This window comes from Ictalurus punctatus, chromosome 20, assembly GCF_001660625.3.
Source record: "Ictalurus punctatus breed USDA103 chromosome 20, Coco_2.0, whole genome shotgun sequence".
Classification (NCBI taxonomy): domain Eukaryota; kingdom Metazoa; phylum Chordata; class Actinopteri; order Siluriformes; family Ictaluridae; genus Ictalurus; species Ictalurus punctatus.
This window is the reverse complement of record NC_030435.2, coordinates 16,006,362-16,078,450: the sequence shown is the minus strand read 5'-3', so window position 1 is coordinate 16,078,450 and position 72,089 is coordinate 16,006,362. Positions and strand designations below refer to the sequence as shown.

Below are 72,089 nucleotides of genomic sequence, written 5' to 3'. Positions count from 1 at the left end.
AATCATGATGTGTATGTTTTGACCACGGACAGTGGCAGAATTCTTTGAATGTAGGAGGAAAGGTGTGCAGCAGGGTGGCATTGCTGCTGCAGCTGCCACCACTGCTGTGACTGTTATCTGTTGCTACTTTGACCTGTGATCATGACTGCTACTGCTTTGACCTGAAAATGTTTTTCTTTTAAAATATAAACTTTAAAAATATCTAAGGTATTCATGTTTCTTTATTATCAGTCTGGGCCTTTTTACTCACTTTGTGCAAGTATCTGCACCAAACTTATATTTGTCTTATAGTGTTTTTTTGATTGAAAATTGCTCAATAAAAATGTTATTTGATATAAAACCCGGTCAGTCGTATGTTGTCTGTATAAGAACAGCTAGAATGGAAGTAGACAGTTGTTTAAACAGGTCTCAAGATGATGTGAGCCAAATTTGGTGACGATTGGACAACATTTGGAGGAGGAGTAGCAAAAATGGCACTTAGATGGAAGCATTTTTGTCAGATTTGTTGGCACATTATGGGCAAACCATTTGGAATATCAACATTCTTTTGATAACCTTTATCCAGGTTGGTCTGCAGATGATGTACAGGTGCATCTCAAAAAATTAGAACATCATGGAAAAGTTTATTCTTTTCTGTAATTTAATTAAAACAGTGAAACTTTCATATATTCTAGATTCATTACATATAAAGTGAAATATTTCAAGGCTTTTTTTTGTTTTAATCTTGATGATTACGGCTTACAGCTCATGGAAATCAAAAATCCAGTTTCTCAATATATTCTAATAAAGATTTTATAACAGAAATGTCGACCTGAGAAGAGCTCTAATCAGCTAATTAACTCAGAACACCTGTAAAGGCTTCCTGAGCCTTTAATCTCTCAGCCTGATTCAAGTATAAACAACCATAATCATTTTTCCAATGAAAGTAAATTTTGCATTTCATTTGGAAATCAAGGTCCCAGAGTCTGGAGGAAGAGTGGAGAGGCACAGAATCCAAGTCACTTAAAGTCCAGTGTGAAGTTTCCACAGTCAGTGATGATTTGGGCTCCCATGTCATCTGCTGGTGTTGGTCCACTGGGTTTTTCTCAAGTCGAGAGTCAATGCAGCTGTCTTAGAGATATTAGAGCACCTCATGCTTCCATCTGCTGACAAGCTTTATGGAGATGCTGATTTCCTTTCCCAGCAGGACTTGGCACCTGTCCACAGTGCCAAAACTACTAACTGGTTTACTGACCATGGTATTACTGTGCTTGATTGGCCAGCCAACTCGCCTGACCTGAACCCCATAGAGAATCTATGAGAGACACCAGACCCAAAAATACAGACGAGTTGAAGGCCACTATCAAAGCAACCTGGGCTTCCAGAACATCTCAGCAGTGTCACAGGCTGATTACCTCCATGCCACGCCGCATTGATGGAGTAAGTTGTGCAAAAGAAGCCCCAACCATTTATTGAGTGCATAAAGTAATATACTTTTTAGGAGGTCAACATTTCTGTATTATAAATTCTTTATTCTAATATTTTCAGATACTGGATTTTTTATTTCCATGAGCTGTAGGCCATAATCCTCAAGATTAAAACAAAAAAACACTTTAAATATTTCACTTTATGTGTAATGAATCTAGAATATATGAATGTTCTACTTTCTGAATGAAATTATGAAAAAAAAAATTACTTTTCCATGATATTAAAATTTTTTGAGATGCACGTCTATGCCAAATTTAGTGTTGATTGGACATAATTTGTAGTAGGAGTAGCGAAAAAAAAAAGTTTTTGACAAAATTCAAGATGGTTAACAGGAAGTACACTTGAACTTCAGATGTTGGTCTGCGTTCAATTTAGCATGTTCCAGGCAATTGTATTAAAAAGAAGACTGTGAATTTAACACAAATTCTTTAAATGATATAAGTTAACAAAAAGAAGTTGTTCTTGACCACAAGGTGTTGCAGTTATGAAACTTCTTGGACCGATTCAGGGCATGATAATACATAGATGCATTGCTGAGATATACCCTCAGATCCTGTTTTTAGCATTTGCCAGCATGTTAAAGGAGAATGGTTTTGAATATCAAAATTCCTTTGATACTTTTTTCATGCAGGTCTCAGGAAAATGTGAGTCAAATTTAGTGAAGATTGAAAAAAATTGGAAATATTTATGTCATAGGGTGCATTGAACTCGTCTCGACCCAGGGAGTCCAGGAAATGACCATAAAAGTACTTCCAAAATAGGCCCAAATTTGATGGTGGCGATGGTGGTGCTTGATCATTGGCAGCACTTCGCGCAAATTTGGTCAGAATGTTCCTTAGACCCTCTCCAATCGGTGTACCTATCACCATAACTATTTACCACATGGTTCTATGAGCTGACATATATACCGTAGCCAGAAGAAGAAGAAGAAACGGAAGAAGATTGGTAATAAGAAAAGGTAGAATAACAATTGGGTGCCTATGCACCTTCAGTGCTTGGCTCCTAATTAGTATGTACAATTTCTTAAACTATATACATAATGTGCTACACACCTATGTACATATGTGCATTATTAGGAATTATAAGAAATATAGTACCTTAAATATATAAATAATAATTATTGGAAAAGGACATTGAAATATGTGAAATAACACAATTTGGGATGTGCTGTTATATGAAAATAATCAAATACAGGGTGGTAATGACATGGATATGCTGGAACTAGCACTGGACTATAATATCCATCACGTTTTTGTTAATTAGCACTGGTATTTAAGTCACATTCTGCACAGCACTGTTTGTCTTGCGTTTGTCTTTCTGTGTCACGTTATGATTTCTTGTCTTTTGTTATTGCTCATGGTTATGTTCTTTAGTCCTTATATCTCTGCCATGTGTTCATAGTGCTTGTTATATGTATTGTTTGTTTCATTAAACTTTAAATCTGCACTTGCATCTAATTCGCCTACCGTTACAAGACAGGTAACTGCAGCACCTCTACCCATATCCATTTTTATTCCATACATATATGTTTTTCATTCTTAAATAACAATGGCATGTTTACTGCTACTATTAAAAAAAAACAACAACAAAAAAAAACACATTATATGTTATCTTTGTTATTCCATATAAATGTGATTTTCCCAGCTGCCAGGACTACTGAGCTGTGCTTTTATAGAAAATTAACAGTTATTAATGGTTCTGTCATTAAAACAATCATAATACTACTTGATACCTCTAAGGGTACCTTTTAGGTGACATAAGTGAGATAGTTCACTGACAATAAAATTGACAGTTAGTGCATAACAAAGCAATCAAAAATGAACCACCTAAATAAAGTGTTCGGCATTATTCATCCACATTAATTACAATAAATATGACTAAAAAAAGGTAGTTACCTGTTGTTGTTCGTTGCCTGTTCTTGAAATGGAATGTGACACAAACCAATAATGCTACAATGATTATGCTTATGCTTATGCTTATGATTATGGTCCAACCTGTCTCCATGGGCTCTTCTTTATCTTCTAGGAAAATAAATTGTTAATGATATTCAATTTATATACAATCCAATTCAATAAGAATAACATGATATAAGAATGGGGTTTATGTGCATGTGTGGGTAAGTGTAAGGTGATGTGAATGTGTGCATGTTCACACCTTCAGAAGAGCAGAGGTGTTTCTCCTTTTCCAACTTCAATGTATTATTTTTCCAGCTGACTGGATTGCTATGATGACAAATGATGAAGCTGTTATTGATGTACAATGAGATGGAAAGGGAGCTGTTTCCACGTGTTTCTACATTCTTCATATCACAATTATCATTGTAGCAAAGATGGGTGATTGAGAGACTCTTAGCTTCACAGGTGAGAGTCACATTACAGGTGCCATTGCTTTGATGGAATGAGACTTTGAGAACTGGATCCTCCACTGGATCTGGGATACACACATACACATGTATTACTGTACTGCTAGTAAATGCACACACTTGCACACAGTTTGTATATATCTCAGTGTATATATCTCAGTATAGGCAAAGTTTACTGACCTCAAACATGACTACAGTGGGGACACTATTTAATTAAATAATTAAAATGTACACAATAAAATCACAATTACAATAAAAAGGCTTAACAGCTAATAAAAAAATATATAATTAACATATTATAACATTATTGTATCATTAGTGCATTGTTAGCTATAAGACTTACCTAACACATATAATTGGTACTTAGCAATAATAGCTTTCACGTTATGATCAGCTACTGCCTCATAGAGTCCACTATCATTCTTCTGCAGGTTCATCAGTGTTAGACTGTGAGTTTTCTTATCGAACTCCACTCTGCCATTATAATCAGGGTAATTTCTAATTTCATCCTTGTTGCTGCATTTCACAATGTAGTTTTCGTTATTAAACAACCAGAAGACATCATAGAATTTATAATTATTTTTTTGTACATCCAGCTGAACAGAACTGTTAACCAACTTCCAATACTTCAAATATTCTTCAGACACTGTGGGGAAAGAGCAAAGATAAAATATTTAGTTCTCTTGTGAGTTAAGGTTTTTATTTTATTTTATTTGATTACCCAGTGTCCTCCACTTATATTGGGACCCTTGGTAAATATGAGCAAATAAGCATGTGAAAAATTGTCTTTATTGTTTAACCTTTTGATCTTTTGTAAAAATCCACAAAAGTACCCTGCTCTCATGGATATCAAACAATTGCAAACAAAACAGAGGTTTATACAAAAAATCTTTGTAAATATAAGTGTGCAACAATTATTGCCACCCCTATGAATTCATATGAGAAAATATGTTTGAAGTATATTCCCACTGATATTTAATTTTTTTTTTCAGTATAACTGGGTGACTGGGTGATATTTTTTAATTTATGTTACAATATTTTATAAATGACCAACATAAATATTCATGCAACGAGTAGAGCAAGCTATGAACTGGCACTGCACTATTTTAGTGTGTCTCAGCATAAACAACATAAAGATACTGTTGATGAAATTGTAGAAGAGCTTAATTTTTTTTTTGCTTAATTCAGCAAAGAATCTACGGTAGGGCTGTATACCAAACTGCACACTGCATATTAAATAGTATGGCTAAATAGTAATGACACCAAGAAGCATTTGTTCAGCACCTGCAACTTCTATTTGCAAGACTGTGAGAAAGCATGTGTGTAACCTGCAGAACAATTGTAACACTTGTTGGCTGTGCCTGATGTCACACTCTAAAACAATTCAGAAACACATTGCTGGTGGGCAGTGGCATAAACAAGAATTACTTTTGGTGTGATGAGGATATACAAAATAAAATCATGATTATTTTAAGGCACAATCTTCCAATATACAACCTTGACATATTAATAACTTTGCCATAAATTACCTTTATGACAGTTCCACTGAAATGATTAAAACATTTTAATTTTAACATTTTAACATAACATGTCAATAATAGGACATTATGCCTTATCTTATCAATTTTTATCTGCTTTTCTGTCCATGTTTATAATGTACAGTGAGGGAAAAAAGTATTTGATCCCCTGCTGATTTTGTACGTTTGTCCACTGACAAAGAAATGATAATTCGATAATTTTAATGGTAGATTTATTTGAACAGTGAGAGACAGAATAACAAAAAAAAAAATCCAGAAAAACGCATGTCAAAAATGTTATAAATTGATTTGAATTTTAATGAAATGTAAATGTAAAAGGCATGATCCCAACTGATTGATTCTTTAGCCATTAAAAAGGAATGAATGAAATTCATGAAATTAAAAAAATCTTCAGAACTGTTCAATAATCCTATAAAAATACTGTAGTTTATTTGAGCTCTTCTTTATCCAAGAAACATCCTGTTCTAATTTCAGAGCCTAGGTTATTGGTGTAAATCGATAGAAAATGTTAAATTATTAAAATAAAATTAAAAAATGCCTCAAACATGACTACAGTGGGGACACTATTTAATTAAACAATCAAAATTTACACAATAAAATCACAATTACAAAAAATGGCTTATTAAAAAGGATGAATGAATTTCTTTAAAATGCATTTAAAAAACCTTCATAACAGTTCAGTAATCATATAAAAGTGCTGCAGTTTATTTTAGCTCTTCTTTATCCAAGAAACATCCTGTTCTAATTTCAGAGCCTAGGTTATTGGTGTAAATCGATAGAAAATGTTAAATTATTAAAATAAAATTAAAAAATGCCCTTTGGGGTCTCACAAAACATCCGTAACACCACTGGCTTGGCCATATGGCCACAAACAAACTTACAAATAAAAAAACATTTACATGTCTACAGAACAGTATTGAGCTACAGGAACACTACCCTATTGTCCTGGTTTATAGCTGTGCAGAAATGAAAGGTAGAACATAATTTCAACAAAACATATTGTAAAAGATGCCCACTGGACATTTTGGCAGAAGCAGAACCGCACTACTAAAATAGTGAGCCAAAATATCTTTAGTCAGCACAAGATTCCCTTTCTTGAAAGATTATGATAATATGCTTAATTATATTATATTATATTATTTTAAAATGAAAACTATTTTTTTTCTCATATTTTTATATTTATAAAATGTATTATAGTAATAAAATATTATGTAAAATATTATATATTCATCTAAATGAAAAGAACTTACCTGTCTGGATACCATAAAAGAAGGAGAAAACAAGAAGATGAGGAAAAGAGAAGCAGAACTGTGCTAAGTGGTGGAGAATAATAATGAATTAATTGATGATAGCAACTTTAGGCTAAAGCTAGCCCAACATTATTTTGGCAAGCAAGAAGCTAGCCACAAGCTAGCACTTCATTTGAGAGAATGTGATAAATAATTATTTAACTATTTTTCTTGGTTGAATTTGTCATTTTGTCATAATTATAATTATATAGCTTGGTCTTTTAAGGTACAATATGTATATAAAACCATCACTTTACCAAAGGTGTTCTGTTGTAATGTCACAATGGTATATCTAATTGGGAAGCTTTATATAGCACTACATCTCGTAAAAGTTTATGAAACAACAAAACACCATAAAATAGTAATACAAACCAAACCTGTTATTTTTAATGCAACAATTTGTAAACCTAAACCAATTTTGCTGTAAAAATACTGTTTACTTTCAAAAGTAATGGTGTTTCACCAAACTTTATGGTCCATGTACAATCTGTGTTTTTGTGTTAATTCATTCATAAACCAAAAACTAATTGTTTTATGATTTTTTAAAATAGCTGTAATCACCATGATAATGAGTAATTGTCAGGTGAACAGCAGAATCAGTAAGACAATCCGTTTATCAGAAGACACCATGGCATACAAACATGGCCACCATGGCCTACACTTCCCAACACCTACAGACCTAATCACGCTCACATTCATGGCTTTCTAATCATACACACCTGAACACAATCATTACCACACAGCACATAAGGACATTTCCACATCAACTTTATGAAGTAACTCTCCTTACCTGAACTTGACAAGCCTTTATTTCTGTGTATTGCTTATGCTGGTTCTCGACTTTGGTCTGGTGCTTGTTTTGTGATTTTGGATTTTGCCCTGGTATTGATGTCTGCTGATCACCTGACATTTTGCTTGTTTTTAGGACCATGGTTTTTAGGACATTGTTTTGGATTTGTTTGCCAGTTTCATTAATAAATCTTCTGACTGCCTTTGAATTTTCCTTTGCCTCCCTCATCTGGCAATAATTGCTTCTTTTTAAAAAATATTTGGAAATGTAAATTCATCTAGTTTCTTTTTATTTAATAAATTAATGTGATGAACCCCTAAAATATTAAAAATATAAAACCTCAATTAAAAAAAAGTTGGGACGCTGTGTAAAATGTAAATAAATGTAAATAAAAACAGAATACAATGATCTAAAAATCTCATAAACCCATATGTTATTCACAATAAAACACAGAATCACCAAATGTTTACACTGACTAAATGTACCATTAAAAAAATTTTGATTTAGAATTTCATGGCCGCAACACGTCTCAAAAAAGTTGGGACACTTCCAGTGTTTCGTTGCCCAACTTTTTTGAGACGTGTTGCCCCCATGAAATTCAAAATTACTTTATATTTTCTTAAAATGGTATATTCACTCAGTTTAAACATTTGATGTGTTTTCTATGTTCTATTGTGAATAACATATGGGTTTATGAGATTTGCAAATCATTGCATTCTGTTTTTATTTAAATTTTACCCAGCATCCCAACTTTTTTGGAATTTTGGTTGTATATAAAATTATATAAATATATGTAATGATATAAAATAATAATGAAAAATAGATTATACTAATTTTCAACCATCTCTGGGCAAGGCTCTTGTAGCCTGGAAGTAATTTAGGTCCTTAGCCTCAGATAGACCTTTCTGGTGAAAATATGAATGCCTTCAGTTTGGGATCATGGCTTCACTTGAGCCGTATTCTGGTGTCTCTGAAGAGATGTTGTTTTCTCAAAGATCACAACTTATTTTTCTCATGCTGTCGAAATGCATGATTAGGTATACATTATGTACATCATGGATGAGCACATCCATTTTTACTTTAATCAATGGGTGGTATAAGAACAAATAGCTGGTGTGGGGTGAGTGTTACTGTTTTAGAGCTCTTCCCTCCTTGGTTCAATCCTGAGCTCGAGTGACTGTGTTTGACTATGTTTTGATCAAATTTCCCCTTTGGGATCTATCTATCTAACATTGTTTGTTAGTGCTAGATCGTGTTTTAAATTAGTGTCACATGAGAAGGTGACTCAAAAAACTGCAACTATATTGTCGTGGACACTATAGTGGTCCTGAATGGATGGTCAGTTTCATTGCCATCCAGTCTGAGGGTCTGAGACACCACTATGGTATCGCATGATATTTGAGCGATACTGCCTAAATGTTTTGTAGCTCACAAGACAAATTGTGACTGAAATTCTTGGAATGTAATTACTGCAGGAATCGCCATAATAACAATATATACATCATTGTGGCCAGTATTCCAACATTGAAAATAACTTTTGTTATAGTAAGCTATGACCTTGAGAAAACACCTTTAGCTTTCTTATAAAAAACAAATGCTGATGGACTTTCTGGACTTCCATGACTTGGTCCTGACTTTTAGTGCTACTGATAAAAGTACTGATAAAAATTGGGGGTTTGAGCCTCAACACTGCTGAGATTCCACTGTTGGTCCCTTGAACAAGGCCCTTTAATCACTCTGCTCCAGGGGCACCATATCATGGCTGACCCTGTTCTCTGACCCCAACTTCATAAAAAGCTGGGATATGTGAAGAGAAGAATTTTGCTGTACTGTAATGTATATGTGACATATAAAGGCTTCTTCTAAATGTGTTATTGTTTCTATAGTAGCAACAACTAATATACAGACACTTGTACATCGGACATTCCACATACCAATTTAAAATGTGCATGCTCATTGATGTGAAGTTTTCTCTTAGGCAAAGATTATTTAACATTTGGTAAAAGTCAGTAATTTTTTCTACAAGGAAGTTAGTTCCTGTTACTAATTACACTATAGGAGTTTTATACAGTCGTTCCTTCACCAGCCTCTCTTTTTTTCTCTTGAATTTAATGTGACAAAAGATGCATTTTTGTCATGTTACCAAGAAACTGAAAAGTGCAAGCTCCTCTGTCCTGAACACTTGAGCCTCACGCCCAATCCATAATGTTAGACAGTTAAAAAGTGTGATGTGTCCATTAATAAATAAAATTTTTAAATTGTTTGCATCATAAGATGAATACTATCTTTGATATACAAACTGCGGCACCCTCATCTCCCTTACCGCTTCCTTCAAGCAGGTCAAAACAGATTAAATTAAGAGTAGATTATTTTGAAAAAAAAAAAAACCTGTTGTAAAAAATAAAATAAATAAAATAATGAAAAAGTATTTGTTACTTTCAATAATTGTAACATGTTTGATAGTGACTGAAGAAAATCCATTCACAAAACTACAAGCATCGAGCTAAAAGCAGCTATAGCTGACAACAGGTTGCAGGCCAATTAACATTGTGGAGGATGAGAGCCTGTATAACATAATTATCCATTCCAATGACTGTACATATGAAGTTGACAATAACCATAATTTCAAGAACAAATGACTTGTGTGAAGATGATAGAGCAAAGGTAGCCAATAGCCTATATAACTCTAAAGCTTAACACACAGCACAAAGGATGTTTTTGTGTGCCTTTATTTTTCCCGCATGTGAGGTTGGACACTTTGGACACTTTGTGTGATTTGCTTGAGATGTGTGAGAGATCCAGGGTGTGGTCTTTATTCTATACTGAAGTAATAAAAAAAAAAAAAAGGTAAATTCTGGATCTGTATGGGTTCCTGGGATATCTTTGCTTTGTATTATTTGGGCTTGAGTTTGCCATGAGTTATGATTTTCAGCATATTTTTATGGTAAATTCTGTACCTTTGAGAGTTTCTTGACAAACTTTGTCATTGTTTTTGTTTTTGTTAATAAATACATACATTTGCATAAAGCATGTATATCTTGTCCACTCCTGTCCACTGTAATATACATTTACAGCATTTGGCAGAACCCTATTCCAAACCCTTATTCCTCTATGTCCCTTAATATAATGTGTAAAACACATCCATAAAAATTAGTAATAACGTCATTATTTTGTCTTCACATTGTAAGATAATATTGCCTAATTTCATGTTATTATCTCAGTATTTCAATATATTGTTATTTAAATTTATCTCATTATGCAATTTTTCAACTCATCATTTTCAAGACACTTCGTTGTTATTTTGAGTAATTATATTGTTATTTCAAGGTAGTAACTCAATTTATTGTTAATATACTGTACATTTGAGTTATTAGTCATACATCTTTAATATGTTCATACCTCTGCAGTACTAGATCTATCCCAAACTATAAACTATCAAAGTATTAACTATACAGGGGAGAGTTGCCCTATTGCACTGAACAGAAACAACACAAACACACCACCCAAAATGAACTGTGAAACCAAGTACAAACGGAAGTGTTTTTTTTTTTTTTTTGTAACCTCTGTGGAAAGCACCAGAATAAACCGATGAGTTTCTTTTGAAAGTAAATAACACCATTTAATAATCATATTTTACACTACTTAAACACACAAAATCTTAGACAATCTTGAATGTATGAATGTATATCTAGCCTCTTTTAATGCCTCTTTCAAATTGCAAGTCAGTAGAACACTTAATGCTAATTTGAAATGACAATTGACTCTGAGAAATCAGATTTAGACACTGAAAATCATTTATAGACTGTCATGACCCATCAATTGATTCTCAACAGCATCTCAAAAGATCTGTCTTTTCCAACACTTCTAACTATACCACTCTGTCTGAAAGGAACAAGTTCATACCCTGTATGGTGTGTGCAATGGTACTACTTTGTGTGGTAACAGTATAATTTGTTGTGGAATATTGGATTACAGCAAAAACAAAACAAAACAAACAAAAAACAACAACAACAAAAAACACACTTTTGTTTAGTAATTAGTTGACATATAATCAATAGCCTGAAATAATCTCATACTCATCTAGATGACATACAATATTTTCAACACTAACTCTGAACAGTGTATCACATAATGGATCATATTGTTTTTTTTTTTTTTAAAAACACAGTCTGCTATCTAAAGCTCCGTGTAGTTTATAGTATATCAAATACTTTACCTACTTCAGTTAGAAAGACTTTAGTAGATTAGTTTACCTGTGATTGGGACCAGCACGAAGAGAAAGAAGACAAGCTGCATTGCTGCTGCCATCATGTAACTTCCTCCTTAGACTAAGGAAGTTATGCTTGTGGTTATATCAACTGCATATAACGACAGCATTCAACAGGATTTTTATTAGTCATGCATTTAGCATTAAAATGGCAGCATTTATAAGAAACACTTTAGAAGTATTTCTTAATAACATGCGCTACCTATATTTATTTATTACTTGCTATTACTTGGTATTATTCAGAGTATTCATCCCTCCAGTAGTTTTAGAAAATTCTGGTGGCTCATGGTCCCCAACATCTTACTAAGGCACCTTAATGTCGCAGGCACCTAGTAGCAGTTATATTAGTTTCATTTTAGATTTATGTAGGTGAATTTTAATTTGTGACTACATGAACCTTGAACTTGTGAGCCAGTAGAAAAGGACTGTGATCTCTTTGGTTGAGCTCAAAATAGAGAAGCTTCTAATTATTAATAAGTGATCACATCATGCATTTGCTTTGATATTTTCTGGAAAACAACTGAAAAACAAAACAAAATGTTGGCTAGTGTTGTGGATAAAAAATGTCATAAAATAAACATAAGGGAGAAGAAGGAAAAACGGGCACCTTGACACGTAGAAGCGGGATTAGGCGGACATTGACAGATTGGAATTACGAGCAATTTAAGATCAGTAATAGTCAAAAAAGTCAAAAAGAAGTGTACGAGCTAAGGAGTGCTAAAAACACACACACACACACACACACACACACACTCGTACAGTCAAGGGCGGGCAAGTAGACACAACATACATACACACACACTCTCTCTTCCTCATACACACACATGAATAACTTTAATAATATCTTATAGTAATAGAGAAACTCTATAAAAAACAGAATAGTAGGATATGCAGGACAGTAGAACTGTAATGATATTAAGAAGTTGGAAGTACAGTAAACCGCTTTTCAAGTAGTATAAATATATATAAAATAAGAAATATAGTGCAAATATGAAAATAAATTATAAATGAGAAGTACGGGGAAAAAAGGAAAATATAACTTACTCATGATTCAGATGGTGAAGATTCTCGTCTCGCAAGGAAAGCCTTAATTTTTAGAGAACCATGAAGAAAGCCAGTTATAAGGGTGGCTGCCCCCCCCCTCGAGATAACGATAAGACCAAGGTCCCTCCCGGTTGTTTAGTCGTCTTGCTTACGTCATTTTTATTACCTAGGGAAATGGGAATCATGGTTTCTGAAGACCTAGGTAAGGGAGAACCCTGGTTTTTGAAGACCTAGGTAAAAGAGAACCCTGGTTTTTGAAAACCTAGGTAAATAGAAACACTGGGTTTTTGTTTCCTGGGTTGTTGGAAATGCCTGAGTTCTGATTTTATGTGTAAAGTAAAACCCCGGGTTTCAATTCTATGGGTAAGTGAAATAGGCCTTTTCTGGAAACCTATGGGTTATCTAGTGTGTAAATACAGTATAAATACTGGAGCTTAAGCTCAGGGTAGGGGGGATCACTTCTGAGAATTCTCATCGGTGTGGATCTCGTGTGGTGGAATGGAACAATAAAGCTGGACCCTTGCTTCTTCTCACTCACGGCTGGTGTATTTTTTCTATCTCCAACTGGTCTCAGAGGTAGATGTGAGTATTGGCTTCTAAGTTGAATTTTAAATGTTTTTGGGTAATAGGCTAAATTCGAGCCAACATTTGGCACCCCAGATGGGACTGGGCTAAGATCTATATGTCTGGAATCTCTCCCGTGGGACTTCGCTCTCTAAGCAACAGACAGGCCGTATAGGAAAAGGCATTGCAGACGCCTGTTATTTCAAAGCTCTGTTTTAGTGGTCTGTTGTTACGATTGAGAAGCCCCGGGGTGGGAAGAAAGACTAAGTGGGTCTCCAAAAGAACCTGGAGTGAGTGAGAAGAGGTAAGAGAAGTATAGATTATAGAATGTACTTTTTATAATTATAATAAAGAAATGGTATATGTGTTGTGTGAGTGAAAGTCCTGCAATACCGCTGGAGGAGGTAGAAAAAAGGTAGAAAAAAGAGAAATAGAGAAATTCTCCAGGGCTGGGATAGAAAGCAGGTGGAAAAATGAGGCCTCAGACCCCAGATACCGGCTACTAGACTAGACTAGCAGTCTAGTGGCGGCTGCATTGGTGGGGACCCCTAATACCGCTGGAAAAGGATTAGATAAAAGATAGATAGATTAGATTCCCGGGCTGGATAGAGAGGGGAATAAATCCTGGGCCCAGGTCCGGGTCGTGCAATACAGCATGCCCGGTGTATGAATGGAATATGTACTAACAAATGTGTGTGCTTAAAATATATGTGCTTATAATATGTATAATATGAGTGTGGTGTGAGAGCGTGTAAGTTTTGGAGACAGGGAAAAAGTATTTATTAGTGCTCTGAACAAGAGAGCTCCATACATTTGACGCTTGATAAGATTTAGGGAAAAAGAAAAAAGGGAAAAAAAAAGGGAGAATAATAATAATAATTTTTTTTTTTTGAAAAAGTTGTATTTAATTTATGTGACTATAAGCTTCATACATGCGAGCTGGTGTGAAGGCGTTTTATATTCTGAGACCACAATGGTGTGTATGTAATAACTAAATATGTGTAAGAGAGTGTGTGACACAATGTGTATATGAGTGTGCCGACGTTGTTGATAGAAAGGTGTGTATGTGTGTGTTCCTATCTGTTCTTATCTGCACAAGCAGGCCTGTCTTCTGTGTGGAAAGGAAAAAAGGAAAAGAAGAAAAATGTGTGTGTGTGCGCACTTCAGATTGAGCTGACTAATATAGAACAGTGTGAGATTTTTGTTTTTAAATTTGTTTTAATGTTTTGAATCTGATATGGACTTTCTGTGAGTCGAGTGTGACTGTGTGTATTATAACTTTATTGGTATCAATAACTGCTGTTTTAAAAACTGGAGGAGCATGCAAGAATTGTAAACAAACAAACAAACAAAAAAAACATTTATTTTTTTTTGTTTTTTTAATATTTTAGGCATCTGTCAGACTGCCCATTGGGTGAATAAGAACTTCCAGACCAGTAATATATAACAAAATTGTTGAGAAATCAGGGAGTCAGTCCATTGGGACCTTTTCATTTATATTCCATAAATTATGAAGGTGTTGTTCAGTTAAATGACAAATAATAATACAATTTAATTTTTGTTTAATTACCCAAAATTGGGTAATGTTGAATAGGTAAATATTATGTCTAAGAATATTGTAAACATGTAAGAATTGTCTGTTGTGTGAGGCTGTGTGAATTACCTAAAGTTAAACTTAAAGCTTATAAGAGTAATTGAATCATTTAACTTAATTAATTAATCATCATAAGTAAATTGACTTTGTACTTTGTACTTTTTTTTTTGACATTGTACTTTGAGTGTATGTGAGTCCCTAGGGAGGCTGGCTGGGCCGAGTACCGACGGAAGGGAAAAGCGGGCGTAAATCGGTACGAGATAGGCTAAGCAGGCGGGAACAACGGACAAGGTAGGAGGAAAACATTTGGCTGTGAGGCATAACTTAGTGGATTTAGGGGGTGTGTGCGGCCAACTTTAAGAGCTGAGAGGTGTGAGACACGACCAGAGTTATGGCTGAATGTAAGAAAAAGATGAGCCCGATAGAGAGGGTGATAAGCAAACACTGTACAGATGAGAAGGACATTAGACATTATTGTAAAAAATGGAGTGAGAAGACTAGTGGTGAGTGGAAATGGCCCGAGGAAGGTACTTTTGATGAACAGCTATGCCAGATAATGAAAGAGAGATTAGCTGTATGGAATGAGCAGAAAAAAGGCTTGAGAGTGAGGGAGAAATGTGTGAAGACAGAGAAGATAGTGGACTGGTTTGTGGAGGCAGGAAAAGAAGAGAAGGAGAAGGATAGGCGGCAGAGAGAACGAAAAGAGGCGGTGATACGGAAGAAAGAAGAAAGGGAAGCAAGCCTAGGAAAAAAGATAAAAGAAGCCATTCAGGAGGAATTGGCCGAGGCCCCGCCCTCATATAATCCTCAGTACCGCCCTCCAGTGAGACCTGTCGGAAGTGCCCCACCCGCCGGGCTCTACATGATGCAAGACCTGGAAGACAGAGAAGATGAATGGAAGGAAACTAAGGTGGACATAGAGGGAACATTCACCGGATACCAAAGAATGAGGCATCGCATGCGGGAGGATGAAGAACGTATCAAAATGGATGAAGGAGCTGCCGGATACGAGGATAGAACCCCGGTCGAGAGCGAAAGCCCACGGCTGGACCTCCCACAGGTAGGCAACAAGGAGAGGGACAGGGAACTACAGGAGTATATGAAAAACTGGACCCGCACTCCGGGGTGGCCGGAGCACAGGGAGATTCCCCCCAGCACTAGCACCCCGAGGCCAGGGTCACGGCCGATGGTGCACAAGCACAAAGACAAGGAACTGGAGGAAATACAGGAGCAGGAGGGGCATGGGACCAGGGGCAATCAAGAAAGTTGTCGGAGCGAGAGAGGGCACGAGGGTGGAAACGGAGCACGAGGGGCTCCACATACTAAAGGAGGAGGAAAAAGTGAGCCGAGAGACAATGTGGGGCGGATGGTCCGTATAGAGGGGGATGTGGTGCTCTCCCCATATGCTGTCGAGGAGGATAAGGAATTGGAGGGCAGGATTCGACGGCTAGAGGACGGGATATCATACGGCGTGGGTAAAATGGATGAATTGAAAAATCTCGCAGGTCAAGCGTTCCAGATGGCGACTGCTGTGAAAAATAAGTATGCGCACAAGCCGCGTTTGGGAGAGTCAAAATCACAAAGGTCGGGAAGAGCACTGAACCAGTCAGCAGGAAAACATGTGAAAAGCCTGAGTAAGGCCTCAAAAGTCCTAATATATCACCAGCAGAAGAAGAAGCAAGTAAGTTCAGACATGGAACTGGACGACCAAGTGGGGACTGAGAGCGAGGGGGCTGAAACAGACAACGAAGGAAAAGTTGAACAAGACGTCAATGAGGAGGAGGACTTGGACGATTTGAAGCTTAGAGGAGCTAGAACACTACGGAACAGGGAAAGCCTGAGGCCCCCAGTGAGATTCAAACCTGGTGTCACAGCGTGGCGTGCTTGGCGCATGCCCGCTCCCAGTCGGAGCCCAGCCTTACTCAGATGCCCCTCATGGTTAAAGGAAAAGCCCTACATTATGCACCCTGGAGTTTCATGGACCTAACGGGCCTGATCCAACGATTACCCAACATGTGTGAAGGGGGGCAGAAATGGATTACACAGTTTGAGGAAAAAACATCAGGACAGCACCTGGCGATAGGCGATATCAAAGCCATTCTCTGCCAAACAGTGGGCAAGGGACGGGCTGAAGAAATTTTCGATGGGGCAGAACACAGGGATTTGATAGACGACCCCAAGGCTGATGCCATCCCGTTTGGCCTATACCGGCAAGAAATATGGGATGCTGTGAGGAGTATGTATCCGGCTAAGATGGACCCTGGGAAGCTTGAAAATATAAAACTGAAAGACGAAGAAAACGTGATAACCTTCATACAAAAGTTTCAAGATAAATGGAGGGATGAAACGGGTGCCAAATGGGACGATTCAGTGGCAAGTGTGGGACTGTTCAAACTGCTATTGAAGAAGGCTCTCCCTGGGGAGGTACAGAAGAAGTTAGAGGAAGTGGTGGGGCTCAACGCAATGGAATGGGCTTCATTTCTGGCACATGTGACCCATCACGTGGAGCAACACAGGAAGCTGAAAAAAGAAGCTAAAGATGCCACTGAAACCCTAATGAGCCAACTCTATAAAGCACAGCTCGGCGAACTGACCAGGACTAAACAGGAAGAGAAGGAACGGAGGAGGGAACACATTAAACAAGCGGCAGTGATGGTGCCCCATACACAAGCGTCAGCCCCAGCACAGGCTGACCCTATGCTGTTGGCCAATGGATACCAGGCCCACCCACAACAGCAAGTCCCACACATAACTACTATGCTGCACCCCGACCAGATGGATTACATATATCATATGAGGGCCCCCATGCACCCGGGAATGCCACCTGCCTGGGGGAGGGGACGAGGATACGGACGGGGTCGAGTTTTGCCAAGGCCAAATATGGCAACTGAAGGGTGTTGGGGATGCGGTGATCCTAGCCACTTCAGGAGAAATTGTCCACGTGTCCCACGACCAACTTGGGGAGACCGCGTGGATAGGGCTGAAAGAAGAGGTCAGGTGCTTGGACCGAGAGCACCGGAGAGCTATGGAATGCCACCTCGGTGCCAACCGCTACCCCCAGTACCCCAAGGTGGCCCCATGTATGGCCCCTATGGGGAGCCGGGACCCAGCCAGAGTTGAGGAGGCCGAGAGAAGCCCGGGGGGGAGCTCATGCAGTCCGTCACCACACTGCATCCAGAACAAGAGCCAACTGTTACAGTGACGATCGGAAACACCTTGCAAGCACCTTTTATGATCGACACTGGAGCTACATATTCAAGTATAGGGAAAGAAGGTTCACAGCTCCCCCTCACCTGTAAGGCTATTCAAACTATGGGCTTCTCAGGAAAAATACAGACCTTACGATTCACCGAGCCTCAAGAACTATCTCTGGATGGTGTGACAATACAAGCACCACTGTTATATTCGCCAGGAGCGCCTGTTAACTTACTGGGACGTGATGCCCTGTGTAAGTTGGGAGCTCAGATACAGTGCGAAGCGACTGGGATTTGGGTGACGTTCCCCAAATCAATATCCACACAATTCTTACTGTTGCACGAGCCACCTAGCACCGTCCGTAATGTGAGGATGGTATACTGGCTAGAGATGTCCGATCCAGCTAACTCGGAACTCTGGCACAGATACGCAGAATGGAAACCATGGTTACAGTACATCCGGCCCGATTGCACCGAAGTGGAGGCCCCTTTATATTGCACTATTAAAAATGATGACGGTGGACGAGACCAGGAATATGCTCAGCTTTGGGAGGACATGGAACAGGGACAAGTAATGGACATTAAAACCATGGAAATAATAAGCGGCCCACAGGGAGTGGCGGCTATTATAAAGCTCCCAGATAGAATCGCTAACTGGTATCAGCTGGAAGGGACAGCGCCCCATGTCACACTCATGGTCACCAAAGGCCTGGAATGGGAAGAGGTAGAGCCAATGATAGGGCAGGCAAAAGAAGTACAAGAGTGGAAGCCAACTACCAATCCATCCTTGCACAAGTCGCCTGATGGAAAGTTTGTGCGAATCTCAGTAACAGCAGTTGATACCGCCGTGGCCACTAGTGTCTGCATATGCACGAACACGGACCGGAGTGGTTTACAAATGGCAGTTAAGGCAGCAAAAGATCAGGACAATGAGGAAATACTGAAAACTATTCCAGAAGAGCTATGGACAAAACATCCGACCGACGTAGGGTTGGTTAAATCCGCCGACCTAGCTCAGATTAAGGTAAAAGAGAATGCAAGGTTGCCCTACCAGAAACAGTATCCGTTGTCAGTGCAAGCTAGAGAAGGCATACGGCCCACAATACACGGATTGGTAGAGGCCGGAGTTCTAATCTCCACGCGAAGTCAGTGCAATACCCCCATTTTTCCAGTTAGAAAACCTGACTCAGAGAAGTGGAGGCTAGTACATGATTTGCGTGCTATTAACCAAATTGTGATACCGGAAACACCAGTAGTGCCAGACCCACACACCCTATTGTCGAACATTCCAGAAGGGACCAAATGGTATACTGTCATAGATTTATGCTCAGCATTTTTTAGCGTGCCACTGCACCCAGACTCACAGCATTTGTTTGCTTTCACATACGAAGGGCAGCAGTACACATACACTAGACTTCCGCAGGGATACTGTGAAAGCCCATCCATATTTAATCAGGTACTGGCTCAAGACCTCTCAGCCCTGGAGTGCCGTAGCACCATCTTGCAATATGTCGACGACCTTTTGATTTGTAGTGCGTCTAAAGAGCAATGCCAGCACGACTCTCTAAAGGTTCTAAGAATGTTGGCCGAAAATGGCCACAAAGTAAGTAAAGAAAAGTTGCAATTTTGTAGACAAAAGGTGGAATACCTAGGTCGTGTGTTAGAGGGAGAAAGCCGTACTATAGCACCAAAGCATGTAGAGGCCATACGCAAGGCCCCACAGCCAACCACCGTGCGACCCGTGCGACAGATGTTGGCATTTCTAGGAATGGCGGGGTTCAGTCGTCCATGGATATGTGAGTTCGCGCTAAGGGTCCAACCATTACGGGATATGATTAAGGCAGCAGACCAATCACAGCCAAATGCCCCCCTCGTCTGGACTCCTGAAGCTCTAGCTGCACTCGCAGATATTAAAATGGCCTTAATGACCGCTCCTGCATTGGCTAACCCAGATTATAGCAAACCTTTTCACCTCTATGTATCCGAAAGAAAGGGGTACGCATCGGCCGTCCTAACTCAGCAGCAACAAGGGATGGGAAAACAGGCCATCTCCTATTACAGCACGGCTCTTGATAACGTGGAAAAAGGGATGCCCCCCTGTTATCGGTCTTTGGCAGCGGCCGCATTTGCATATCAGAAAGCGTCCTCAATCACCATGGGGCACCCAGTTACATTATATACGACCCATGCACTGCATGCGCTCCTAACGAGTCAGACCTTTGTGATAACGAACTCCCGTCGAACAGGATATGACTCCATTCTGTCAGCCCCGGAGCTCACCATAGAACGGTGCACCACGGTGAATCCGGCCGATAAACTGGTAACCCCGATAGATGGTGTACCCCATGAGTGCGTAGCAGTATCAGAGATATTTTTGAAAGCGCGTTCAGATTTGGAGAACTGCCCTATTGATAATGCTAAGCATACGTATTTTGTGGACGGTTCCTGTTATCGTACTAATACGGGCAATAAGGCTGGGTTGGCAGTAGTAGAAGCACGACGAAACCCGGCGACGTTTGAGGTAGTGATGAGTGTTCCGCTCCCCCAACCCTGCTCGGCCCAGCTAGCTGAACTACGGGCGTTGACAGCTGCATGTAATTTGGGCCGTAATGAGAGTTGCAATATATATACGGACTCAGCCTATGCTCATGGAGTCTGCCATGTGTTTGGACCAATCTGGGCTCAAAGGGGATTCCAGCGGGCAGATGGGACCGCCGTGACCCACGGGGAGGCGATTTCAGATTTACTATATGCTATGACATTGCCCGCAAAATTAGCTGTAGTGAAATGCAGGGCACATAGGACCGATGACTCCTTTATCACTAAAGGGAACTCACTGGCGGATGAGGCAGCTAAGAAAGCTGCCGTAGGGCCGGGGCAGATGATGGCCCTAACTCAGCCTGGGGAAAGTCCGATGCGGCATCCGCAGGTAGACAATGTAGCCCACTTGGTGGAGCTGCAGAACACCGCAGGTGTGGCTGAAGTATCGGCGTGGATAAAACGGGGGGCGAGAAAAGAGGCGGGTACTGGATTGTGGCGCAGCATAGAAGGATTGTGTATAGCCCCAGCCAGTTACCTCCCGCTCTTGATCAAAGAAGCCCATGGCTTGGATCATGCCCATAGAACCGAAACTATCCGAAAAGTCCGTCAGGAATGGTGGTCCCCATTTCTGGCCAGTATGGTGGACTATGCGTTGAATAGATGTGAAGTGTGTATCAAGAACAATGTGCGAAAGAACTTCACTGCTCCTTTAGGACATATTCCCCCGCCGACAGGGCCATTCCGGCATATAATGATGGATTATGTAGACATGGGAGCAGACAACCGGAAAGAAGGGAAGCGCTACATTCTAGTAGTAGTAGACCGCTTCAGCAGGTGGGTGGAAGCAACTGCAACTTCCAAGGAAGATGCAAGGACCGCGGCTAAATTTTTATGTCGCGAAGTCATTCCCCGGTTCGGTATTCCAGATTTTCTGAGTTCGGACAACGGTACCCACTTTGTGAATAACGTCATTGACAATGTGGCATCTGCCTTGGGGATAGATCATAAGCTAGGATGTGTGTATCATCCTCAATCCCAGGGCATGGTAGAACGAGTGAATGGTACCCTAGTTAATAAACTGGCAAAAATATGCGAGAGCTCTCGCCTGAACTGGGTACAGGCCTTACCACTGGCCTTGATGAAGATGCGTTCTCAGACCAATCGTATGACGCACTTGACTCCTCATGAAATGCTTACTGGGCGCCCAATGCCTATGGCATTCACCCGAGGTCCATACACAGGGCCGTCTTTGGCACAATTGGAGGACGAAATGCAGGATTATGTGCGAACCCTCACCAAAATCCATAGACATTTGTATTCACAGGTTCGTGAGGCAGTCCATGGAGAGAGCGAGGTACGGGAAGACGTACGCCTAGTGGCACCGGGGGACCAGGTATACATTCGTGTTTTCAAGAGAAAGAGCCCCCTTGCGGGACGTCGGGAAGGACCATTCACCGTGGTCGCTGCAACCCCCACGGCTGTGAAAGTAGAGGGGAGGAATTACTGGTATCACTTGAACCACTGCAGCAGCACCGAACCAGGTAAGGGACCGCTACTGCAAGACACTACCGACGAACAACCATCGACCTCAAGACTAGACAGTACAAGGAAGCCCACTGGGGCAGTGGTGTTCACTGATAGTGACAGTGATTCGGGTGCATCCCTGAGCCCTGCCTACGGCACTCGAGCCCAGAACAAGCGGCGAGCTGTGGAAAAACTCGATAGACTGTCTCAGTCTGATGCCAGTAGCCTCACCGTTCTCACGCCCCAAATAGAAGTGACGGGTGTAGTTATCTGCCCACAGGAAGTTGTAACCCCAGCAACGGAGGATTTTCTGTCTACATTCACCACTCTCTGTCAGGACCTTGACGACACCGCTTTGCCTCTGAGCCTAATCAACTCAGATACGCTACAGTCTCTAGCAGCACAGTTGAACTTACCCGAGCTTACTCCTGAACGTCAGTCTCCGCATGAATCCTTGCGCACTCCCCTACCCCCGGTTCCGGAGTGGACCGGTGGAACAAGCTCCACAGAATAGTAGCACGTATGTGGGTAAACTGATTTTTACAGCAGGGCTAATAGTACTCTTTTTCTTTTTCTACGACCCAATGTTTAAAAGAAATGCCCTGGATTCCTATCATACATTACACCCACTAGCGACTGCTACTTCCCGCACAGCCCTCTATCCTCGTATTAGGCGTGCTCGATCCTGGACGGCCCCTGGCTCCACTATAGGTTCCCGTAGCTCGATGTGCGCGTTAGCTCTCCTTAGACTCGCCCATGAAGAGTCCCTGATTGGGAGAAGTCCCTATTTGGCCTCATTCACTTTCTCCCCAGCTCGGTCTGTGGAGATTCGCGTAGGACATCTTAGAATTACTGGTAGGGCACGGACGAGTAGGTGCTCCTTCGAGCTGCCCACGATTGGCCCCCTGTGGCTACCGTTCCTTTGCTCGGCTACGGCATGTTCTTACCATGATAGTACAGGGTCACCCTTCGCATCCCGGGCTCTCCACCCCCTCCTCATTGCCCCGATGTCAACTCCGCTCGCACATAAATTAATGAAATTACAATATTATTCAATCTCTACCGCTAACACTTCGCTCACGGAGGAGCAGAGTAACATGTACATGGCATGGATGGTCCACACTGCTCGATCTGTGACGGATCGCTCGTGTCTCGTATGTCATGATCGTAGCCTCACCCCCCATTTTATGCTGCCTATGGGGAACCTCAAAGAATGTCTCACCAACCCCTATTCTGTTGATTTTTTGTGTCCTACTGTGTGCCTCCTTGGGGCCCTTTCGGCTGATTTTGGCCCATCGTGGATGCACAATGCAAGCTCCTCATGCCTGTTTCACCCTGTAACCACTCAAGTGTCGACTTTTGTCCGCGTCCAACCATCTCTGCCCTCGTTCTTTCCCATCTGCCTCTGCTCCTCTGTTGGCGTATATCCTGTAGGAAATATGTCTGCCCGATGTAATGTCTCCCTGTTCGCTAATGATTTGCAAATTGAAACCCCCTCTGTTTGTGATTCACCCCCATGCACCCCCAACGTGGTAATTCCCCTACCTGATCTTAGTGGTGGTACTGTTCCCCTTGCGGATGTGTTCTGGTTTTGCGGGGGCCAACGTGTACGCCAGACCTTGCCTGCGGAGTGGCAAGGATGCTGCGCCCCGGTTAGGTTGGATGGTAAGACCCGTGTTTTGTTGGTGGCGGACCGACCGTCATCCGGCCGGTCCCGTTCACGCCGCGACGTGGCCCAATGGACTCAGTATGTCCGTGACGCTGATGCAGCGAACTATTCTGACTGGGCTGCTGATGAGACCGTCCATCTTGACTTTGGGGGTACCCCCGTTGGCGTTCCTGCTCGCTACAGAGCCATGGAGGCCGTTGGCAGTGGTGTAGCGTCTATTTTGCTCCCGGCCGTGCAGATCAACCGCAACGTGGCATGGATTAATTACATGTGGTACAACGAGCAACGCTTCATTAACTACTCACTGAGTGCTCTCGGACTGGTCCGTGATCAGCTCCATGCCACTTCCCTCATGGCTGCTCAGAACCGTTTTGTCCTGGACCAGATGCGGGCCCCCGAGGAAGGTGTCTGTACAATGATTGGTCCCGAGTGCTGTGCTGCAATCCCTTTGCACACTGGTTCTGAGGGAGCCCTCTCCAAGGTCCTGGGCCAACTACAAGCCCTCCAGACGGAGCAAGCGGCTAACTCCGGCTTTGGGTCTAGTCTCCGCCTCCCGCCGTGGCTCTCCTGGTTTCTTTCTGGAGATTGGACTGCTACCCTGACCCGCTTGGGAGCGTCCCTGTTCGTCCTCCTTCTCCTTATGGCTCTGGTGGCCTGCTGTGTGATCCCCTGCGCACGGCGGATGGTGATGTCCTCAGCCTCCTTTTCTGGCCAGTATGTTGTTAAGGGTGAGGCGTTACCGCCTCAACGGGGGGTGGTGATTGAGACCATGCGACGGGGGTCAATGAGCAGCGACAGCAGCGACAGACAGGGGTCAATGAGCAGTGACAGCAGCAACACCAGCGTCTACGAGAGCATGAGACGGGACATGAGCCAGGACTGATGGGAAAGGGGGCGCAAGGACCCGTTTGTACAAGGTAGTGGCAAGGTAATGGGCCTATCCGAGACAAACGGGACCTATTGGTGTTTTCTATATGTTCATTTGTGTTGCAGATCTACTGAACCCTGAGGGGTGAGAAGAAGATGTGATGATCCATACCCTGGGTGTAAGTGCTAGCCTAACCTCTCCCCAAAGGGTGGTTCTCAACAGTACATAAAGTGCTTGAGCCGAAGACAACTGGAATACAGAGGGATACTGCCGATAGAGACTGTTATGCCGAGTGTTATAAAATGTGTATGTATGTATGACATGTAATGTGATGGGCAAAAAAGTGTGACGCAATCAGGCACAGAAAAGTATAATGGTGCTGCTGAGCACATGGTGCTGGCAGGGTGGGAATTTTTCCTCGTAAGAGGTTTTTTCGCCCACCCCTGACTGCGAAAGACTGGGGTTTGGTTTTTGAGGGGAAGCAAGAATCTGCAGGTCCCGACAAATACAAAACTGTGGGCTGACAGGCCTAGTTGAGAAAGATAGGGACGTGTAGATCAAGTAGTTAGTTACTGTAGTGTACTCATACGTATGGCAGTAGTAGTAGTAATAAATGATTAGAGGAACTCAGTTAATCTTATAATCGATGTAGGCAAACAAACGTATAATCAAGGTAGTTAAATTCGAAATGAGATATATATATACATAGTTAAAAGGAGAAGTAAGTTAAGGGTTAAGAGTTATGGCTAGGTACATCTACACATGTCCGGCGCAAAGTGGATGTAGGGGGGTCCTAAGGCCCATTCTCCAGCTGCCAATCTACTATGAGACCCCAGGGCGCACAACACTAGCACGTCTCCCACCAGGTCTACAAAACCTCCTCAGCTCCTGTTCGGATCAGTGTTGCGTAGAAGTGGTTAATGTAAGGGACCCATTGGATTACGGGGACGACGGGCGCAGGGATTATGGCCTTGTTAGAGTAATCCTCCGACAGCTAGCGGGGGACGGCCATGGGGTGCGGCAGAACCAGTTCCTCCACAGATACCCGCTTAATTAAGGTAGTGTATGAGGCTTCACAGCCTCAGAGGGGGAAATGTTGTGGATAAAAAATGTCATAAAATAAACATAAGGGAGAAGAAGGAAAAACGGGCACCTTGACACGTAGAAGCGGGATTAGGCGGACATTGACAGATTGGAATTACGAGCAATTTAAGATCAGTAATAGTCAAAAAAGTCAAAAAGAAGTGTACGAGCTAAGGAGTGCTAAAAACACACACACACACACACACACACACACACACACACACACTCGTACAGTCAAGGGCGGGCAAGTAGACACAACATACATACACACACACTCTCTCTTCCTCATACACACACATGAATAACTTTAATAATATCTTATAGTAATAGAGAAACTCTATAAAAAACAGAATAGTAGGATATGCAGGACAGTAGAACTGTAATGATATTAAGAAGTTGGAAGTACAGTAAACCGCTTTTCAAGTAGTATAAATATATATAAAATAAGAAATATAGTGCAAATATGAAAATAAATTATAAATGAGAAGTACGGGGAAAAAAGGAAAATATAACTTACTCATGATTCAGATGGTGAAGATTCTCGTCTTGCAAGGAAAGCCTTAATTTTTAGAGAACCATGAAGAAAGCCAGTTATAAGGGTGGCTGCCCCCCCCCTCGAGATAACGATAAGACCAAGGTCCCTCCCGGTTGTTTAGTCGTCTTGCTTACGTCATTTTTATTACCTAGGGAAATGGGAATCATGGTTTCTGAAGACCTAGGTAAGGGAGAACCCTGGTTTTTGAAGACCTAGGTAAAAGAGAACCCTGGTTTTTGAAAACCTAGGTAAATAGAAACACTGGGTTTTTGTTTCCTGGGTTGTTGGAAATGCCTGAGTTCTGATTTTATGTGTAAAGTAAAACCCCGGGTTTCAATTCTATGGGTAAGTGAAATAGGCCTTTTCTGGAAACCTATGGGTTATCTAGTGTGTAAATACAGTATAAATACTGGAGCTTAAGCTCAGGGTAGGGGGGATCACTTCTGAGAATTCTCATCGGTGTGGATCTCGTGTGGTGGAATGGAACAATAAAGCTGGACCCTTGCTTCTTCTCACTCACGGCTGGTGTATTTTTTCTATCTCCAACTGGTCTCAGAGGTAGATGTGAGTATTGGCTTCTAAGTTGAATTTTAAATGTTTTTGGGTAATAGGCTAAATTCGAGCCAACACTAGAGAGTGTTGCCCATACTGTACATCCTTTCCAGATTCACACCCACCACAACCAACATATTGTTGCAACTATGCAGCTCGACGGTATGATGTGGTCAATTAGTGTGCACACCACCAAAACCATATGTTGGTTTTTTTTTTTTTTTTTTTACATAAACTGTTTTTTTTTTTTTCATTTTTGTATCCAGGCCATTCAATAATAAGGGTATAATGTGCTGTGCATTGGAATTTAAGTATGGATTTTAGTATGTAGGCTTTTTACATGAGACAAATTGTTCTGTTTAAGAACCCTTTTAAAGTTTTTAAGTACAAAATATGTTAAATGTGTTAATGTAATACCCATGGCATTTTGCTAATTGTACATAGGCCAGACAGTAGAGCCCCAAACTATTAGGAAATGCTAGGAAAAGCAACCAAGCAAATATAAAAATTTTAATCATTAATAACCACAAACAATACATTCATTTCATTTAGAAGAATAATGCTATTAGAATAATTATTCAATTTAACAAGCTAGGCATCACTAAGGTTATTACTAGTCAAAGTTCAACTTCCTGTATTTTGTGGTGCCTATTTTAGCAGTTACGACTCGGAAGTCATGTGTGGGACTTTCCATAAGGGTATTTTAAGTAAAGAATAAAACTCAATGTGGACATGCTGTGATAAGAAACTAATCAGTGCTCTGCACGCTGCCATTGTCTGGTGTAAAGGACACTTTGATTAACATAAGAAGGATGGCACTGCTGTGCTCTGGTGTAAAATGGTCTGGGCTTGCAAGGAGTTCCAAATTTAGGAGAACAAATTATTTTAGAAAGGTGAAAGATGTCAGTTTAAAGTAGAGATGCAGCAACTAATCGATAAAATCGATAATCGATTATAAAAATCGTTGTCAACAAATCTCATTATCAATTACTTGGTATGCGCGCGGCACGGGGTATGTTTACTCATTACTGTTCAGAAAACACGCTTTGGAGAGTAAATACTAAAGTTGTGTCCCAGATGAAGTACTATACAATTACACTATGCACTCTGCACTACCGTCTAGTGTGTGGATTTTAGAAAGCTAATATCATCTCAAATACAACACTAGTGAAAGCCATGACAGCGCGTGACGTCATACGCACGCTAGCATTAGCAGAGACCCAGAGTCACCGATAATGACTTTCTTCAGTTTACTTTCTGTCAGCATTACTTTTTATTCCCAACATGACCTCAGTCACCATCAGACGGAGGTGAAATCAACACGTGACTGAGGAAGAAAGTGTGTAACCTCCAAGTCCTCTAAGGCAGTAGCGCATTTTAAACACCGTGGAAATCAAACTGATGCACGAGCAGAAACTTATGTTTATATCCAAAATGCTCCACCGTGTGTAAGGGGCAGGGGAAACTGGTGCAAGCTGCTTAAAAGGTTTAGTTTAATTTAAGTTTATTGTCATTATATGCTGTATTTGCCTGCTTGCAGTGTAAATTCTGTCGTTTATTATAACGGAAGTGATCTGTTAGTAACGAGGCTGCATTGCTGATCACATGCAGTGTAGACAGGGTGATACATACGCGGTCGTTATCATGCTGAAATACTGCCCTGTGGCCCAGTCTCCGAAGGGAGGGGATCATGCTCTGCTTCAGTATGTCACAGTACATGTTGGCATTCATGGTTCCCTCAATGAACTTGTCTTTGTACTCCTCACCTGGTTGCCGCGACACATGCTTGACACCATCTGAACCAAATAAGTTTATCTTGGTCTCATCAGACCACAGGACATGGTTTCAGTAATCCATGTCCTTAGTCTTGCATCTTAGTGCTTGTCTTCAGCAAACTGTTTGCGGGATTTCTTGTGCATCATCTTTAGAAGAGGCTTCCTTCTGGGACGACAGCCATGCAGACCAATTTGATGTAGTGTGCGGCGTATGGTCTGAGCACTGACAGCCTGACCCCCACCCCTTCAACCTCTGAGGCAATGCTGGCAGCACTCATACGTCTATTTCCCAAAGACACCCTCTGGATATGACACTGAGCAGATGCACTCAACTTCTTTGGTCGACCATGGCGAGGCCTGTTCTGAGTGGAACCTGTCCTGTTAAACCGCTGTATGGTATTCTTTTTTTCCAATCCTAAGAGAGTTCTTTGCCATGAGGTGCCATGTTGAACTTCCAGTGACCAGTATTAGGGAGTGTGAGAGCGATGACACCAACTTTAACACACCTACTCCCCATTCACACCTGAGACCTTGTAACACTAACAAGTCACATGACACCGGGGAGGAAAAATGGCTAATTTGCCCCGGTTTGGACATTTTCACTTAGGGGTGTTTAGACATTAATGGCTGTGTGTTGAGTTATTTTGAGGGGACAGCAAGTTTACACTGTTACACAAGCTGTACACTCACTACTTTACATTGTAGCAAAGTGCCATTTCTTCAAAGTTGTCACATGAAAAGATATAATCAAATATTTACAAAAATGTGTGGGGTGTACTCACTTTTGTGAGATACTATATATATATATATATATATATATATATATATATATATATATATATATATATATATATATATATATACGGAAGTGATTTACATGTATATATACAGTCCTACAGTTCTAAATCAATAATAAAAACTGCACCTTGTGCAGTATAAATAAATAAATAAATAAATAAATATAATTATTTTATAGTATTTATGCATTATGTTCATGGATGCACAAAAAGAGTTAAACTACAGTCCTAAATTAATAAAAAAAAACCTCACTTTCACTGCACCTTGTGGTTTCTGTTACTGTGTGTGTGTGTGTGTGTGTGTGTGTGTGTGTTGGGTTCTTTTCTGCTTTGGACAAACAGTTTTGTAAAGTTTTAGTCTGAAGTTTATTTTTGTAACACTCAGTTTGTGAATTTTATTTTAAATTAAAAAAAAGGTACGGAAAGCTTGCCCCGCCCCCATCCGATTAACCGGAAAAATAAAATAAAAATAAATTAATAATAATAGGCCAACTAATCGATTATGAAAATAATCGTTAGTTGCAGCCCTAGTTTAAAGTATTACTTTAATTGGCTACCTCATCAGTCCTGAGGAGGTCACAAAGGATGATCACAGGGTGGAAGTGGTTTAGATGTGATACAACCCTGGTAGAATCAGGGAGCTACAGGAATTTCCGAGCTTTGCAAGTTTCTCCCTTCGTTTCATTTGACACTTCTGTAGTATTGCGGCACCCCAACTCCTCTATTAAAGAGGGGTGTGCACACATTAAGATGGACTGTGGACAACCAGACCCCACACATCCCTTTGTAGTAGAAGTGGATGCTTCTGAGTGTGGTGTACTGGACGTAGAAGCTGTCATTTTACAAAGGTGTGGAAACCTGGAAAGGATGTTTCCAGTCACATATTACTCACACATCTGTCCCCTGCTGATTATGACATTGGGAATCAAGAACTGCTTGCAATAAAGCTGGCCTTCGAGTAATGAAGACACTGGCTTGAGGGTCACTCACCCTTTTTTTTTTATATCATTAATTGACGACAAAAAAATTTAATTCTTGAGGGGTGCTAAGAGTCTGAACCCACACCAAACCTGCTGGCTCCTTTTCTTTAATCATTTTAAATTATATATCTTACCACCAGTGGTGGTTGGTAGTTTTTAAGCCATGTCAATTATAGAAGTATTTATCTTTATATCTGTTATCTACATCTATATAGGTATAGGCTAATGACATTAAGGCATTAACAGCTAGGTATAAGCTAATGACTGACTACCGTCAGACTCCAGGTCTCTGTCTGGTTGGTGACACTATGTTTAGATATGAGATGTCAGTCATGTTCATTACTGTTTCAATGATTGTCCCTTTGAGAGATATCCCAATAATCATATGGAGAAGTCATTTATCTGGGTGTGACAAGCAAAAAGTGCAATAAGCCTTGAGATAATTTTTATGCGATTTTTTGTGCACTCTCATACTTATGCTCTCTGTATAGAGGACTCCCCCAAACCTTAAACCATTTTGCACATGTCTTGTATAATCAATTCCATCCAGTGGGACACTGATGTTGACAGGCAACACAGAACATTAACATTCCAGAGGGCACACTTGGAAATAAAACATATAAAGCAAATTAATTACCTATGTGCATTCCCTTCTATTTGCCATCTCAAAATTCCTTGATTTGAGGAGAAGAAGTAGATAACTCACACCTGTTGAATTGAGTGAATGCTGGCATGTTTGTCTGCCTCTGCTCTAAGGTTTTTTGCTGTCAATATGTGTTTGTCTTTCAGGATTATACTGTCAACATTGTGAATCTACACCCTGGATTATATAGTTCATGTTTCATATGGACTTTTTATTTTTTGTAAGCTTTTCTCCTGTTGTTCACTGGCCTACCGCAAGCTTTCTTTACTCTAGTTACCCTCAGATTGTCGCATATAGACCCATGGGTAAGTCTCCACTTTCTCTCTGGTTTATTGCTTGCTACTCTCCTTTGTGTTTTAAAAGGTCTGGGGCATTCGTTACCAGTTTGCTCTTTTCCTACACAGTGGTTTCTGGGTGGTTCTGAGGTATTCAGGCTAACACGTTTTCAACTTGGTCTTGTAGACAAGCCAGCGAGATGCACTAGTTATCATTGAGCATGTTTTCTGCTCTTGGACAGTTTTCTTTTCACTATGCATGGCATGTCAACTACTGCTGTTTTTCTCAATTATCTTTTCTATAATGGTTTATCTGTACTCATCTGCAGAGCTTTATCATTGGAACTCATCAGTGCGCCTGACGGCCGGAGTTTACAAAAGCTGTGTTGCACTGGGAATTGCATGTCGCCCACGTTATGTTAATAGCGTGACGCAAACTTCGTACTTCCAGACTCCCTGATACCTTTGCTGATAATCAAATATTGCCCATCTGGTCTCCTTTTTTGCATTCTCGCATTAGATCAAGTTCTGGAAAGAGAGGAGTTAATCTCAGCAACTTTACTGGAATATTCAAAAATATACACCACGTCAGACCCAGTGTGGATTATGGACCTCCCTGTTAAATTTGCTTTAATAAATGCTAGGGCTTTGTCCAACAAATCATTTATATTAAATGACTTCTTCACCACTCGTGCTCTGGACTTTCTATTTGTGATGGAGACCTATCTCAGCCCTGGTGATTCTTCTGCCCTGAAGGAACATATTCCTCAAGACCAGGGGTCTCCAACATGTCGCTCGCGAGCTACCAGTAGCTCGTGGCCTGATTGTAAGTAGCTTGCAAAGACATTCTGGAAACTCTTTCCCATTTCAGCCAATCAGAGTGGGCTATACCACTTCCTAACCCACCCTCTCCACTGAAAATGTAGTATTTATTTGCCACATCGTCCGTCACGCCAATGTTTCAATCAAGCATGTCATCATGCTCATTTTATATTATAGTATTAGATAGAAAATTTAGTTTGCTTCAGGATGAGTAAAGACAGTGTTCCACCAAACAAAAGGAAGAAAACATACTATTTCCATGAGTAATGGGAGAGTGAATTTTCCTTCACCAATGTAAGCCAAAGATGTGTGTGCCTAATTTGCGGCGTTAGCGTTGCTGTCGGTAAAAGATGCAATGTTGAGCGCCATTTCAGTCAAGCTCATGGTAACTTTACATGAGACTTTCCTGTGGGCAGCGGGCTACGAACTGAAAAGGTGAAGCAGCGATACATTACAAAAATAATCTTTATTCACCGAACTGATTAAGAGAGGAAATGCTGTAACAGAGGCATCATTTAAAGTGGCGCCCATCTTGACAAAACAGAAGAAGCCATGATTGCGGTGGCTGAAACTTTGTTCAGGGACTACAAAAGCAAGACATAAATTATGTCCGATATCGCTGATGTCCAGCTCAGTGCCAACACAGTGGCAAGGAGAGTTTCCTTGCTTTCTTCAGATGCGATGGGAGAGTTAGAACAGGACATACAAAGGTGTAAATGGTTTTCATTTCAGTGTGATGACTTGAACTTCAGTGATACAGCCCAGTTGGCTGTTTTCGTGCGAATGGTTTTTGATGATTTTTCCACCAAAGAGGAGTATTTTACATTACTTCCTCTGAAAACCATGACCAGAGGAGTCGACATCTACAACGTTTTGAAGAACTACTGCATGGAAAAAAACATGCCCCTTGAAAAGCTGGTGTCTATGACAACAGACGGAGCTCCAGCCGTGATGGGGTGCCACTCTGGATTTATTGCACATTGCAAGGCCGACCCAGACTTTCCTAAATTTCTGAACTATCACTGCATCATTTATCAGCAGGCGATCTGCAGTAAGGTTATGGGTTTTGATCATGTCATGAAACCGGTTGTTTGGCTTATCAACTCGATTCGAGCAAAGTCCAAACAACAGAGATATTTCAGATTGTTTCTTGATGAAATGAACTGTTCAATGTCAATGCTGTAGAGATGGAGATGGAGATGGAGGTTATACATCTCCAAAATCATATCCAGCTGAAATCTCAGCAACATTCACAACATTTCTGGAGTCTGGTAGACCCAGAAAACTACAAGAACATTCACCAAGCTGCCCTCAAAGCATCTGCTTTATTTGCATCTACATACCTTTGTGAAGCAGCGTTTTCTGATATGAATGTAATCAAATCTAAATTCAGAAAGAAACTGACAGATGCACATTTAAATGATTGCATAAGAGTGAACCTAAGTGCATACACACCAGCATATACCTCCCTTGTGGAATCAATTCAGTGTCAGTCAGCTCATTAACTGTTAATAAGTGTGAATGCACTTCATGTCATACTTGTGGCCCATCATGCACTTTTCTCATTTAACATTTATACTCATTCATGTGGTATACATTTTAGTTCAGAATGCAGGCCAACAATTGAAATGCTACTGCTGTTTATATTTCAGTTAATTTAGTTTGGGCTTTCATTAATGTATATACCTAAACAACCGTATAGTTATGTGTAGACAACTATAACAATGTGTGCTGTTTTCCATAAAGAACTGTATTCTCTGAACTCTCTGATATTGCTTCTAATATTTGTTTCTAATACATTTACATGTATTCATTTAGCAGACGCTTTTATCCAAAACGACTTACAAATGAGAAAATACAAGCAAAGCGATATAACAAGCAGAGAACAATACAAGTACTGCTACCATACAAGATCTATTAATTGAGTTCTATAAGAAGCAAAGTGCCAGAGTAAGGTTTTTAATTTTATTTATTTTATTTATTTATTTATTTTTGGTTACATGTTCACAGAAGAGGTGGGTCTTTAGCTGTTTTTTGAAGATACTGACAAATTCTGCAGTTCGCATTGAGGTTGGAAGTTCATTCCACCACTGAGGGACAGATAGTGCGAAGGTTCTGGAAAGGGGCCTTGAGCCACGCTGAGTAGGCACTAGTAAGCGTTGGTCATTGATTGATCGCAGATTGCGTGAGGGAACTTAAGCCTCAAGGAGAGTGTTGAGGTATGGGGGTGCTGTACCAGACAAGGTCTTGTACGTGAGCATCAAGGCCTTGAATTTGATACTGGCAGCTACAGGCCTTAGTGGAGGGAGATGAAGAGGGGTGTCACATGGGTTCTTTTGGGCTGGTTGTATACGAGGTGTGCTGCTGCATTCTGAATCATCTGAAGATGTTTGATGGAGCTGGCTTGAGGCCCGAGAGTAGTGCATTGCAATAGTCCAGTTTTGAGATGACAAGAGCCTGGACTAGTAGCTGTGTAGCCTGTTCGGTGAGACAGGGTCTGATTTCCTTGATGTTGTATAGAATGAACCTACAGGACAGTGCAGTTGTTGAAATGTGGTCTGTAAAGGTCAAGCTGTCATCAAGAATCACCCCAAGGTTCCTGGCTGTCCTGGTTGGCTTGAGTGTGGTTGAGCCGAGCTGTACAATGAGGTTGTGGTTGATTGAGGGACAGGCTGGGATGGTGAGAAGCTCAGATTTTGCCAGGTTGAGCTTAAGGTGGTGTTCCTTCATCCAGACCAAGATGTCCGACAAGCAAGCAGAGATTCGTGTAGAGACAGATGGATCGTCTGGAAGGACAAATAGAGCTGGGTGTCATCAGTATAGCAATGGTATGACAAGCCATGAGACTCAATCACCTGCCCCAGAGACGTAGTGTAAATAGAAATGAGCAGTGGACCCAGAACTGACCCCTGAGAAACCCCAGTTGTGAGTTGCTGAGTTTCAGAAATACCTCCCCTCCACAATAAGGAAGGATCTGTCTGAGATATATGCTTCCACCCAGGGCAGAGCTGTTCCGGTGATGCCTAGGATGGAGAGAGTTGACAGGAGTATCTGAAGATTCATAGTGTCGAAAGCAGCAGAGAGGTCGACTTGGATGAGGACAGATGATCTAGAGGTTTCTCTTGCTAGAGCAAGCAGAGCAGTCTCCGTGGAGTGATTGCTCTTTCAAGGGGTTTGGAAAGAAAAGGGAGGAAGGGAACAGGTTTGTAGTTGTCAACTGCAGCAGGGTTAAGTGACCGTTTTTTAAACTGTGGGGTAACCCGGCCTGCATAAATGAGGTAGGGTATATGCCAGTAGAGAGGGATGTGTTAAAGATGTGTGTGAGTGCAGGTAATAGTGTGGGAGAGATGGACTGAAGAAGGTGAGAAGGGATAGGGTCAAGAGGACAGGTTGTGGGATGGCTAGATATCAGGAGTTTTGAGACATCAGTCTCTGAGAGGGGAGAGAAGGAAGCCAGTTGGGAGTTACATGGAGGAGGAGCCGGTCTATGCATGTCTGGGGTTGAGAACTGGTTCCTGATTCATGTAACCTTGTTGGAAAAGAAAGTGGCAAAATCATCTGCAGTGAGAGCGGTAGGGGAAGGGGGAGGAAGGGGACAGAGAAGAGAAGAAAAGGTTTTGAAGAGTGTATGGGTATTGGGAAAGCTGCCAATCTTTTCTTGGTAGTATGTGGCTTTAGCAGTGGAGATGCTATTGGAAAAAGAGGAAAGAAGTGTTTGGTAATTGGTTAGGTCATAAGTCCACAAACTGTCCTTTAGATGTTTTGCCTTCACACATTTTTAAAAAGGCCTTTCCAGTTTTAAGTCTGGTTGTTACTGCTATTATTAATAACTCCCTGGAGAATGGAGTTGTGCCAGTTGCGTTTTAACATGCTGTAGTCCAGCCATTGTTAAAGAGGCATCATCTTGACCAATATGATCGGAATAATTACAGACCCATCTCCAAACTATCTTTTATTTCAAAAGTCTTGAAAAAAGTTGTTTATTCTCAGATCTCTTCTTTCATGAGTACTTTTAACATTTTTGATACATTTCAGTCTGGTTTTAGGGAAATACATAGTACTATATTTTCTTTGTTAAAGGTTACCAATGACATTTTACACTCTCTTACAGATTCTGGTTCCTGCTGTATTTTAATCCTGCTGGAATTAAGTGCAGCCTTTGATACAGTAGACCATGACATACTGTTAAAGAGACTTAATCATGTGGCTGGGTTTTAGGGACCTGTATTGAAGTGGTTTGCATCTCACCTTAAGGGGAGAACTTTTTCTGTAAATGTAGGAAATTGTTCCTCATCTCATGCCCATATCTGTATCGGTGTTCCTCAGCGTTCCATTTTGGGACCTCTTTTGTTTGCTCTATATATTTGCTTCCCCTTGGTCACATCATTCAGAAACACAACTTATCATATCACTGTAATGCTGAATACATACAGCTTTATTTTCGTGTAAATTCAAACAACAGCTGTTCTCTGTCAAATCTATTTGAATGTCTTTATTACATTAAATGTTGGATGGACATAATTTTTTTTTTTTTTTTTTTAACAACTAAATAGTGATAAAACTGAAATAATCATTTTTGGCCCACCAGTTTCAACTACTGCTCTTATCAGTTAGGTCCTATGTACATGACTGTGTTAATCTTAGTACCATTCTAGCTCCTACGTTGTGTTTTGATAAGCAGATCAGTGCTGTTGTCAAAAGCAGCTTTTTTCAGCTGAGATCTATTGCTAAACTCAAAAAAATGCTCTCTAAGAAGGATCTGTAAGCAGTTATTCATGCTTTATAACGTCAAGATTAGACTACTGTAATTCTCTCTACTTCGGATTGCCTAAAACTGCTCTAGAGTGCTTGAAAAGTTGTACAAAATGCGGCGGCTAGATTATTGACTGGCACCAGAAACCGTGAGCACATTACTCCTGTCCTCACCTCTTTATATTGGTTGCCAGTCAATTTCTGCATTGATTTTTTCTGCTGTTAGTTTTTAAAGCTTTGCATGAACTTGCTGCCCAGTACATATGCGATCTCCTTACCTCGTTTACTGCTGCAAGATCTCTTTGATCATCCAGTCAACTACTCCTTTCAGTCCCTCGATCACATTTTAAAACTGTAGGTGACCGGGCTTTCTCAGTAGCTGCTTCCAGGCTCTGGAATAGTCTCCCTTTACCTATTAGATCTTCTCCTTCTTTTGCCATTTTCAAAATTTCTCTGAAAACCCACTTTTATTCTTTATTTTTTATTGAGGGTGTAGAATTGTAATTTGGTATTTGATACTTTTAAACACTTGTTTTAATTCTGTTTTATACTACTTGTACAGCACTTAGTTTTCAAATTCTGTTGTTTTTAAATGTGCTTTATAAATACACAAACTAAACTAAACTAAACAACTTCAATACCTTGTAGACTGGGAAGGTTATTGACTTTAGGACAGGAGCTGGGTACCAGTCAAGTATATCCTTCACACCATCCACCATATACATTTGCATGATTACACACACGAGTAACTCATCTAAGTTCAGACAGTGAATATATTCCTTAATGACCTGTATGCATTTTTGCCTTAGTTACTGAGACTATCAAAATTCATCTCATGTTTGTTTATGACCTTCAGTTCAGTTTGTGGGTTTTGCACGTTTGGTTTTGCAGTAGTCTGGCTTTTTTTATCTTGACTTTCTGCTTACATTTCTTGAATTTCTGCTTGGAGTTCATATTTTGCATTTGTTCTGTATTACTTCCACTTTATGTTGTCTTGCAGGCATCTCTATATCTTGTCTGTTTCATGAAAATATTTTGTGCTACTTATTTTAAATGTTTAATTATAAGTTAATTTCTTTTTATATTTCTTCTTTGTTTACCTACTATTACAATTGTATTTTCAATTGCAATCTATCCCCAACCTAATCTTCCACACATTAAAATATACAATGATGGTCACCTTTTGTATAATTATTACTAATTGTGTATTTATATACATTTAGATATAACTTTAGACTATAAAGACATTACTGACATAACTGTGACTTTAAGAATTTTGTTCTGTAACAGTTTCAGAAAAGCTTAAAAAGCCATATTTGATATAGCCTGGGTATCTGCAATCAGCTGAAGCACAGGTTTTATTTGCTCAGTACAAATGGAAAAACAGTGCTATTTTTTGTGCAGCAAGCTATTAACACCATGCAGCACTGAGGTGTGAAAGGATGTGGTTAGTTTAAAACATTTGGACTGAGCAGTGCATTTACCTACTGCATATAGCTATTACTAACTAGTCTGTCGTCTTTGACAAAAAGTGACAAAAATAAAATATATTATGCAAACATTATTCAAACATAGAAATAGGTAACGAACACACACATACACGCACAGTTATTGCTGAACAGTCAAGTGCACCATATGCTAATTTTAATTGTCTACTGGGTCAAACTGAGGTACAAGCTACAGTAAACAATAAGGCCACAGTAAAAACACACACACACACACACACACACACACACACACACACACACACACACACACACACACACACACACACACCTATCTGTTTGTCTGTCTATCAACTATCTATCTATCTATCTATCTATCTATCTATCTATCTATCTTTCTATTTTCAGTAACCACTTTATCCTACACAGGTTTGAGAAGGATGCTGGGAACATTGGGAATTTGATTCAACTTCATACCGGACTTATTTGTTTGTTTTTCATCCCATTGCATCTCTGTAACATTCTCACTGGCACTGTAGTTATTGTGATAAAAAAATTAGTGCTTAATAAAAATTTAGCTATTCTGCCATCTAGTGGTAGAAGCCTCTTGTTTAGTACAGAACAGAATAGAAAACAATAGTTTGTGACTGATGCTGCCCTGAAGAGTACTTTGTACTCTGGTACTATGAATGCCATTCACATTCCAGTCCAGTCTGGGCCTCTGTCTACTTATTGGCCATTCCTGAGCATGAGCAGGTTGTTTCGGCTACAGCAATTGGATCAGATTTGACTTCAAACCAGAGACTTTTCTAAGCTGGTCAGTGACTACCCGCATGACCTGTATTCGTCCATAGAGCTTAGACATTTCCATTTACGTCCTCCAAACTTGGTGACTAACAACTAGGAGTGCACAGAAAGAGCCATTCAAATATGCTAGCAAACCTCATGGCTGTGGAATGGGGGATGTGGGGGATGTGGGAACTGAGGAATGAATTGTAGCCATTGACCTGCTGGTTTGCTAGATGGAAGATAAGAGAAGATAGAGAGAAGGACAACATAAACAATGCACAGTGACCTGCTTCACCCTCAAGCGACCAACTTATTTCGCCCCTTAATCTGACCAACTGGGGTTAGACATGGCCCTGCAGCAAGAAATGAGGTACACTAGTTACGCTGAACTCAATAACAGATTTTTATTATTTGATATTTTATTAGGCACGTAAAAAACATTTAATTGGTATAGAAACTACATTATGGCTGTTGATGATGTTTTTATTAATTATAACATTTTATGCTATCAGAAATCAAATACATTTCAGTTTTAGTCACACTGTGAATAGCATTAAGATGGAACCTCAGTCAGGTTATACATAAATGTCGATATATCAACACACTAACATTGTAATCAACTGTAACACTTAAGTAAGTTTTTGTTGTATTTTTTTTTTTAAACAACCTCAAGATATCGAAGAAAATGGCCTAAGCATAACTCCAAGATAAAACAGGCTATGAGATGAGCAAAGGCAAAGCAGAATATGTGGTGATTGAGCTGGGTTTTGTTTTGTATTTTTGCAATCTGACACTTGGCTGACATTCTGGGTCTACTTCGTTGTTATTACAACTGTTTATAAATTGATTAGTTTTAATCACTACTCCTAAATTTGTGTGCACTGTATTGCATTGCATTGTGCTGTACTGAAATTGATAACTATCACACATAATATACTGCACATTATAATTAACATGTAATTGCAATAATGCACATGGACATAACATAAATCTGCACTGTCTTTCTGAAAATATAGTAGTAACATTCCATTGGGGTCTAAATACACAATTAAAAAAACTATTTACATTTTGCTATGACATAACATTCTTGTATGTAACAATGACTTTTAGTTTTAGTTAAAGGTCAAAGGCCCTCATATGAAGTTTTGTTTATTATTTTATTAAAAACAACAAAACAAAACATGTTTTGAGACAGTGATATCTAAGATCAGTATGTGAACTGATACCTTTGTTGACTTTTTAGACAATAAGTTTGACTACAGGCTCAGTAGTCAAATAATTAAATATCAGTTTTTAATAAAAAGTCATCTCTACCACCTGACACTATAGAGACAAGACCCATAGCATAACATCCAGATTTTGCACAGCTTTGTTCAACTACACCACTGAAGAAAAAGTGACTTGCAGAATACACTGATTGTACTAGAGACAACCTACCCCCCTCAAAAAAACAAAAACAAAAACAAGCAAGCAATAAAACCCTTTATGTATGTTTTTACAAATAGTGGCCTATCTTTTCCCATTTTTGGTCCAAGAGAAAATATTGTCCTTATTTTCTGGTAAAAAAAGTATGTGATTTTCTTCTCCAGTTGTTAATTAGTACAGTGTTTCCCACCCAGGGTGCCATCTAATGAGAGCAAGAGTGCCCTGTAAAAATCTTTCAAACATTTCTAAAATGTTAAAATGTGTATTGTGTAGTGTTCATTTGTGAAGATACTGATGAATGAAAACATTGTGCACACCCAAAAAAACTTTCAGCTTTGGCTTTATTCTTTCAAAAAGCAAATAGAAATCACTATTTTTAAAAAACCTTTCCATGCATTTTGTGCCATTTGGCTATCTCTATGGTCCCGCATGGATGGATCATAGAGATACCTGTACAATCGTACCTTTTGGCAAGAGTTGTCTTGAAGTTATTCATTTTCGGATGTGGCCCTGCGCAGAAAGTTACAAAAAATGCCATGCAAACCGCCACAAGAAATGAGGCCTCATGCGATCAATGTGCTCGACTGCCCACTCTGCAATGACGTCATTTTTGCCACGAGCTCCCTCGTGCTATTGCGGACGCATTGAATATAAACCAGGCTTAATACTGTCTAGAATTAGCGTTTGTGTAGGGTGTCACAAATTTTTGAAAATTTTCAAAGGGTGCCGTGATTGAAAAAAGGTTGGGAAACACCGTACTATGGTACAAATTACTATGTTATAGAAATGGAATCCCAAAGCAATCAGGGACACAAAAAATTCTGATCATTTTATTGAAACATCTGACTAAAAATTGCCTTTCTAAGATTTGTTTCTGTAGTACCAGTACATTATTATTTAGAACAGAAACCTGTATACTTCCTCTGAAAATTTCCAAATGATGCCAAGTATCAAAGTGTTTCCCTCTAAAGTAATGTAAAGTTCAATTCAAGTTCAAACCAGTTCAATGAACCCAAGGTTGTCAACTTCAGTCCTTTGTATCATTCTACAACCTACTTGTACATCAGCATAACTTTGATGTCATACATTTTGCATCCTAGCTTTGACCTTTGATTATATGCTATCCAATTTATTTGTGTTCTTTTTGTTGTAGATTGAAAAAAAATCATAGGGCACAGCATGGCAAATGATACCAAACTGAGCTAGAAATTGATGAGTGATGGAAATGTGTTTGTGAAGCAAAAAGCCAGTGATAAGTGCTGATACTGTAGGTTATCTCATTCACCATATAATATGTGTAAAGTCTGATATGCTCATTACTTTTTAATCAAGAAATAATCTTATTATAATTGAATCAATGGTTGTATATTATGAATTATCATAACATCTGAAAAATAATATTATTCATTTTAAAGCTTAATACCTTAAAATCTTTGCTTTGTGGATGCTTTGGGGTTGTGTTCAGGCCACCTCTGCTTCATGTTAATTAATTTTCTAATTTAATTTTCTCCTTGTGTCACAAATCGTGACGGAGCAGAGATAAGGCGGATGCAAGCGCAGGATGAACAGTGTTTATTTAGAAGACAGACAGGCAGACAAATCCAAAACGTGATCCAAGACGTAATTCATAAACAGGCAAGAGGTCAGGCGATTGGCAAACAGGTATACACGGTTCTAGGCAGGAATCTAGGTCGATAACCAAAACAAGAAACAAACTATGACGATTAACTGGAAGCGGATATCCAGCACGAACTGACTATGACTATGACTATGACTATGACTATGACTACACTAACACCAAACATACACTTCGTATTACTTACTACTTACTTAATCTTCCGCGTTGTGTGCTGGGAAGCGCGCGGTATATATGCGGACATGATTACCCTCGCAACTGCTAACAGCTGAGGGTAATCCGGACACACGTGACTTCCCAGCCAATGACGGAACAGGGAGGAGACATGACAGACATAAACAAAACCCACGTGTTCCGATGTCCCTACGGTCAACAGCGGAAAAGCAGGTGCTCGCGCATTCGCGCTTCGAGCACGCTGCTTCAAGGGGGAATCGTGACAGAACCCCCCCCTAAAGGCACTCCTCCCGGAGTGCCATGAGTCATCCCATTTAATTGGCGGACCCGGCCCCCTGGACTGAATGTCCCAGGCAGAGCCAGGAAACTGCACGGTGTTCTTGGCGGCGTAGGGAAGCGGAGCGACATCCACAGCCGGGCAGGCAGGCTGAGCAAAGTCCTCGGCGGAGCATGAAGGCAGAGCGACGTCCACAGCCGGGCAGGCGGGCTGAGCGAAGTCCTCGGCGGAGCATGAAGGCAGAGCGACGTCCACAGCCGGGCAGGCGGGCTGAGCGAAGTCCTCGGCGGAGCATGAAGGCAGAGTGACGTCCACAGCCGGGCAGGCGGGCTGAGCGAAAACCTCGGCGGAGCATGAAAGCTGAGCGACGTCCTCAGCTGGACAGGGAGGCTGAGCGATGTCCACAGCTGAACAGGGAGGCTGAGCGGCGTCCTCAGCTGAACAGGCGGGCTGTGGCGTGAGCAGAGCTTGGCTGTGCGTGTCAGCAGCCTTGAACGGGAGCTCAGGGACTGGAGGCTGGACCTGGAGCTCAGGGACTGGAGGCTGGACCTGGAGCTCAGGGACTGGAGGCTGGACCTGGAGCTCAGGGACTGGAGGCTGGACCTGGAGCTCAGGGACTGGAGGCTGGACCTGGAGCTCAGGGACGGGAGGCTTGACCTGGAGCTCAGGGACGGGAGGCTTGACCTGGAGCTCAGGGACTGGAGGCTTGACCTGGATCTCAGGGACGGGAGGCTTGACCTGGATCTCAGGGACGTGAGGCTTGACCTGGATCTCAGGGACGGGAGGCTTGACCTGGAGCTCAGGGACTGGAGGCTTGACTTGGATCTCAGGGACGTGAGACTTGACTGGGACTTGGACATCAGGGACGTGAGACTTGACTGGGACTTGGACTTTCCTGACTGGAGGCTTGGCTTGGATCTCAGGGTTGAGCTCTGTATGACATTGCCTGTAGTAGTGGGTAAACGGCAGGGCAGGTTCGCCTTCCAGACTTACACCCCTGAGAAGTTGTTCTAGCTCCTCCTTCGCCTCCGGACTCCCGAATCGCAATATGAAATCCCCCACAAACTGTTCTACACCGTCCAGGTTCCTACAGTGCTTCTCCAGTTTGAGCTGAACCCATTGACGGGCCGGTCCAAAGAACCGGGACCACATAAATCGGAGCCATTGCTTCTCCTCTGGCTTCGGGTCTAGTCTAACAGACTGGCGAAGTAGTATTGACAGTCTACCAGGAAATACTCTGGGGCACCGAAAAATCCGTCAAATGGGTCCGGAAGCTCCATAAATGTCTATTGTGGGAAGTGGACGGAGTCCATAGCGGGGACGGTTGGTGTCGATTTCCGGGTTCCGCGTCTCCTCCGTTCTCCTGCTGCATCCATGTTTCGGCGGAAGATTCTGTCACAAATCGTGACGGAGCAGAGATAAGGCGGATGCAAGCGCAGGATGAACAGTGTTTATTTAGAAGACAGACAGGCAGACAAATCCAAAACGTGATCCAAGACGTAATTCATAAACAGGCAAGAGGTCAGGCGATTGGCAAACAGGTATACACGGGGCTAGGCAGGAATCTAGATCGATAACCAAAACAAGAAACAAACTATGACGATTAACTGGAAGCGGATATCCAGCACGAACTGACTATGACTATGACTATGACTATGACTATGACTATGACTAACGCCAAACATACACTTCGTATTACTTACTACTTACTTAATCTTCCGCGTTGTGTGCTGGGAAGCGCGCGGTATATATGCGGACATGATTACCCTCGCAACTGCTAACAGCTGAGGGTAATCCGGACACACGTGACTTCCCAGCCAATGACGGAACAGGGAGGAGACATGACAGACATAAACAAAAACCCACGTGTCCCGATGTCCCTATGGTCAACAGCCGAAAAGCAGGTGCTCGCGCATTCGCGCTTCGAGCATGCTGCTTCAAGGGGGAATCGTGACACCTTGCATACATTCCACACTAGTTTAGGATGTAACTACTGATTAATCAATAAAAATATTTAGAAATGTACTAATGTTTGCTGATATGATTTATTACAACACTTCCCCCTCTGTTTTAAGTTAAAAAAAAAAAAAAAAAAAGACCTTGATTGCAAATATTGTACCTTTTAAAGGAACTGTTGCTGTGATAACTTACCTGAGGTGGTATGATTGGTCCTGTGAGGATGCACGCTGACAGAGAAGCGTTCCCATTGGCTGCAGCCCGTAGATATTATGGCCAACCATGACTTGTTGGACTTCTAGTGCCAACAAACTGGGCAAGCTGATGAGGAAGGCCAGCTGTGTGGTGGGGATGGAGCTGGACAGTGTGGAGACAGTAACTAAGAAGAGGATGAGAGGGAAGCTGAAAGCTATCATGGACAGTCCTTCTCATCCCCTCTAAGCTAAGTTGAGGTGGATTAGGAACATGTTCAGCCACAGATTCAGCAAGCCACGTGCCTTAAGACATCTGGGGAGTACAACCAGAAAGGAAAAGAAAAGGAAGGAAAAAATACAATGCATTTCCAGAAGGTGATAATCACATTAAATTAAATTTATTGTTTACAATACCTTGATTAATAACTAATTAGAATACCTCTTTTCAACTCTCCTTTGTTCTTTGCTTGATTTTCTGATCCTCAAGGTTCAGTCCTTATATGGGTATTTCTCACCAGTTCCTGCACGGAACTGGCGTTGACACTTTTTAGCTTAAGGCAGGGACAGTTTAAATTCAGGATTCTCCTTGGAGATCATCCAATATTCAGCAGAATGTGAGCAGCATCCGACTCAGGGTAAGAGAAAGGGAAAAGACAAAGGAAAGAAAAAAAAAGGGGAAGAGGGGAAAAAACAACCAAGAGAACTTTATTTCAATCACAAAATTTCCTGAAGAGCAAAAAAACTCCAGTTTTAAGAAGCTTTTCCTTTTTTCCCTCCGTTGCATCCGTGTTAGGATACACCCACTATCATATGACTCGATAACGTTCAGTCCACACTTCTATTTCTAAATCTGTCTCTTATTTCTGATATCCAACTTTTAGATAAGTCCTTTCTAATCTATCTCCTTTTTTCTTTTTGTTTTTGACAGCGCAACAGGAGCAGCTTCACCAGCTGGTCCCCTCGCAGAGAAGCTCTCTGCCGGAAAAAAAATCTCCCGTCTCCATGATGCAACCGCTTTTTGATGCAATCCATTTTTTTCTTTTTTTTTTTCTTTTCTTTTTTACAGATATTTACTGGATTTTGCTGAGTTTTTGTGACTGTTGCGGCTATAAATGCTTGATTTTTCTGTCGCTTTTTTTTTTCTCCAAAATTTGTGATGCAGTTTGCAGAGTTTTTTGTGGGAAACTACTTGAATTAGTGAACTTGCAATTGCAAAAAAATGTTTTGCGTTGTCTTTTGCAATGATATTTGTTGGTAAATGAGATTTTTAGCTGCACTCATGTTCTACGCATGTGAATCGAAGAGACCTTCGGATGAATGTGATGGTCACATTGTGATGATGTCACATGACATCATGTGACGCGTCTTGACCGAAATCTGTGGAAAATCTGAGGCAATTTAGAAAATTTGCAAGCTTCTCCGAATAACCAAAATATTATTGCACACATTTCCATAATGAGCCTTATATCTGAATAGTTAGATTATGTTTGGAGGGGTCAGTGAAATTTATTTTACAGTGGTCCCTAACTGTGAAAAGTTAGAGAACCCCTGCCTTTCAACAGAGCGTGTCTACTTTCTAGGTTTTTCCAGAAGAGAGGGCAAAATACCAGTTTTTATCAAAGCGTAGCCTTGCTCTCAGTGATGATAAAGTGTTCAATGCAACTGTTACATCGGGTTTTATATTTCTTTTGGACACAGTAACTAATAACTAAAACTATACTGTAGAAAAATTTGCTTAGACATTCAAATATAAGATTACAGATAACAGTCAATACATTTTTTTTCGGGCTAGGCTGAGCTTTAAGAATTGACACTTGAGAAAACTTTGATTTTTCCTTTATATAACGCATGTACACCATTCGTATGGGTTCACTTTATATCCTTCTGCTAAAAAAGGAAAATAGAAAAGACAAGACATGAACGCACCGAGAGAGGGAGAGAGAGAGAGAGAGAGAGAGAGAGAGAGAGAGAGAGAGAGAGAGAAAGAGAGAGAATACTCCGTTCTGCAGACTCTGACAACTAAGAAGTGACCCACACCAATCTGCTGCTCTCTTCTGTCCCAGTGGCATAAAAACAGTGAATAATGTGATAAACAAATCAGCGAAGAGGTTGATCGCCTGACGTTTATGATTTAAAATTCACTTGCATTTTATTTCCCTAAGACAAGTTTCATTTTCTTTTTAACTTCTTGTTTTTATATACTAAAACTATATATTAAACGTTAAAAATGTTTAACATATATGCTAGAACTCTAAATATCCCCTTGTCCTGCATGTTTTTTTCTTGCTACCAACACATGAGCCGAATAATGAGCTAATGAACAGCTTTTATTGATCGACTAATCAATCAATATTCATATAATTGAGAAAACATTAAAATGTGCAGGACAGGACCAGGGTTGGGAACCTGTGCCGTAAAGGTGTTTTCTCTTATTAGTCAGTCAGTCAATTAATATAATCAAACACAACCCCCCATTTTACTACTGTAGACGAAGTGGGTCATATAAATGCATATGTGGACCTACATACAAAATACAGATCACATTGTTTTGTTTTAAAATGTACACAACCTGATTTATTTACACCATTGTGTAGTTTAGTCATATGTAATGTGAAATGAATTAGCCCATATGATTCTGCACATTTTAGTATTTTTGTTTGTCCAACACACTCACTTCAACTCAGGATGGGAGGTTAATTAGATGATTAGTTGATTTGGGTGTGGAACCAGGGGAAACACTAAATATGAAGGGCAGGCATATTCCAGGACCAGGGTTGGGAACCTGTGCTTTGAGAGAACAGAGTGTGTTTTTATATTTAGAGGGTTTACAGTTGAAACTTTTTAAGAATCTAAGAACTTTAACTGTCCTAAGGACTGAAGAATGTTTTCTTTGTAAGTATGTATATACAGTAGGCCTACATATACACTGTGTACGTTTTGATGGTACATAAGGAGGACATTCCTGAGGTTACAATGGTTAAAATCACCAGCCACAATGAACACAGCATCTGGATGTACAGTCTCCTGCCTGCTGATGACTAGTGACGTGTCGTTCATGAACGATTAGTTCATTTTGAACAAATCCTTAATATGAATTGGGAACAACTTCTTGTCTCAGAGAGTGATTCATTAATTTTGTGCTTACCGTGCATGCGCTGCAACATCCCCATAGGTTCTGTACAGGAAACAGAAATGATAAGTTCACCTCTTGAGTCTTCCGGCTTGAATCGTTCGTTCATCACATCACAGCACCACTGCATTCAGCCTATGGAGCTGTGAAATGATGAACGAACGACTTGAACCTGAAGACTCGAGAGGTGAACTAACCATTTCTGTTTCCGGTACTGCATGGTGTATTGCCTTTGGGGCGGTCACGGGATGAACGAACGACTCGAACCCGAAGACTCGAGAGGTGAACTAATCATTTCTGTTTCCGGGGAACAGATGTGACAAATGTGATGTGACAAAATAAAGAACGACTTGGATCAGGAGGTGAGGTGAACTAAGGCGAAGTTCACGCTGCATGACTTTCAACGTCGGCAGATCGCTGTGCTGTTCACACTACATGACTTGCTGTCTTGTCATCTGGGAGTCATGAAGTCGTTGTGATGTTCACACTACGTGATTGCTCGGCGACAGGGGGGTCACACACTACACGATCTGACAATGACTCTGTCACTTGATGACTCTATCTGATTTCCAAACTACATTTTGTCACGAAAACACACGCGATAAGTGACACGGATATATGACGCGAAAACCACGGGCAAAACAAGAGTTGTTTATCTGAAAATGAACATAGGACAGAAACACGTGGTGCAAGCTGTTTGCGCGATGATTGTGCTGAAAGTGGGTGAAAGAATGGATCGGCACAAGTGAGCAGCAGGGATTGTGTGTGCTACAGAGAGAGTTGGAGTTGAGTAAAAAATGTTTGTACAGCTTCTCCCCTTATGCTTCTGCCATAGGTTTCGCGGGTTTCCATTCCTCACGGTGACTTCACTCTATGACTTGCTCTCTCGTTTGCGGTAGCTTGTCACTTCAGTCGCTGCCAGTTATGAAACTTTCCACACCACAGGATGTGGAGTTGCCCAACAGCTCCAGATATTTAGCATGCCAAATCTGTCTGCCATCACTTAATGCCTCGGCGATGCATCATTGAGTAGTTCACACCACGATCATCTGCCGATTGTCTCTGATCAAAGGGTTTTTGTCGGCGAGCTCGGCGACTTGCAACTCAGGCTTAAAATACTGTAGTGTGATCTAGGCTTAACAGACTGCATAGCCTGAAGACCCGGCTAAGCAATTCATTAATCATTTCTGTTTCTCATAATTCGCGCTTGACTGCCGACTCTGTTCCCACCCTGATTGTAAAACAAAACGTGATTGGTTGGAACAAGAACGTGCTACGATTGGTCAGTGCAATGTAGCCGTTAACCCGACTGGCTTGAGTAGACGGTGGGCGGAGTCCACCTATTTGTGGATTTGTGTGCACTTGATGCTAGAAACGTTTCAAAACTCACACATGCATGCAGTAATCCACAAATGCACAGGACGTGATTCACAAATGAATGCAAGGCAGAGTTGTGTTTGTGACATAAAAACTTATTTGTAAAAAAATATTTTATTTGCAAATCTCATTTTACTTATTTGGGAATTTTATCAATTTTTCTGAAACGAACATATATTTGTGGATCTCATTCTATTTATTTCTGAATTTGTTTAATTTTTGTGAATCTCACTACATTTATTTGTGGATCATATTCTAATTATTTGGAATTATGAAACAATTCTAATCCCATAGTTTACGCACAGTTTATGCATTGGTTTACATTGGTATCTGGAGAGCAAAGCAAATACGTCAGCCACGGTGGGTGCCATAATAGAGTACAAAAGCAATCTATTATATGATGTGTGATAAGAGGCCACAAAACTACTGGCGTCCCTGATTTTGCTACTGTATACCTTATCTGCAGTTGTCCGATTGTTATTGCACTACAAATATTTCAGCATTACAGTGTTGGTAACAGGTTATAGATTTATTTATATATATATCAATTATATATAATTGCTTTAAAAATTCACTGACAGCACAACACACTCATATACTGTACTTGTTTCACATGCATCTATGTGCATATCAACAATGCATTAAAAAGATGCAACAAAGCATTGATGCACAGAGAGTTCTCTGTTCTATGATGGTATATGATTAAATAGTGTGCATGTACGTGTTTTTTGGGAAATAATAGAATAATCCAGAATAAATTATCTCTTAAATATTCCTGCTGACAACGGATATAAACTCGATTTGAGATAAAAAAAAGTAAAATGCCACAAATGGATATCATATACCATTCACCTGATGGTATATGATTAAATAGTGTGCATGTACGTGTTTTTTGGGAAATAATAGAGAGGTCACAAAAAAGAAACACTATAAAAATAGAAAGAACTAGGAAGTCTCTGTGGAATAGAAATAGGAAATAAACTAAAGATCCCTTCTGCAGAACTGTGGCTTAAGCAATGTTTAGATGTTCTCTCTCATAATAAAACGCATGGTATAAAAAGCATGTTTATCAAATCATTTATAAACAGAATAAATGATCAAACAAGATAAACAAAATTTTCAAAGCTTCTTGCAACATAAACATCTTGCACTAACAAAAAGTAAACCATGCATTAATCCCATGGAACCAAAACCATTGAAAAGCAAATTCAAGATTCAAGAGATTTATTGTCATGCGCACAGTAAAAACACCACGGTTTAGACCACACAATGAAATTCTTACTTTGCAAGCCTCCCTTACAAAAATATGCAATATAGTGAATATATACAGGCTAAATATACAAAAAAAATCTGCAAATATGTACAAAATGTGCAAATATATGTTGTGCAACAATCAGGGCAACAGTCAGTGAGGGTAATGGGGAGTGAGGTAGTTAGTGTTTAATGTATTGGATTGTTCAGGAGTCTAATGGGTTGTGGATAAAAACTGTTTGTGAATCTTTCTATCCTTGATTTCACACTCCTGTACCATTTCCCAGATGGCAGAAGTATGAAGAGGTTGTATTCTAGACGTGTACTGTCCCTGATGATGCTGTGAGCCCTCCTGATGACCCTGGTGCTGTAAATATCTTGAAGTGATGGGAAGGCTACTCCACAAATAAACTGCACAGTTTTTTATCACACGCTGGAGAGCTTTCCTATACTGAACAGTGCAGCTTCCATACCACACTGTGATTGAACTGGTGATCACACTTTCAACTGAACACCTGTAAAAGTTGTTGAGGATTCCGGTTGCCATGCCAAATTACCTCAGCCTTCTTAAGAAGTACAGTTGCTATTGGGATTTCCTCAGGAGCTGCTGAGTGTTGTTAGACCAGGTGAGATCCTCGCTGATGTAGGTTCCGAGGAATTTAATGGTTTTCACCCTCTCCACCTCTGTCTCACCATTGTAAATTGGGGTATGCTGCTCATTCCTCCTCCTCCTCCTAGGATCAATAATCATTTCCTTGGTCTTATATACATTTAAGGAGAGATTATTTTCCTGACACCAGGCCATCAGTCCTGCCACCTATCTTCTATATGATGTTTCCTCTCCACCAGTGATCAGTCCAATGACTGTAGTGTCATCCACAAAATTTATAATCCTGGTATTGGTCTGGGAGGCCACAGGACCCAACTTCAGTACCCAGTTACAGAGGGAAGGTGTCAGTCCGAGGATGAGGAGCTTTTCGGGGAGCCTCTGTGTTATGACTGTGTTGAATGCCGAGCTTTTTTTAATAAATAGCATTCTAGCATGGTAAATGGTAAATGGTGCTCTTATCCAAAGCGCTTTAGACTGTGTCTCATTCACCCATACACTCACACACCAATGGTAGCAGAGCTGCCATGCAAGGCACTAACTTGCCATCAGGAGCAACTTGGGGTTCAGTGTCTTGCCCAAGGACACTTCGGCATGTGGAGTCATGTGGGGTGGGAATCAAACCTCCAACCCTACGATTAGTGGACAACCTGCTCTACCAACTGAGCGACAGCCGGCCCCATTCTCACATATGTGTCCTTACCCTCCAAATGTGTGAGGGTTGTGTGGACAACAGCATTAACAGCATCATCAGTGGAATGATTTTGTCGATATGCAAATTGAAGTGGGTCCATAGTGGCTGGTATAGTCCTTTTTATGTAGGACATGACTATCCTTTCAAAACACTTCATAACAACTGGTGTAAGTGCAACTGGATGACAATCATTCAGGCAGGTCACAGTGTTTTTCTTTGGTAGTGGCACAGTTGTGGTGGACTTAAAGCAGGTAGGCACCGAGGCCGGACCAAGGTACAGATTGTAGGTGTGTGTGAACACATCAGCCAGCTCCAACGAGCAAACCCTGCTCGTGCCTTCCCGGGGATGTTGTCTGGGCCGGCTGCCTTCCGTGGGTTCGTTCTCTTCAGAGCCATGTGCAGCTCTGCTGATGACACAGTGACTGGCATGTCCAATGTGCCCTCTAAGTCCAGAATCCTATGCTGGCTAATGTTTGGGGCCTCAAACTGAGTATAGAACTCATTCAGCTCATCTGGGAGTGTAGTCTTTGTAATCATAGCTCCCTGGCTCCCCGAAGACTCGAGAGGTGAATTAATCATTTCTGTTTCCAGGGTACAGACGTGACAAATGTGACGTGACAAAAGAAAGAACAACTTTGATCGGGAGGTGAGGTGAACTAAGGCTAAGTTCACACTGCATGACTTTCAACGTCGGCAGATCACTGTGCTGTTCACACTACATGACTTGCTGTCTTGTAATCTGGGAGTCATGAAGTCGTTGTGATGTTCACACTACGTGATTGCTCGGCGACAGGGGGGTCACATACTACACGATCTGACAATGACTCTGTCACCCGATGACTCTATCTGGTGTCCAAACTCTGTTTTGTCATGAAATCACACGCGAGAAGTGACACGGATATATGACACGAAAACCACAGGCGAAACAGGAGTTGTTTATCTGAAAATGGACCTAGGACAGAAACATGCGGTTAATGCTGTTTGCGCGATGATTTGTGCTGAAAGTACGTGAAATAATGGATTAGCACACGCGGGCAGCAGGGATTGTGTGTGCTACAGAGAGAGTTGGAGGTGAGTAAAAAATGTTTGTACAGCTTCTCCCCTTTATACTTCTGCCATAGGTTTCACGTTTTTTCCTTCCTCCATGCCTTGCGCTCTTATTTGTGGTAGCTTGTCACTGCAGTCACTGCCAGTGACAAAACTTTCCATATCACAGGATGTCAAGTCGCCCAACAACTCCAGATATTTAGCATGCCAAATATCTGTCTGCCATTGCCAATGCCTCGGCGATGCATCGTTGAGTAGTTCACACAATGATCGACTGTCGATTTGCCTCTGATCAAAGGGTTTTTGTCGGCGAGCTCGGTGACTTGCAAATCGAGCTTGAAATACTGTAGTGTGAACTAGGCTTAACAGACTGCATAGCCTGAAGAACCAGCTAAGCAATTCTTTAATCATTTCTGTTTCTCATAATTCGGGCTTGGCTGCCGACTCTGTTCCCACCTGATTGCAAAACAAAACGTGATTGGTTGGAGCAAGAATTGGTCAGTGCAACGTGGCCATTATCCGATTGGTTTGAGTAGACGGTGGGCGGAGTCCACCTATTTGTGGATTTGTGTGCACTCTTGAGGCTAGAAACGTTTCAAAACTCACACATGTGTGCAGCAATCCACAAATGCAGAGGACGCGATTCACAAATGAATGTAAGGCAGAGTTCTGTTTGTGACATAAAAACATATTCGTAAAAAAAATAATTTTATTTGCAGATCTCATTTTATTTATTTGGGAATGTTATCAATTTTTCTGAAACTTACATATTTGCGGATCTCATTCTATTTATTTGTGAATTTGTTTAATTTTTGTGAATCTCGCTACATTTATTTGTGGATCATAATCTATTTATTTGGAATTATGAAACAATTCTAATCCCATAGTTTACACACAGTTTATGCATTGGTTTACATTCGTAGTTAACCATACATTATAAATCATTATTCAGGAGGAATGCATGGTAGCAATGTCAATAGCATTGTATAAATACATGTTTATATTTTATTCAAGATTAATAGAAAATTACCATTTTGTAAAACTAAGAATGTTTATTTGCTGGCATTTACCTTGCTGCCAGGATTTGCAGTGCTTACAGTGTTCTCATCATTACTATAAGCCTGGGCTGGCTTCCCGACAGTACAGTAAAGGGTACAAGGAGTTTCAAGGTTCTCTGACATCTTGAGTGACTCTGCTTTTGTGTCCATATACATATACCATATACTGTGTTCTTTTTCCCAATAATATGTAAATAATATGCAAAAGAGATTTCTATTATCAAAAGGTCACCTTAACTTCTTCATAGACCGTGGTGCCAGAATCTAGGAGGTTTGGAAATGAAATGGTTTATATTTTCAAACAAAATTCAAGATGAAATATCAGACACAATTCAGTTTACCACCCAGCACCTGATGATCTCAAAGTCATTGACTCATCCTTCATGAACTACACATATCTGTGTCTAAATTACAATCTAATCCAATAAAGTCCAATGTACTTTAGATTTATAACACTAATCAATTATGACATTTCACTTACATTATGTAAAAAAAGCATGTGTGTACTATTAGTAAAGGACATATTAAAATTTTCAGGTGACAGATTAGTTTCTTGAAGCTACATAATTAAGAGAGATAACACTTAATGTTGTCTAATATAGTTATTTATTTATTTATTTATTTTTGTATTTTTTTACACTAGTGTGGTTTATGTAGACAAGGTGAAACTGACGGTGTCTATTTATTGCATGTTGCTGTACTCTATTTTATCTGCAGCAATAATATGAAGTAAATCTTTCTTTCTGATGGAAATATGCAAATAGATATTACAGTAAAATAGACAAGAATATTTAGCCTAAATTCATATTTATTTATATCATATTTCAAGACTAATAAAATATTACTTTCTTAAATAATACTTTATTACTAATTCACTTATTAAAAACTATCTGAAAAAATGAAATGTATAATATTCCAAGTTGATTGAAGTTTGCATGAATTCAACCACAAATTTAAAGGACCTGATTATATGTTAATTCACCTTCAGCACTATGGGACTTAAACTAAAGGGAATTGGTAATTAAATAACTAAAGGTTGTAGAATTCTTATATACAAATGTGCAAATTGTTACAAGTTAATTACCTGCATTACTCATATGTACTTTTCTTTGTGTAGCTATCCAGAAATTACGATTTGGTAAAAACTTTAAGTAATGAGGGATGTAGCACATGTGTTACATTGCTGTATACAGAACTGACTATATAGTAATTAGGGAATCAAACAATATACTCTATACAGTAGTTGATCACAATAATTACAAATGTATTAAAATTTATACTTAAAATTTTTACACAATATTGCAACATGAATTACATTAAATCCATCCAGCAATTCTTCCATTTTCTGTACCGCTTATCATACACAGGATCACAGGGGAGCCTGGAGCCTATCCCCGGAGATCTGGGGCACAAGGTAGGGGACACCCTGGATGGGGTGCCAATCCATCGCAGGGCACAGTCACACACACCCATTCACACACTGTAGACAATTTAGAGATGCCAATCAGCCTACAATGCAATGTCTTTGGATTAGGGGAGGAAACCCCCGAAGCATGGGAAGAACCTGCAAGCTCTGCGCACAGAGGGCGGAGGCGGGAATCAATCCCCCAATCCCAGAGATGTGAGGCAAACATGCAAACTTAAAAAACATTATTTACTAAAACATTATTTTGCTCATCATGGTCTATAAATATCATGTGATTAATTAAATGTGACTTTGGTCTCAATTTAATGAAGATTCCTAAAATTCTTGACAGCTTTTGTAGTTTCATGACTGTCACGTAATAATTTATTAATGTGCTATTAATTAACAGCTTACAGGGCTAGTTAAGTTCATCACCAGGAAAAGCATGAAGCAGCATTGCGAGCAGAGCAATTTTATTTATGTGCAAAAAGTCACATCTTATCTTTAGGTGGAAAAAGATTATAAAAGGGAATTAAATCTGCAAGCAGCAGATCCAGGGGCCAAGCACCCAGATTCGGTGCTTTGACTCTTAGACACATTCACAGACATGCTACAATTGTTGCCTAAGCAATCACAGGAAAGCAAAGTCATGAATTTAGGCAACGGGTAGTTTTGTTGTTTCATTCATGATGTGTATGTCATGACCATGGACAGTGGCGGAATTCTCTGAATGTAGGAGGAAAGGTGTGCAGCAGGGTGGCATTGCTTCTGCAGCTGCCACCACTGCTGTGACAGATGTCTGTTGCTACTATGACCTGTGGTCATGATTGCTACTGCTTTGACCTGAAAATGTTTTTCTTCTTGCATTTTAAAAATATCTAAGGTATTTATGCTTCTTTCTTATTACTCTGAGCCTTTTTACTTACTTTGTGCAAGTATCTGCACCAAACATATATCTGTCGTATTGTTTATTTTTATTGAAAATTGCTCAATAAAAATGTTGTTTGATATAAAACCCTGTCAGTCATATGCTGTCTGTATAATGGTACATTGAATGGCTAGAATGGAAGTAAACAGTTGTTTAGACAGGTCTCAAGATGATGTGAGCCAAATTTGGTGATGATTGGACAACATTTGGAGGAGGAGTAGCAAAAATGGCACTTAGATGGAAGCATTTTTGTCAGATTTGTTGGCACATTACGGACAAACCATTTGGAATATCAACATTCTTTTGATAACCTTTGTCCAGGTTGGTCTGCAGATGATGTACAGGTGCATCTCAAAAATTTAGAATATCATGGAAAAGTTTTTTTTTTTCTGTAATTTAATTAATTGCCTTCATGCCACACTTCATTAATGCAGTAATTTGTGCAAAAGGAGCCCCGACCAAGTATTGAGTGCATAAATCAGACCCTATCTCACAGAACAGGCTACACAGCTACTAGTCCAGGCTCTTGTCATATCAAAACTGGACTACTGCAATGCACTACTCTTGGGCCTCCCAGCCAGCTCCATCAAACCCTTTCAGATGATTCAGAATGCAGCAGCACGCCTCCTCTTCAACCAGCCCAAGAGAACCCATGTCACACCCCTCTTCATCTCCTTCCACTGGCATCCTGTAGCCGCCCGTATCAAATTCAAGGCCTTGATGCTCACGTACCTTATCTGGAACAGGCTCAACACTCTCCTGAAGGCTCATGTTCCCTCATGCAATCTGCGATTGATCAATGACCTACGCTTAGTAGTGGCTACTCAGCGTGGCTCAAGGTCCCTATCCAGAACTTTCAGACTATCTGTCCCTCAGTGGTGGAATGAACTTCCAACCTCAATCCAGACAACAGAATCTGTCACTATCTTCAAAAAACAGCTTTTTGATTTTCATGAGCTGTTAGCCGTAATCATCAAGATTAAAACAGAAAAAATGCTTTAAATATTTCACTTTATGTGTAATGAATCTAGAATATATGAAAGTTCCACTTTTTGAATTGAATTTTTGAAAAAAAAAATTACTTTTCCATGATATTCAAATTTTTTGAGATGCACCTCTATTTGGTGTTGATTGGACATAATTTGTAGAAGGAGTAGCGAAAAAAACAACAAGATTGTTGAGGAAAATCCAAGATGGTTGACAGGAAGTACACTTGAATTTCAGATGTTGGTCTGTGTTCACTTTAGCATGTTCCAGGCAATTATAGGAAAAAGAAGACAGTGCAATCATGAAACTTCTTGGATATATTCAGAGTATGATAATCCATCATGCCAGCATGTTACAAATGGTTTTGAATATCAAAATTCCTTTGATACTTTTGTTCATACAGGTCTCAAGAAAATGTGAGTCAAATTTAGTGAAGATTGAACAAAATTGGAAATATTTATGTCATAAGGTGCATTGAACTCGACCCAGGGAGTCCAGGGAATGACCATGAATGTACTTCCAAAATAGGCCCAAATTTGATGGTGGCGATGGTGGTGCTAGAGCATTGGCAGCACTTTGTCCAAATTTGGTCAGAATATTCCTTATACCATCCCCAATCAGTGTGCCAAATTTCATAACTATTTACCACACAGTTCTATGAGCTGCCATATACACTGTAGCCAGAAGAAGAAGAAACGGAAGATGATAAGTAATAAAAAAGATAGAATAACAATAGGGTGCCTATGCACCTTTGGTGCTTGGCCCCTAATTAGTATGTACACTTTCTTAAACCAAATACATAATATGCTACACACCTATATACGTATGTGCATTATTAGGAATTATAAGGAATATAGTACCTTAAAATTAGAAATAATAATTATTGGAAAAGGACAATGAAATATGTGAAATAACACAATTTGGGATGTGCTGTTATGTGAAAATAATCAAATACAGGGTGGTAATGTCATGGATATGCTGGAACTAGCACTGGACGTGATACCCATCACGTTTTGGTTCATTAGCACTGGTATTTAAGTCACATTCTGCACAGCAATGTTTGTCTTGCGTTTGTCTTTCTGTGTCATGTTATGATTTCTTGTCTTTTGTTATTGCTCATGGTTGTTCTTTAGTGCTTATATCTCTGCCACGTGTTCATAGTGCTTGTTATATGTTTTGTTTGATTCATTAAACTTTAAATCTGCACTTGCATCTAATTTGCCTACAGTTACATGATGGGTAACTGCATCACCTCCACCCATATCCTTTTTTATTCCATACATAAACAGTCAGAACAATTAATATATGTTTTTTGTTTGTAAATAACAATGGCATGTTTGCTGCTACTATAAAAAAAAAAACACATATATGTTATCTTTTTTATTCTATACAAATCTGATTTTCCCAGCTGCCAGGACTACTGAGCTGTGCTTTTATAGAAAATGAACAGTTATTAATGGTTTTTGTCATTAAAACAATCATAATACTACTTGATACCTCTAAGGGTACTTTTTAGGTGACATAAGTGAGATAGTTCACTGATAATAAAATTGACAGTTAGTGCATACCAAAGCAATCAAAAATGAACCACCTAAATAAAGTGTTGCCCTCTATTCATCCACATTAATTACAATAATTATGATAAAAAAGGTAGTTACCTGTTGTCGTTCGTTGCCTGTTCTAGAAAAGGAGTGTGACACAACCCACTAATACTACGATGATTATGATTATGATTATGATTATGATTATGATCATGATTATGGCAGTCCAACTTGTCTCAGAATCCATGAGCTTTTCTTTATCTTCTAGGAAAATAAATTGTTAATGATATTACAATTTATATACAGTCCAATACAATAAGAGTAACATGCTACTGTATAAGAATGTGGTTTATGTGCATGTGTGGGTAAATGTAAGGTGATGTGTGCATGCTCACACCTTCAGAAGAGCAGAGGTGTTTCTCCTTTTCCAACTTCAATGTATTATTTTTCCAGCTGACTGGATTGCTATGATGACAAATGATGAAGCTGTTATTGATGTACAATGAGATGGAAAGGGAGCTGTTTCCACGTGTTTCTACATTCTTCATATCACAATTATCATTGTAGCAAAGATGGGTGATTGAGAGACTCTTAGCTTCACAGGTGAGAGTCACATTACAGGTGCCATTGCTTTGATGGAATGAGACTTTGAGAACTGGATCCTCCACTGGATCTGGGATACACACATACACATGTATTACTGTACTGCTAGTAAATGCACACACTTGCACACAGTTTGTATATATCTCAGTGTATATATCTCAGTATAGGCAAAGTTTACTGACCTCAAACATGACTACAGTGGGGACACTATTTAATTAAATAATTAAAATTTACACAATAAAATCACAATTACAATAAAAAGGCTTAACAGCTAATAAAAAAATATATAATTAACATATTAAAACATTATTGTATCATTAGTGCATTGTTAGCTATAAGACTTACCTAACACATATAATTGGTACTTAGCAATAATAGCTTTCACGTTATGATCAGCTACTGCCTCATAGAGTCCACTATCATTCTTCTGCAGGTTCATCAGTGTTAGACTGTGAGTTTTCTTATCGAACTCCACTCTGCCATTATAATCATGGTAATTTCTAATTTCATCCTTGTTGCTGTATTTCACAATGTTGTTTTCGTTATTAAACAACCAGAAGACATCATAGAATTTATAATTATTTTTTTGTACATCCAGCTGAACAGAACTGTTAACCAACTTCCAATACTTCAAATATTCTTCAGACACTGTGGGGAAAGAGCAAAGATAAAATATTTAGTTCTCTTGTGAGTTAAGGTTTTTTTTTTTTTTATTTGATTACCCAGTGTCCTCCACTTATATTGGGACCCTTGGTAAATATGAGCAAATAAGCATGTGAAAAATTGTCTTTATTGTTTAACCTTTTGATCTTTTGTAAAAATCCACAAAAATACCCTGCTCTCATGGATATCAAACAATTGCAAACAAAACAGAGGTTTATACAAAAAATCTTTGTAAATATAAGTGTGCAACAATTATTGCCACCCCTATGAATTCATATGAGAAAAATATGTTTGAAGTATATTCCCACTGATATTTAATTTTTTTTTCAGTATAACTGGGTGACTGGGTGATATTTTTTATTTTATGTTACAATATTTTATAAATGACCAACATAAATATTCATGCAACGAGTAGAACAAGCTATGAACTGGCACTGCACTATTTTAGTGTGGCTCAGCATAAACAACATAAAGATACTGTTGATGAAATTGTAGAAGAGCTTAATTTTCTTTTGCTTAATTCAGCAAAGAATCTACGGTAGGGCTGTATGCCAAACTGCACACTGCATATTAAATAGTATGGCTAAATAGTAATGACACCAAGAAGCATTTGTTCAGCACCTGCAACTTCTATTTGCAAGACTGTGAGAAAGCATGTGTGTAACCTGCAGAACAATTGTAACACTTGTTGGCTGTGCCTGATGTCACACTCTAAAACAATTCAGAAACACATTGCTGGTGGGCAGTGGCATAAACAAGAATTACTTTTGGTGTGATGAGGATATACAAAATAAAATCATGATTATTTTAAGGCACAATCTTCCAATATACAACCATGTCATATTAATAACTTTGCCATAAATTACCTTTATGACAGTTCCACTGAAATGATTAAAATATTTTAATTTTAACATTTTAACATAACATGTCAATAATAGGACATTATGCCTTATCTTATCAATTTTTATCTGCTTTTCTGTCCATGTTTATAATGTACAGTGAGGGAAAAAAGTATTTGATCCCCTGCTGATTTTGTACGTTTGTCCACTGACAAAGAAATGATCATTCGATAATTTTAATGGTAGATTTATTTGAACAGTGAGAGACAGAATAACAAAAAAAAAAAAATAATCCAGAAAAACACATGTCAAAAATGTTATAAATTGATTTGCATTTTAATGAAATGTAAATGTAAAAGGCATGATCCCAACTGATTGATTCTTTAGCCATTAAAAAGGAATGAATGAAATTCATGAAATTAAAAAAATCTTCAGAACTGTTCAGTAATCCTATAAAAATCCTGTAGTTTATTTGAGTTCTTCTTTATCCAAGAAACATCCTGTTCTAATTTCAGAGCCTAGGTTATTGGTGTAAATCGATAGAAAATGTTAAATTATTAAAATAAAATTAAAAAACGCCTCAAACATGACTACAGTGGGGACACTATTTAATTAAACAATCAAAATTTACACAATAAAATCACAATTACAAAAAAAGGCTTATTAAAAAGGATGACTGAATTTCTTTAAAATGCATTAAAAAAACCTTCATAACAGTTCAATAATCATATAAAAGTGCTGCAGTTTATTTTAGCTCTTCTTTATCCAAGAAACATCCTGTTCTAATTTCAGAGCCTAGGTTATTGGTGTAAATCGATAGAAAATGTTAAATTATTATTATTTTTTTTTTAAATTAAAAACCTCTGATTATGGCCCTTTGGGGTCTCACAAAACATCCGTAACACCACTTATGGCCACAAACAAACTTACAAATAAAATAACATTTACATGTCTACAGAACAGTATTGAGCTACAGGAACACTACCCTATTGTCCTGGTTTATAGCTGTGCAGAAATGAAAGGTAGAACATAATTTCAACAAAACATATTGTAAAAGATGCCCACTGGACATTTTGACAGAAGCAGAACCGCACTACTAAAATAGTGAGCCAAAATATCTTTAGTCAGCACAAGATTCCCTTTCTTGAAAGATTATGATAATATGCTTAATTATATTATATTATATTATTTTAAAATGAAAACTATTTTTTTTTTCATATTTTTATATTTATAAAATGTATTATAGTAATAAAATATTATGTAAAATATTATATATTCATCTAAATGAAAAGAACTTACCTGTCTGGATACCATAAAAGAAGGAGAAAACAAGAAGATGAGGAAAAGAGAAGCAGAACTGTGCTAAGTGGTGGAGAATAATAATGAATTAATTAATGATAGCAACTTTAGGCTAAAGCTAGCCCAACATTATTTTGGCAAGCAAGAAGCTAGCCACAAGCTAGCACTTCATTTGAGAGAATGTGATAAATAATTATTTAACTATTTTTCTTGGTTGAATTTGTCATTTTGTCATAATTATAATTATATAGCTTGGTCTTTTAAGGTAAAATATGTATATAAAACCATCACTTTACCAAAGGTGTTCTGTTGTAATGTCACAATGGTATATCTAATTGGGAAGCTTTATATAGCACTACATCTCGTAAAAGTTTACGAAACAACAAAACACCATAAAATAGTAATACAAACCAATCCTGTTATTTTTAATGCAACAATTTGTAAACCTAAACCAATTTTGCTGTAAAAATACTGTTTACTTTCAAAAGAAATGGTGTTTCACCAAACTTTATGGTCCATGTACAATCTGTGTTTTTGTGTTAATTCATTCATAAACCAAAAACTAATTGTTTTATGATTTTTTAAAATAGCTGTAATCACCATGATAATGAGTAATTGTCAGGTGAACAGCAGAATCAGTAAGACAATCCGTTTATCAGAAGACACCATGGCATACAAACATGGCCACCATGGACTACACTTCCCAACACCTACAGGCCTAATCACGCTCACATTCATGGCTTTCTAATCATACACACCTGAACACAATCATTACCACACAGCACATAAGGACATTTCCACATCAACTTTATGAAGTAACTCTCCTTACCTGAACTTGACAAGCCTTTATTTCTGTGTATTGCTTATGCTGGTTCTCAACTTTGGTCTGGTGCTTGTTTTGTGATTTTGGATTTTGCCCTGGTATTGATGTCTGCTGATCACCTGACATTTTGCTTGTTTTTAGGACCATGGTTTTTAGGACATTGTTTTGGATTTGTTTGCCAGTTTCATTAATAAATCTTCTGACTGCATTTGAATTTTCCTTTGCCTCCCTCATCTGGCAATAATTGCTTCTTTTTAAAAAATATTTGGAAATGTAAATTCATCTAGTTTCTTTTTATTTAATAAATTAATGTGATGAACTCCTAAAATATTAAAAATATAAAACCTCAATTAAAAAAAGTTGGGACGCTGTGTAAAATGTAAATAAATGTAAATAAAAACAGAATACAATGATCTAAAAATCTCATAAACCCATATGTTATTCACAATAAAACACAGAATCACCAAATGTTTACACTGACTAAATGTACCATTAAAAAAATTTTGATTTAGAATTTCATGGCCGCAACACGTCTCAAAAAAGTTGGGACACTTCCAGTGTTTCGTTGCCCAACTTTTTTGAGACGTGTTGCCCCCATGAAATTCAAAATTACTTTATTTTTTCTTAAAATGGTATATTCACTCAGTTTAAACATTTGATGTGTTTTCTATGTTCTATTGTGAATAACATATGGGTTTATGAGATTTGCAAATCATTGCATTCTGTTTTTATTTAAATTTTACCCAGCATCCCAACTTTTTTGGAATTTTGGTTGTATATAAAATTATATAAATATATGTAATGATATAAAATAATAATGAAAAATAGATTATACTAATTTTCAACCATCTCTGGGCTAGGCTCTTGTAGCCTGGAAGTAATTTAGGTCCTTAGCCTCAGATAGACCTTTCTGGTGAAAATATGAATGCCTTCAGTAAGGGATCATGGCTTCACTTGAGCCGTATTCTGGTGTCTCTGAAGAGATGTTGTTTTCTCAAAGATCACAACTTATTTTTCTCATGCTGTCGAAATGCATGATTAGGTATACATTATGTACATCATGGATGAGCACATCCATTTTTACTTTAATCAATGGGTGGTATAAGAACAAATAGCTGGTGTGGGGTGAGTGTTACTGTTTTAGAGCTCTTCCCTCCTTGGTTCAATCCTGAGCTCGAGTGACTGTGTTTGACTATGTTTTGATCAAATTTCCCCTTTGGGATCTATCTATCTAACATTGTTTGTTAGTGCTAGATCGTGTTTTAAATTAGTGTCACATGAGAAGGTGACTCAAAAAACTGCAACTATATTGTTGTGGACACTATAGTGGTCCTGAATGGATGGTCAGTTTCATTGCCATCCAGTCTGAGGGTCTGAGACACCACTATGGTATCGCATGATATTTGAGCGATACTGCCTAAATGTTTTGTAGCTCACAAGACAAATTGTGACTGAAATTCTTGGAATGTAATTACTGCAGGAATCGCCATAATAACAATATATACATCATTGTGGCCAGTGTTCCAACATTGAAAATAACTTTTGTTATAGTAAGCTATGAACTTGAGAAAACACCTTTAGCTTTGTTATAAAAAACAAATGCTGATGGACTTTCTGGACTTCCATGACTTGGTCCTGACTTTTAGTGCTACTGATAAAAGTACTGATAAAAATCAGGGGTTTGAGCCTCAACACTGCTGAGATTCCACTGTTGGTCCCTTGAACAAGGCCCTTTAATCACTCTGCTCCAGGGGCACCATATCATGGCTGACCCTGTTCTCTGACCCCAACTTCATAAAAAGCTGGGATATGTGAAGAGAAGAATTTTGCTGTACTGTAATGTATATGTGACATATAAAGGCTTCTTCTAAATGTGTTATTGTTTCTATAGTAGCAACAACTAATATACAGACACTTGTACATCGGACATTCCACATACCAATTTAAAATGTGCATGCTCATTGATGTGAAGTTTTCTCTTAGGCAAAGATTATTTAACATTTGGTAAAAGTCAGTAATTTTTTCTACAAGGAAGTTAGTTCCTGTTACTAATTACACTATAGGAGTTTTATACAGTCGTTCCTTCACCAGCCTCTCTTTTTTTCTCTTGAATTTAATGTGACAAAAGATGCATTTTTGTCATGTTACCAAGAAACTGAAAAGTGCAAGCTCCTCTGTCCTGAACACTTGAGCCTCACGCCCAATCCATAATGTTAGACAGTTAAAAAGTGTGATGTGTCCATTAATAAATAAAATTTTTAAATTGTTTGCATCATAAGATGAATACTATCTTTGATATACAAACTGCGGCACCCTCATCTCCCTTACCGCTTCCTTCAAGCAGGTCAAAACAGATTAAATTAAGAGTAGATTAAATTAAACTTTAAAATGATTTTTATTTTGAAAAAAAAAAAAAAACCTGTTGTAAAAAATAAAATAAATAAAATAATGAAAAAGTATTTGTTACTTTCAATAATTGTAACATGTTTGATAGTGACTGAAGAAAATCCATTCACAAAACTACAAGCATCGAGCTAAAAGCAGCTATAGCTGACAACAGGTTGCAGGCCAATTAACATTGTGGAGGATGAGAGCCTGTATAACATAATTATCCATTCCAATGACTGTACATATGAAGTTGACAATAACCATAATTTCAAGAACAAATGACTTGTGTGAAGATGATAGAGCAAAGGTAGCCAATAGCCTATATAACTCTAAAGCTTAACACACAGCACAAAGGATGTTTTTGTGTGCCTTTATTTTTCCCGCATGTGAGGTTGGACACTTTGGACACTTTGTGTGATTTGCTTGAGATGTGTGAGAGATCCAGGGTGTGGTCTTTATTCTATACTGAAGTAATAAAAAAAAAAAAAAAAGGTAAATTCTGGATCTGTATGGGTTCCTGGGATATCTTTGCTTTGTATTATTTGGGCTTGAGTTTGCCATGAGTTATGATTTTCAGCATATTTTTATGGTAAATTCTGTACCTTTGAGAGTTTCTTGACAAACTTTGTCATTGTTTTTGTTTTTGTTTTTGTTAATAAATACATACATTTGCATAAAGCATGTATATCTTGTCCACTCCTGTCCACTGTAATATACATTTACAGCATTTGGCAGAACCCTATTCCAAACCCTTATTCCTCTATGTCCCTTAATATAATGTGTAAAACACATCCATAAAAATTAGTAATAACGTCATTATTTTGTCTTCACATTGTAAGATAATATTTCCTAATTTCATGTTATTATCTCAGTATTTCAATATATTGTTATTTAAATTTATCTCATTATGCAATTTTTCAACTCATCATTTTCAAGACACTTCGTTGTTATTTTGAGTAATTATATTGTTATTTCAAGGTAGTAACTCAATTTATTGTTAATATACTGTACATTTGAGTTATTAGTCATACATCTTTAATATGTTCATACCTCTGCAGTACTAGATCTATCCCAAACTATAAACTATCAAAGTATTAACTATACAGGGGAGAGTTGCCCTATTGCACTGAACAGAAACAACACAAACACACCACCCAAAATGAACTGTGAAACTAAGTACAAACGGAAGTGGTTTTTTTTTTTTTTTTTTTTTTGTAACCTCTGTGGAAAGAACCAGAATAAACCGATGAGTTTCTTTTGAAAGTAAATAACACCATTTAATAATCATATTTTACACTACTTAAACACATAAAATCTTAGACAATCTTGAATGTATGAATGTATATCTAGCCTCTTTTAATGCCTCTTTCAAATTGCAAGTCAGTAGAACACTTAATGCTAATTTGAAATGACAATTGACTCTGAGAAATCAGATTTAGACACTGAAAATCATTTATAGACTGTCATGACCCATCAATTGATTCTCAACAGCATCTCAAAAGATCTGTCTTTTCCAACACTTCTAACAATACCACTCTGTCTGAAAGGAACAAGTTCATACCCTGTATGGTGTGTGCAATGGTACTACTTTGTGTGGTAACAGTATAATTTGTTGTGGAATATTGGATTACAGCAAAAACAAAACAAAACAAACAAAAAACAACAACAACAAAAAACACACTTTTGTTTAGTAATTAGTTGACATATAATCAATAGCCTGAAATAATCTCATACTCATCTAGATGACATACAATATTTTCAACACTAACTCTGAACAGTGTATCACATAATGGATCATATTGTTGTTTTTTTTTTTAAAAACACAGTCTGCTATCTAAAGCTCCGTGTAGTTTATAGTATATCAAATACTTTACCTACTTCAGTTAGAAAGACTTTAGTAGATTAGTTTACCTGTGATTGGGACCAGCACGAAGAGAAAGAAGACAAGCTGCATTGCTGCTGCCATCATGTAACTTCCTCCTTAGACTAAGGAAGTTATGCTTGTGGTTATATCAACTGCATATAACGACAGCATTCAACAGGATTTTTATTAGTCATGCATTTAGCATTAAAATGGCAGCATTTATAAGAAACACTTTAGAAGTATTTCTTAATAACATGCGCTACCTATATTTATTTATTACTTGCTATTACTTGGTATTATTCAGAGTATTCATCCCTCCAGTAGTTTTAGAAAATTCTGGTGGCTCATGGTCCCCAACATCTTACTAAGGCACCTTAATGTCGCAGGCACCTAGTAGCAGTTATATTAGTTTCATTTTAGATTTATGTAGGTGAATTTTAATTTGTGACTACATGAACCTTGAACTTGTGAGCCAGTAGAAAAGGACTGTGATCTCTTTGGTTGAGCTCAAAATAGAGAAGCTTCTAATTATTAATAAGTGATCACATCATGCATTTGCTTTGATATTTTCTGGAAAACAACTGAAAAACAAAACAAAACGTTGGCTAGAGAGTGTTGCCCATACTGTACATCCTTTCCAGATTCACACCCACCACAACCAACATATTGTTGCAACTATGCAGCTCGACGGTATGATGTGGTCAATTAGTGTGCACACCACCAAAACCATATGTTGGTTTTTTTTTTTTCATTTTTGTATCCAGGCCATTCAATAATAAGGGTATAATGTGCTGTGCATTGGAATTTAAGTATGGATTTTAGCATGTAGGCTTTTTACATGAGACAAATTGTTCTGTTTAAGAACCCTTTTAAAGTTTTTAAGTACAAAATATGTTAAATGTGTTAATGTAATACCCATGGCATTTTGCTAATTGTACATAGGCCAGACAGTAGAGCCCCAAACTATTAGGAAATGCTAGGAAAAGCAACCAAGCAAATATAAAAATTTTAATCATTAATAACCACAAACAATACATTCCTTTAGAAGAATAATGCTATTAGAATAATTATTCAATTTAACAAGCTAGGCATCACTAAGGTTATTACTAGTCAAAGTTCAACTTCCTGTATTTTGTGGTGCCTATTTTAGCAGTTACGACTCGGAAGTCATGTGTGGGACTTTCCATAAGGGTATTTTAAGTAAAGAATAAAACTCAATGTGGACATGCTGTGATAAGAAACTAATCAGTGCTCTGCATGCTGCCATTGTCTGGTGTAAAGGACACTTTGATTAACATAAGAAGGATGGCACTGCTGTGCTCTGGTGTAAAATGGTCTGGGCTTGCAAGGAGTTCCAAATTTAGGAGAACAAATTATTTTAGAAAGGTGAAAGATGTCAGTTTAAAGTAGAGATGCAGCAACTAATCGATAAAATCGATAATCGATTATAAAAATCGTTGTCAACAAATCTCATTATCAATTACTTGGTATGCGCGCGGCACGGGGTATGTTTACTCATTACTGTTCAGAAAACACGCTTTGGAGAGTAAATACTAAAGTTGTGTCCCAGATGAAGTACTATACAATTACACTATGCACTCTGCACTACCGTCTAGTGTGTGGATTTTAGAAAGCTAATATCATCTCAAATACAATACTAGTGAAAGCCATGACAGCGCGTGACGTCATACGCACGCTAGCATTAGCAGAGACCCAGAGTCACCGATAATGACTTTCTTCAGTTTACTTTCTGTCAGCATTACTTTTTATTCCCAACATGACCTCAGTCACCATCAGACGGAGGTGAAATCAACACGTGACTGAGGAAGAAAGTGTGTAACCTCCAAGTCCTCTAAGGCAGTAGCGCATTTTAAACACCGTGGAAATCAAACTGATGCACGAGCAGAAACTTATGTTTATATCCAAAATGCTCCACCGTGTGTAAGGGGCAGGGGAAACTGGTGCAAGCTGCTTAAAGGTTTAGTTTAATTTAAGTTTATTGTTATTATATGCTGTATTTGCCTGCTTGCAGTGTAAATTCTGTCGTTTATTATAACGGAAGTGATCTGTTAGTAACGAGGCTGCATTGCTGATCACATGCAGTGTAGACAGGGTGATACATACGCGGTCGTTATCATGCTGAAATACTGCCCTGTGGCCCAGTCTCCGAAGGGAGGGGATCATGCTCTGCTTCAGTATGTCACAGTACATGTTGGCATTCATGGTTCCCTCAATGAACTGTAGATCCCCAGTGCCAGCAGCACACATGCAGCCCCAGACCATGACACTCCCACCACCCTGCTCGAGTGTAGGCAAGACACACTTGTCTTTGTACTCCTCACCTGGTTGCCGCGACACATGCTTGACACCATCTGAACCAAATAAGTTTATCTTGGTCTCATCAGACCACAGGACATGGTTTCAGTAATCCATGTCCTTAGTCTTGCATCTTAGTGCTTGTCTTCAGCAAACTGTTTGCGGGATTTCTTGTGCATCATCTTTAGAAGAGGCTTCCTTCTGGGACGACAGCCATGCAGACCAATTTGATGCAGTGTGCGGCGTATGGTCTGAGCACTGACAGCCTGACCCCCACCCCTTCAACCTCTGAGGCAATGCTGGCAGCACTCATACGTCTATTTCCCAAAGACACCCTCTGGATATGACACTGAGCAGATGCACTCAACTTCTTTGGTCGACCATGGCGAGGCCTGTTCTGAGTGGAACCTGTCCTGTTAAACCGCTGTATGGTATTCTTTTTTTCCAATCCTAAGAGAGTTCTTTGCCATGAGGTGCCATGTTGAACTTCCAGTGACCAGTATTAGGGAGTGTGAGAGCGATGACACCAACTTTAACACACCTACTCCCCATTCACACCTGAGACCTTGTAACACTAACAAGTCACATGACACCGGGGAGGAAAAATGGCTAATTTGCCCCGGTTTGGACATTTTCACTTAGGGGTGTTTAGACATTAATGGCTGTGTGTTGAGTTATTTTGAGGGGACAGCAAGTTTACACTGTTACACAAGCTGTACACTCACTACTTTACATTGTAGCAAAGTGCCATTTCTTCAAAGTTGTCACATGAAAAGATATAATCAAATATTTACAAAAATGTGTGGGGTGTACTCACTTTTGTGAGATACTATATATATATATATATATATATATATATATATATATATATATATATATATATATATACGGAAGTGATTTACATGTATATATACAGTCCTACAGTTCTAAATCAATAATAAAAACTGCACCTTGTGCAGTATAAATAAATAAATAAATAAATAAATATAATTATTTTATAGTATTTATGCATTATGTTCATGGATGCACAAAAAGAGTTAAACTACAGTCCTAAATTAATAAAAAAAAAACTCACTTTCACTGCACCTTGTGGTTTCTGTTACTGTGTGTGTGTGTGTGTGTGTGTGTGTGTGTGTGTGTGTGTGTGTTGGGTTCTTTTCTGCTTTGGACAAACAGTTTTGTAAAGTTTTAGTCTGAAGTTTATATTTGTAACATTCAGTTTGTGGATTTTATTTTAAATAAAAAAAAAAAAGGTACGGAAAGCTTGCCCCGCCCCCATCCGATTAACCGGAAAAATAAAATAAAAATAAATTAATAATAATAGGCCAACTAATCGATTATGAAAATAATCGTTAGTTGCAGCCCTAGTTTAAAGTATTACTTTAATTGGCTACCTCATCAGTCCTGAGGAGGTCACAAAGGATGATCACAGGGTGGAAGTGGTTTAGATGTGATACAACCCTGGTAGAATCAGGGAGCTACAGGAATTTCCGAGCTTTGCAAGTTTCTCCCTTCGTTTCATTTGACACTTCTGTAGTATTGCGGCACCCCAACTCCTCTATTAAAGAGGGGTGTGCACACATTAAGATGGACTGTGGACAACCAGACCCCACACATCCCTTTGTAGTAGAAGTGGATGCTTCTGAGTGTGGTGTACTGGACGTAGAAGCTGTCATTTTACAAAGGTGTGGAAACCTGGAAAGGATGTTTCCAGTCACATATTACTCACACATCTGTCCCCTGCTGATTATGACATTGGGAATCAAGAACTGCTTGCAATAAAGCTGGCCTTCGAGTAATGAAGACACTGGCTTGAGGGTCACTCACCCTTTTTTTTATATCATTAATTGACGACAAAAAATTTTAATTCTTGAGGGGTGCTAAGAGTCTGAACCCACACCAAACCTGCTGGCTCCTTTTCTTTAATCATTTTAAATTATATATCTTACCACCAGTGGTGGTTGGTAGTTTTTAAGCCATGTCAATTATAGAAGTATTTATCTTTATATCTGTTATCTACATCTATATAGGTATAGGCTAATGACATTAAGGCATTAACAGCTAGGTATAAGCTAATGACTGACTACCGTCAGACTCCAGGTCTCTGTCTGGTTGGTGACACTATGTTTAGATATGAGATGTCAGTCATGTTCATTACTGTTTCAATGATTGTCCCTTTGAGAGATATCCCAATAATCATATGGAGAAGTCATTTATCTGGGTGTGACAAGCAAAAAGTGCAATAAGCCTTGAGATAATTTTTATGCGATTTTTTGTGCACTCTCATACTTATGCTCTCTGTATAGAGGACTCCCCCAAACCTTAAACCATTTTGCACATGTCTTGTATAATCAATTCCATCCAGTGGGACACTGATGTTGACAGGCAACACAGAACATTAACATTCCAGAGGGCACACTTGGAAATAAAACATATAAAGCAAATTAA

General features: G+C 39.2%; 3 protein-coding genes, 1 long non-coding RNA gene and 1 further gene across 8 annotated transcripts in view; 2 read left to right on the top strand and 3 right to left on the bottom strand.

Moving 5' to 3' along the window:
• The window catches only part of LOC108261516 (leukocyte elastase inhibitor-like), a gene marked incomplete at its 3' end in the record, with an annotated part of 9,057 nt that extends 3,501 nt beyond the window's left edge, over positions 1-5,556 (top strand). Inside the window, 2 exon segments of the mRNA NM_001329258.1 lie at positions 980-1,007; positions 5,541-5,556. The product of NM_001329258.1 is annotated as a leukocyte elastase inhibitor-like (mRNA).
• LOC108280583 (T-lymphocyte activation antigen CD86) overlaps positions 1-13,220 on the bottom strand; it is a 20,300-nt gene extending 7,080 nt beyond the window's left edge. The window contains exons 1-5 of one of the 3 annotated variants that reach the window (XM_053673871.1): positions 12,758-12,844; positions 11,700-11,804; positions 4,173-4,475; positions 3,622-3,897; positions 3,363-3,488 (exon numbers count right to left, since the gene is read on the bottom strand). In XM_053673871.1, coding sequence (XP_053529846.1) covers positions 3,363-3,488; positions 3,622-3,897; positions 4,173-4,475; positions 11,700-11,757 — 763 coding nt within the window. In that variant the 5' untranslated portion in view covers positions 11,758-11,804; positions 12,758-12,844. Of the gene's footprint in view, positions 1-3,362; positions 3,489-3,621; positions 3,898-4,172; positions 4,476-11,699; positions 11,805-12,757 lie in introns of all 3 variants that reach the window. The other 2 variants (XM_053673872.1, XM_053673873.1) reach the window with 2 other exon arrangements.
• A 26,329-nt stretch (positions 13,221-39,549) lies between these two features.
• Positions 39,550-44,538, bottom strand: LOC128628854 (uncharacterized). Of its 2 annotated transcripts, none has more exons than XM_053673851.1 (2): positions 44,375-44,538; positions 39,550-44,236 (listed from the first exon to the last, which is right to left on the bottom strand). In XM_053673851.1, the coding sequence occupies exon 2, from the start codon at positions 43,821-43,823 to the stop codon at positions 42,411-42,413; it is 1,413 nt and encodes a 470-aa protein (XP_053529826.1). In that variant the 5' UTR covers positions 43,824-44,236; positions 44,375-44,538; the 3' UTR covers positions 39,550-42,410. The 2 variants fall into 2 exon arrangements, with proteins under 2 accessions (XP_053529826.1, XP_053529825.1); XM_053673850.1 differs by having other exon boundaries at positions 44,382-44,538.
• Positions 44,539-45,057: 519 nt separating this feature from the next.
• On the top strand, positions 45,058-46,316 carry LOC108261551 (uncharacterized). Its single transcript, XR_008393100.1, has 2 exons — positions 45,058-45,196; positions 45,750-46,316. It is a non-coding gene; the product is annotated as an uncharacterized LOC108261551 (long non-coding RNA).
• A 4,219-nt stretch (positions 46,317-50,535) lies between these two features.
• On the bottom strand, positions 50,536-67,435 carry LOC108261782 (T-lymphocyte activation antigen CD86). Its single transcript, XM_053673852.1, has 4 exons — positions 67,373-67,435; positions 59,795-60,097; positions 59,244-59,519; positions 50,536-59,110 (listed from the first exon to the last, which is right to left on the bottom strand). Exons 1-4 carry the CDS (start codon positions 67,428-67,430, stop codon positions 58,986-58,988), a joined length of 762 nt encoding a protein of 253 aa, XP_053529827.1. The 5' UTR covers positions 67,431-67,435; the 3' UTR covers positions 50,536-58,985.
• Positions 67,436-72,089: the final 4,654 nt, after the last annotated feature.

What these genes read in the sequence shown, in the direction of transcription:
- LOC128628854 (XM_053673851.1), bottom strand. Translation starts at nt 43,823, where the DNA reads ATGTGGTCCCGGTTCTTTGGACCGGCCCGTCAATGGGTTCAGCTCAAA.
- LOC108261782 (XM_053673852.1), bottom strand. Translation starts at nt 67,430, where the DNA reads ATGATGGCAGCAGCAATGCAGCTTGTCTTCTTTCTCTTCGTGCTGGTC. An exon ending in GTACCAATTATATGTGTTAG is followed by an intron (nt 59,520 to 59,794) that starts GTAAGTCTTATA and finishes TGTGTATCCCAG; the next exon opens with ATCCAGTGGAGGATCCAGTT. An exon ending in ACACCTCTGCTCTTCTGAAG is followed by an intron (nt 59,111 to 59,243) that starts GTGTGAGCATGC and finishes TTATTTTCCTAG; the next exon opens with AAGATAAAGAAAAGCTCATG.